The sequence below is a fragment of the Triticum dicoccoides genome, chromosome 7A (genome assembly GCF_002162155.2).
Source record: "Triticum dicoccoides isolate Atlit2015 ecotype Zavitan chromosome 7A, WEW_v2.0, whole genome shotgun sequence".
Taxonomy (NCBI): Eukaryota; Viridiplantae; Streptophyta; class Magnoliopsida; order Poales; family Poaceae; genus Triticum; species Triticum dicoccoides.
The window spans coordinates 356,759,318-356,826,293 of record NC_041392.1 but is presented as its reverse complement, the minus strand read 5'-3'; the positions used below and the strand labels follow the sequence as shown (position 1 = coordinate 356,826,293).

The 66,976-nt window shown below is 44.8% G+C and overlaps 2 protein-coding genes across 2 annotated transcripts; both read right to left on the bottom strand.

Annotated features, from left to right (window-relative positions):
* Nucleotides 1-38,992: 38,992 nt before the first annotated feature.
* LOC119334368 (alpha-soluble NSF attachment protein-like) lies at nt 38,993-46,089 on the bottom strand. Its single transcript, XM_037606948.1, has 9 exons — nt 45,810-46,089; nt 42,824-42,873; nt 42,657-42,729; nt 41,664-41,743; nt 41,427-41,578; nt 39,854-40,013; nt 39,727-39,774; nt 39,500-39,580; nt 38,993-39,316 (listed from the first exon to the last, which is right to left on the bottom strand). The coding sequence occupies exons 1-9, from the start codon at nt 45,952-45,954 to the stop codon at nt 39,236-39,238; spliced, it is 870 nt and encodes a 289-aa protein (XP_037462845.1). The 5' UTR covers nt 45,955-46,089; the 3' UTR covers nt 38,993-39,235.
* Nucleotides 46,090-47,733: 1,644 nt separating this feature from the next.
* On the bottom strand, nt 47,734-49,871 carry LOC119331049. The gene is made up of 3 exons (XM_037604218.1): nt 49,722-49,871; nt 48,256-49,043; nt 47,734-48,164 (listed from the first exon to the last, which is right to left on the bottom strand). Exons 1-2 carry the CDS (start codon nt 49,768-49,770, stop codon nt 48,403-48,405), a joined length of 690 nt encoding a protein of 229 aa, XP_037460115.1. The 5' UTR covers nt 49,771-49,871; the 3' UTR covers nt 47,734-48,164; nt 48,256-48,402.
* Nucleotides 49,872-66,976: the final 17,105 nt, after the last annotated feature.

Genomic DNA, 66,976 nt, shown 5'->3' with positions numbered 1-66,976 from the left:
AGGCATTAAGTCTCCATCTCTCTCACACCACCTGTCAGAACCCCCCCCTCCCTGTCGCTCTCTTTCTCTTTCCCCTCTCCGTCGCTCCGCTGCCTTCGTCCCCTGCAACTCCCCTTGATTTCTCCGCCGATGTCCCCTGCCCTCATGAGTGGAATAACCGGCGCATGCCCCCACTCCTATTTCTGGCCCATGCCCCGCTCTCCCTCCCTTGGCCCTCTCAGTTCTGCTCTGAAGCGAGTGTGGCAACTGCCTACGCGGTTCCAAGGTGCGTGTGGCATCGTGGGGAGTGGAGGAACCGCCGCAGATTCGTGCGTCTGGGTCATTTGGAGAGGTACAAATGCTGCCTCCCCTCAATCCTTGCTCTTAATGTTTGCCAGATCTGACGAGGCCTCTCTATTTCTTCTGTGTGCTCTCGCATCCGCCTCCTACCCTTTCTTCTGATGGTTGGGTGGGAGATTAGGTAGGGTTCTTGTGAGTGTGGTGGGTGGATTGCATTCCTCGTGGTCAGATTTATCTATGAGATGCTTGTGTGTTATTTCTCCCTTCAGACTTGTGTGTATTTTATTTTCCCCTTCGGTGATTTCACCAGTTAGATGCATGTAAGAAGGGTGTGGTGCTACGGTTGATTCTAGATCTGATGCATCTAAATGCATTAGTGCTATTGATTTCATAGTCTAGATTGTGTCTGTCACATGCTTTCATTAGTTTATGAGCACTTTTTTGTTGTGCTTGCCTAGATGTGCTTCTGTTCTTCTATCATAATTGTTGATGTGTTTTAGTTGTTTCAACCTAGTGTTTGATTTAGTTGCTTTTTTGTATTGTTGTGTGGTTCTGTACTTGCTAACTGTATGCAATCTATCCTCTGTTTTTTGTAGGTTGATCTAGGGTTTGGAGTACCATTCATCAAGGGGGTTGTGTTGTCATGGCTTCAAAACCTTCTCTAGGTATTTTAATGTAGTTGGATCTTGTATTTTAAGTAGAACTTTTGTTATATATGTCTGCCCATATCTTCACTTGGTTGTCTTGTTGGACTGCCCATTCTTAAAAGTGTGAACTTCTAGCAAAGATGATGTGTATGCATTTTACCATTAGTTTAAGTTAGTAGAGTGTTACTTGGTTTTTATTTGATGAATTGCTGGTGAACTATGTCACCAAGTGTTGTTGAACTTCCCAGATGTTTCATATTTATAGTGTATATCTTTGTTTTTTGTGATCATTTTCATGGTATTGGTATTTAGTTTGCCTGTGAAATAGTATTTCTGCTCATGCTACATCTTTTTTATGTGCTACTTGCTTGGGTCACATAGTTGAACTTCTGGTTTTAATTATTGCTTGTTTGTTATGAAATTTGGTTGAACTTCTGTTCTGCGTATTTGTTTTACTGCTTTGTTATATGTTGTTGAACTTCTAGACATTCATCTTATATCTAGTAACCCCTCTGGTGTAGATTGATCTATATTTAGTATGTAAATTGTATACTGTTCATTGTGTTTACTGATTGATGTAAAAGTAGAATTCCCTTTGGTGTAGGATTGCGGATTAGAACTCAACTGCCTTTTTACTTGCATTTTTTGTAGTGTGTGATGAATTGAATAGTTCTAAAAAAATGCCTGCGATCAAGATGGAGCTTCAGAAGTTAATACTGATGCTCCAATATCTGATGCGGCTAAACCACCCATTATTCCTTTGACTGTGATTGCTGAGGTTGCTTCGAGCCTTGAGAATAATTCAAGCCTCGAGGATCTTGCTTCTGCAGCTCTTGATTCACCCAGTATGTGAAACTCCTTTGCTTTTTATTTTAAATTCTTAAACCATGTTTTTTAACTTGTTCCTGTCGTGTGTTTTTGTTTTTGTTCCTGATTTTTTTTCTTTTTTTTCTATGCTTTTTGTGTTCTTGCAGATGTGTCCACACAGGAGGAAGCTGTGAACACCATCAACGATGTTCTATCTGATTTGGGTTTATCGAAAAACACTGCTGCTGTCGAGCAGGGGGCTCCGTCAGTCAAAGGTTGTGATTCCGTTCCGGATCCTTTGTGCTCTCTTCAGATGTCAGAGATGCAGTCGCAGTCTATTGATGGCACTGAACCTGTCACGCAACCTAAGGATGTGCCTCTTCAGCTACTTCTGGAGGACCAACACAAGAGGAAGAAGCAAGAAGATTTTGACAAGAAGATGGAGGCCCGCCTTCAGAAAGGTTCTGATGTTCCTGAATCTGTTGATGTTGCTGAGCTCACGGTTGGGCATTGCTCTGTTGCTGAGGAAGACATGTCGTGTGGCACTAATGGCATGGTTGTCTCTGTTAAGAAGAAAATCAAGAAGACCGCTGCGAGGAAGCATTTAGTTGGTGAAGTTACTCCTCGGAGGAGCCCACATGTTTCAAGGGCTGCCGAACTTGCTGAAGAGGAAGGGCTAGCCCTTGGTGGTACGCCACGCCGTAGTCCTCGTGTGCTTGCCACTGCGGCGCCTACACCTTCTCTGCTTGGTGCTGGTGCATCTGGTAAGGGGAAGAAATGCGGCGTTAAGCGCAAGGTTGCACCTGCAAAGGTCAACAAGGGTGTCAAGAAGCGTTCTCGTGTTAATCCAGAGGATAAGGATGATGCTGATTTCAACGCTGATGACGAGGATGACGATGACAATGATGCCGCCGTTAATCAGGTATGAATCTCTCATGTTTACTGCTTTTGAGAGCATTTGTAGATTTGTTGTAGTTTTTGTGTTTGTAGCACTGCCTTGGTGTACATAGCTGACCTTCTGCTTCATATAGACAAATAAATTAGCTGAACTGCTTGGATTATATGGTATTACTGCCTATGTAGACATAGTTGGACTTCTGGATATATACATGAAGAAATTAGCTTAACTTGTTGGTACACATGTTTTATTACTGCCTTGGTGTACATGGTTAAACTGCTGCTATGTATAGTTTTAACATTTTGAAAGCATGTTAACTTCCGGTCATACATGGTTGTACTGCCTATGTAGACATAGTTGGACTTCTGAAATACATGTTTTTATTACTGCCTTGGTGTACATGGTTGAACTTCTGCTATGTAAATTTCCAACATTTTGAAAGCGTCTTTACTTCTGGTCATACATGGTTGTACTGCCTATGTAGACATAGTTGGACTTCTGAATTGTACTGCGTATGTAGGCATTAGTGGAATTTTAGTGTAGTTTGTGTATCGCATTGTTCTGCCTTTTTTCCTTGTCATTGTTTTTTTAGTATCAGCTTGTGGAGCGGCCTGAGAGGAGGAAGAGAGGAGGCAAAGCGCCCGAACAAGGTGACGAAGGAGGAGATGAGGCGAAATGTTTTAACAAGACGGTTCGCTGCTCACTGAAAGAGGTCAAGACGTGTGCGAAAATGCTACAGCTTAGGCACAAGACGAGGGTTATCAAGGATTGTTTTGGTTGTGTGTTTGACTTGAAGGTTGATTCCAGCATTTCTTGTCCTTTGATGGCCAACATCTACACGAGGATTGACCCTACAACCATGATTCTAGACATGGGTGAGGTGAACAAGGTTTTGCGTATTATAAGTGATGCTATTCACTATCTGTTTGGATTCCCTCAAGGTAGTCGTACGCCTCCTAGGCCCTCAAATGATGGGTTTGATGATGCTGTTATGAGGCTGAAGGGCAAGCTTGGTTGCGCTAGGAGTAACGACATCAAGACAAAGGATCTGCGAAATATCCTTGGGGAACTTGTGAAGGATGAGACGAAAGATGATCTAGCTTTGTAGGTGTTTTACCTGATTCTTTTCATGAAGGTGGTTATTCCTGGTACGTCTACACGAGTGTCCAGGGAGGCAACAATGGCTGAGAATCTTGTCTTTGAAGATATGGAAGATATGGACTACTGCCAGTTGGTTGTTGATGAAATTCGAAGGGCTGTTGTTAGGTATCAGCAAGGGACTAGCAGAGGAAAAACTGTCACAGGTTGTGCCATCGCGCCGCTTCTTATGTATCTGGACTGCCTTATCATTGGCAAGACACCTAATCCTGACTTGAGGACCCCTCGCATCAATTTCATGGATCAGGCCAAGCTTCTTGAGCTAGCTGCGGCTGACTTGGTCAAGAAGGGTGATGATGACCCAGCCAACTGGGTGTTTGGGAAACTACCTATGAGTATTTCTATGCATCATTCTTTCCTGTGTAGTTTAACTTGATCTTCTGGTACTGTCTTCTATATTTTTTGTTTCCATGTTCCTTCATTTTTTTCTCATGCGTTGACTTTTTTTCTTGTATGCAGTGGAAGACACAGGCTAAGGTTGTGTTCTTTAGGCATATCGAACGTCCTTTTCTTACTATGCCTCGTGCCACCGACCTAGGGAGTGGAACTTCCCCAAGATTTGAATTCTCCCAGGATGTCAATACTGGTGCCCCTGTAGATCCAGGAGGTTCTTGTGCTTGTGTGGGTGTTGCAGGTGGCGAGTCTTCCGAGGGTTTGTTTGATGCTGACAATCTTTCCCTGGTTAGGATTGACTGTCTTCTTGAAACTGTTTGTGGGGAGATTACCCGTGTTCCGACAACTGCTGAGCGTCTTAGTCGCGTGGATGGGATTCTTCCTCCCAGCCACGGTTTTGATGCTGAGTCTTCGAAGTAGGTTTTGTCAATTGAAGCTAGATTTCTTGGTGAGCTTCGTCAGAGCACTTCCCACCTCCGAACTAGCTCGGGCTATTCAAGGAAATGTAGGATGCTCATTGCAAGCCTTTTGAAGATGAGGCAAGTGTTGTTGTGAGACAGATTCAGATGCAAGATTCTGTTTTTTTGGGTCGTGAAGGAGGCCATGTGGAGCATACCAAAGAGGTTTCTTTATGTTGGCTTTTGATATTTCTTTGCATTAATGTTCATTGTTAGCTTTCAGTTATTACTGTGTTTTAGTCACAGGTGACCCTTATTGATTTCATGTGTCCTATACTTTTTCTTTTTAGTACTAGTGTTTCCTAGGTCACCTTCTCTGTTTACAGTACCTGAACTTCAAGGGATACAACAACTGAACTTCTGTGATTTCCATGACTGGCCCTTTTTGTTCCCTTTTGTATTAGAGTAGTTTGATATCTGACCTTCTATGTTTACTGTATTTGGACTTCCATTATGTGTTATTGGTCATAGCTGACCTTCTTTTGATTATGTAATGTGAACTTCTGCTGATTAGGCATTTGTGTTCTACATGATTTTTTGTAGGCTATTGATGATGGTGCTAGGGTTGAGGAGGATGTTTTACCTGTGCATGAACCTGCCCCTGTGCATGAACCTGCCCCTGTGCATGAACCTGCTCCCGCGAGTGATGTATTAGTTGATGAGGTTCATGGCAGTGAAAATAAGGTACCATTTTTCTTGTCCATTTGTCTCATTTTTATTTTACTTGTTTGTGCATTTTATCACTATGTGCCCATTTGTAATGACTTTCTGTTCTTGCTGCAGAATGATGATGCTAGTGTTCCTCCAGAGAAGGCTGCAGACAGGCCCGTGTCAGGCACCGGCTGCTCTGACGAGGTGGACCCAACTGAACCTCAGTCGTCCATTGGTGTTGTCGTTTTTGATGCTGAGCAGGGCAAGACAGCTAGAGATATCATTTTGGAGAAAGATCCCATCGAGGCTGCTGTTGAGACTGGTGGTAGTGCTGCTGCAGGCTCGGAGAAGTCTCCTGCAGCAGAGCCATCAGTTGTTGTTGATGATGGTTCTCTAGCTCTTCCTAGTGGAGCACAACCAACAGTTTTTGTTGTTTCAGATTCTCTAGCTGCTCCAGTTGCTGCTGGTGTCCTTTCTGACGACGCTGTAATGTCTACTGGAGATGACGATGAAGAGATTGAAAGCGATAGCATTGGAGAGGAGGTTGATCATTCCAGTGTTGCGACTGGTATAGGCAAGAATCCATAAAGAGAGGAGCATGCTTGTCTCTTCTTGCCCCATCCCCATCCCTTTTGTTGTTGGTTATGGTCCATGATATCCCTATGAACTGCCTATGTTGTGCAAGTGGAACTTCTGGTTTGTGCTTTGTTGTGTGGTTTGTAAATAAAGTTCAGTGGACCTGTTTCTATGTGGGGGGAGATTTGTAATGTATGGGTTGTGATATTTATAATCATGTGGTTGTATCTTTTCTGGTGTAGCCGGTGAGATGTGCTTGTGTTTGAATGTTGTGCTTGAATGTTGCTCTTAATTAAACTGTCGTGATCTATGTGCTTGAATGTTGCTCTTAATTAAACTGTCGTGATCTATGTGCTTGAATGTTGCTCTTAATTTCTATTTCTTTTGCTGAGCAGATAGTGACCTTGTTGTTGTCCGAAAGAAGGTTGATGACTTTTATTTTAGTGTGACTAGCCTTAGGAATGATCGCTCTAAGAGGTGAGTGCAGCTGGTCAGAATTTACATCCATCTACCCCTATGAACTGCCTATGGTTTCATATCTGAACTTCTTTACTCTATGTTGCTGAACTTCTATTTACTCTTCTAGTGTAGAACATCTAGCCTTTTTGTACTGCCTGTTGTGATGTAGCTGACTTCTGTGCTTATATGTGTGATGAATTCCTTGAGTTCCTGATTTTGAACTTCTTTTACTTTCTATTGCTTGTCTTAGATCAAAGATTATGTTCCAAAACAATGAGTGTGAAGCTTCTGTTGAAAATGTCGCAATATCTTTTGCTCCTCGCAGAATGCTTCGATCTAATGTAGTTGAGGTTGCACTCTATTGTCTACGTGCGAAATACCATGGATCAGACAAACTCATCCTGCTGTATTGGGTTTGTGTAAGTCAACCCTATAGTAATTTCTTTTTTGTTTTGTTCCATACCATTTTAGTTAAAACTTGTTTGTCTCATTTTGTATTTTCATATGTTGGTGCTGTCTGCATTATTTTAGGACAAGATTTTCAGAGGTCAATTTGATTCCCGTGTGAGGAAGTACTTCTTGGCGACTGGTCCAGATAGCATGGATGCACATGGATGCACATGATTCTGTAAGCAATATCTTGTTCTTCGTCTCTATATTAGTTTGCTCTACGATCCACTCTGTTTTTATATTGTTTTATTTTTCATTGCACCGTTTGATTTAATTTTCAGTTTCTAATGATTCGTGTGTTTATGTTGCTTCGGGTTGTTTTCCCCACTTTTGACCAGCCTGAAATCCCTGCTCACTTGGGTGGTGTTGGTCATTGGGTTTCGATATTTCTTGACCTGAAGAATTCCAGGTTCCAGCTTCTCGACTCACACTATGGACCAGACGATGACTGTGCGGTATGCCTATTTCAGCAGGCGACTGATAACATCAAGAAGCTTTGGAACGATGCCAGCAACTACAGGAGACACCCTTCAGTCCTCTTACTATTGACCATTTCCCTTTGGATTGGATTGATGTCCCCCAGCAGAATAACAAATATGAGTTGCACTTTCCCTCTATCATTTCTGTTTAATTGTAGTTGTACGTAAGCTGTGACATCTTTTATTCGTTGGCTATCTTTTTTGTTCTAACATTGTTCTTTTTCGTGTTTGATGGCAGTATCGACAGCGGATTCTTCATGCTTATGAATGTTAATTCATTTCATGATGGGGTTCTTGCAAATTATTCCCATGAAAATATCGCGGATATCAGGAAGACGTGGTTGTACTCAATTGCTTCTTCTAACCTATTTGAACCAGACTTCCAAGGTCTATTTGGCTACTATACATGTAAGTCTTGAAACTTGGACTGCTTACCTGTACTGCATCTTTTCTTCTACATGAACTTATTTTTTACTTGAACTTGAACTTCTGCTTGAGATTTGGCTTGGCTGCTGCTTTTAGATGGAGAGGAGCATTTCTTCTACATGAACTTCATTTTTATCTTTTTTATTTTGCTTGTGTATTTTGTTTCGGTATTTTTTTCCTTTCATTGCTTACTTGGACAGGAGCATTTCTTCTACTTGAACTTCAGAGATGATACCTTTCTATGCTTTTTGTTAGCTGTAGTTGAATGTTTTCCAATTCATCAGTTTATCCTTGGGTTGTGCCTGAACTTCATTTAGTTTTTAAATGCAACACATTTTTAGGTCAGCTTGAGCAGTAACCATGTCATCTATATTAGTTGGATTGTACATTATGCTATACCTGAACTTCAGTTATATCTAATGGTCTTTTTTCTCTTCCTTTTGTTTGATAGTGGAGCTGTTGGACTTGACGGATTACCACTACTCATTCCTCAGGTCACAGAAATACCATCCTAGGGAGGAATCAATGAGTGCAACTCCGGGAGAAGATGATAGCTCTCGAACCCTTATTCCTTCTAGGTTGGGGAAGCAGACTGTTGGTATTTATGGTGCTCCAAACACCCCTTGCTCCAGGAAGGTTGGTGTAGTCGAAGTAGTCGAAGCAGAGGTGATTTCGTCGAATGAAGATTTTGAGAAGATTGCTTACCCGAAGAATGGTAAATTTGTTGCTGGTACTGTTGCTGGGAGAGGTGGGAAGAAGATGTCATCACCAGGAGGAAACCGACAGTTGAGTCTGGCAACATAACTTCCTCCAAGAGAGCATCAAGATTGCCTTTGTAGTGGCGTTCTGCTATCGCTCCCCTAAATAAATACAGTTACCCTCATCTATCTGAGGCCCGGAGGTTGAGATGGTATGTGCTTAGTGAAGATGGTCTGAATAAGTATTCTGAGTGAGTTTTCTTCTTCTTATTTTTGTTGCTGCCAGAGATGCTACTTTGTTCTGAACTTCTGTTGTTATAGTATCTGAACTTCTGTTCATTTCTCCTTGCCTTGGAGTTATAGTATGTGAACTTCTGTTTGTTATAGTATCTGAACTTCTGTTCATTTCTCCTTGTTCTAAACTTCTGTTATTATAGTATCTGAACTTCTAATATTTTTTCCCATCCTTTTAAATCTGCAGCACAAGCTACTACATGTTTACCATCCCTGGGAATGTGATTGACCTCACAGGACGTGTCATTTATACTCTTTTCGATGAAAGGCAGTAGATGGAAGGAGATGTAATGGATTATCTCATAAACTTGTGGAAAGATAAGCCAGAGACCTCTGAGATCTTCTCTTCTGCTGATAGGGTTGTACTTAGTCCCTACTTCATACAGGTTTTAGTTCTTTTCACCCCTATCTTCCTTTTTTGCTCTGATTTTGGTGTAGTGGCATTTGGGAGGTGTTTTAATTGTGTTGTTGTGAATGCAGTACTTCCTGGAGTATGATTTTTTCGGTGCAACGGTTCCAAAATTCGATGCAAAAAAATCTGTTAAACTCCTCCCAATGTTTGTTCGCGAGGAAGAAGACATTCTTAATGCAAAGCTGGTTAGGTTTTCATAACTCTTGCTTTTTTAATTTTATGTACATCCTTTTTGTTGAGTTTGTCAAGAAGTTTTTGTTCATCCCGGTTGTTCAATACCTACGCTTTATAGTTTATGTTCACCATTTCTTTCATTATTGGCAGGTTTTTTTGATACTATTCAAGCCAATTGACACAATAGCGCACTACAGTGCATATATGCTGAACAGATATCATCGGAGCATTGGCATACTTGATTCACTTCCTTACACTAATAAGGGAATGTCACGAACAAGTTTCCACGGAGACTGCCAAAATATGGTGAGTGTTTCTTAGCCTGAACCTCCTTTTCATATTCTCTTGTTTGACATGAAGTTTATTATGCCTTCTGTTGACAAAATATCTTTTTGTCTCTGTTTTAGTAATACTGCTTGAACTGACTATCATTTGATAGTTGAACTTCTGGTATTTGTTTAGCTGGATCTTACGCAAGTGTCGCTTATGTACCTGAACTTAACTATTTTGGTTAACATGTTTTCGATTTCATCTTATTTGTCATTTCTGGCAGATCAAGAGATTTTTTGGGTTGCTCGAGGAGGTGTACGGCAAGGTTGCGTACAAAGCGAGCAAGCAGCCTAACTGGGTGAATATTGCAAAGAGGCCGACTTTTATCGATGTTCCAAAGCAAGTGAACAATGATTGTGGTTTCTTTGCCATGAAGTTCTGCTCTACATATGATGGCGATGAGCTTGTTGATGATTTTGGTGATGTGAAGGTATGCTTTGTCCTTGATCTTGTCTCATCATCCTTTCATTTTTCTTGTGTGTTTTTGCTGAGACGCTCCTACTGTAGTTTTAGTTATCCTTTACTAAACCATCATTTCATTTCTTGTTTGCAGGCTGTTGTAGATGATTGGAAGGCCGAGTTCATGCACACTCTAATCTTTAGCGAGAAGAATGAAATCGTGCATACAGAGCTTCCTGCCGAGATCCGATCCTTGGGCCCGTGAATTTGAAGCATTAGTTTCAGTGTAGATTTGATTTCGTAAAAATTTAGGTTTGATAATGATTGTAACGATTCCGTAAAGATTTGGTTGTAAGAATGGTTTAGTAATTTGTGTATCTATAGCTGCAGCAATATTATTTATGATATTGAGGATAAATGTATTCGCTGTGAAGTATGATTTGGCTTTGTGAACTTCAATGTACTCCATCGTTTTCAGTATCCATGTGTTGTATGTTTTTCCCCAACATATGCACTTGAACTCTCTCTGGGCTATGGTTGAACTGCTGGGTCTTTTTGTTTAATTTTGGGCCCCAACATATGATCTTTGACTTGAACTTCTGCTTGAGACAAGGCTGGGCTGCTGGTTTCAGATGGAGAGGGTTTTCTGTGTTGTGTAATGTATTGGTATTTTTCAACTCAACTAATATGTAGCTTTTTGCATATAATCTATGTGTTTTTTGTGATTTTTTAACTGTGAATGGATTTCAACTATGACTTCATGCAAAAATATTCTCATACACTCCTTTATGTTACTTTATCTTTTGTCGGCATTGTACATGAACTTTTGCACGTATCCAAACAGAACTTCATATCTGAACACGTTGTCTTAATCTTGCTAACCTTAGTTCATACGGCAATACTTATTTTCATTAAGCATATTTTTTCCTACATCGATTTATATACCAGAACTTCTTCTATCAGCTAACCTGAACTTCAGATTGTATAATCATTCATGTTTGCTATTTTATGGAATACATCACCAGCACATCCCGTCAGAATATACCAGAACTTCCAATGTAAGCTTACTTGAACTTCATAGTGTATATTTTTCATTTTTATTCCTGCTTGCTATTTTATGGAATACATCACCAGCACAACACTTCCTCTCATAATATACCAGGACTTCTGTAGAAATATTACTTGAACTTCACAGTGTATATTTTCATTTTTATTACTTGAACTTCCTTTTCATGCAATAGTTGAACTTCTACTGTATAATTTCTCATACTATACCAAGACTTTTGCAATAAGCTTACCTGAACTTGTACTGTATAATTTCTTTGAAACTTCAACAATAGAAGTTCAAGTAAGCTTCTCCTAAAATACTGTTTCAAAAGTGGAATAACATTTCTGCACATTGACATGGCATAAGTTTGCTTTGTTTAATTGACCTAGTCTAACTGTTCATCAGCCTTGTGCTCATCCTAGGCTTTGGTTGTAGTGGTTTTTGCTTGACATGTACCTCTTCATCTTCCTCTTCATCGCCCTCTTCGTGTTCATCCTCCTCATCCTCTTCCTCTTCCTCCTCATATTCCACTTCCTCCTCTCGTCTTCCTCTTCTTCGATGATGTCTTCATCTTCGTCTTCCTCTTCATCTTCCACCACTTTCTTGTTGCTGGCTCTAGGTTTTGCTTTTTGTTTCTTCTCTGGCTTTTTGCTTGTCTTTTGAGCATCTGCGCGCTTCGGGCATGTTCTTGCATTATGAGGTTCATACTCCTTGCATATGCTACAAAGCATGCTGCTTGCTTTCTATGGGTGTGGTCCCTTGTTTTGTTCTATAACTTTGGGCTGCTGTTTTTCAACTTTGGGTTGCTTGACCTCCTCGACATTGTTTCCTTCTAAGAGTGTTGGATAGATGAGTTTGTTGTGTCCTGCAACCTTTTTGCACACACTACATTGTCTGTGTCCAAGTGGCACTCTGTTCTCATCGAGCACGACGACTCTATTTGCAGATGGTGCCTTTATTTGAGCTCTCTTGTCACTTTTCTTTGCTGCAAAAAGTTTCTTCCTACTCTTTGTTTCAGAGTATAGTAGCAGTTTCATTGTCTCTTGCTGCTGCTGCATTAATTGGTCAACACCCTGCTTGTATTGGTTGGCTTGAGTAGCGGTCTGGAGCTTCTCAGCTTCATAATATTGAAGGTCATCTTCAATTTCAGCATCCTCTTCAGCCATCCTTTCGTCAGCATCCGCTCGATTTGATGAATGTATTGCATCAAGTTCTTCCATGAGCCTCTTGAGAACATAGAAGGCTCTGTCATATTGCTGATCACATCTCATCGCTTTCTTGTTAACCATCAAATTAAGTTGCAGCAAGATGTCTTGCTTCGATAGTCTTGAGCTGCCATCCGATTCAGTTGTGTTGTAGTCCCTTGTATCAAATTTTGCTTGTGATTTTGTAGTCTTTGTGTACCTTTTGACGATATACTTGTCTGGAAATTTGTCAGGTTTCAGGTAGTCCAGTATGTTCATGATGTGAAGGCAGAACAGGCCTGCATTTTTGTGATGACTGCAGAATACATAGTTTGTGAGCCAGCAATGAGTTTCATATATTTGATATGATACTACTAGTTTAGCTATTTAATGAGTTTGTTTTTCCACTCACCTGTGTGTGTCCAAAGCTTGCATTCACACTCGTATATTTCATTATCTAGGTCAGCTACAACCTGGAATTCATGCTTTGACCATGCAAATCTTTCTTCATTATCATGGCCAGCCTTATTGAGGTAGTACACAAGGTACTTAGTGGGCTCTGTTGTAGTCTTTGCGCGAAATAGCGTGGCTTTTCTCATCCTAGTTCTCATCTCGCTGTACACGGCTCTCGTGTACTTGATAGCCATGTCTTCCTCGTATCCGTAAGTTGTTTTTGTCACAGGAATACAGGATTGGTCTCCACATGTCAAAAAATAAGATATTAGTCAAAGTAGAGTCATGGGTTTCATTTTTTAAAATACAAAGTGCACATATTGAAGGAAGACACAATATGATGGGGTTGTTTTTTGTCTTCAAACCATGCTGGTCATTGTTTGCACGTTCTCCTTCTGCATTCGAGTTTGTATGCAAGCATTTACCCGCGTAGCAAACTTGTGTAGGTTCCGGGTCCCCCTGACAAACCCTCTCTTGAGCATGTGATTCATGCTCTCGCTTCGTTGTGTAGAAGTCATTCTAGCACAGAAAATGTTCTTGTAATATGTTGATATCCACATTTTCCTATCATTCCATAGCTGCATCATCATTGTTCGTTCTGCAGGTTGTACTTTTGCATGAGTTGAGCCCAGGCAGCTTCAAACTCCGTTGGCATTAACGGCCAGTTTAAGATTGTTGTGAACTCCTCTTTGAATTTTGTATACTTTTTGTACAGCAACGTGAGGTATTCCTTGAACTTCTTCAGGATGTGCCAACGGCATAGCTTGTGGGCGGTGTTTGGCAATGATTGTGGTATAGCTTTCGCCATCGACGGGCACTCGTCTGCATGAATTAAAAAAATGAAACTTGCTTCTTTTCATTGATGGTGAACTTATGTTGCACAAGTACTTGAACTTCACAGGTTGAGCTTATGTTGTTCAAGTACTTGAACTTCACAGGTAGCAGTAGGACTAACTAATAATGTCACATATATTTTTCCTTATAGAAGTGTTGTTGAACTTATGTTGTTCAAGTACTTGAACTTCATAGGTAGTAGTAGGACTAAGTAATAATGTAAGCCAATTTTTTCTTACAACAGTGTTGTTGAACTGTCGTGGTACCAGTGCTTGAACTTCACATACATAACTATATTTTTCCTAACCATGTTTCATATGTTTTTTCTTACAGCAGTGTCGTTGAACTTCTATGATTCCTCTATTTGAACTTCACATAAGAACTATATTTTTCTTACATGTGACATATAATTTTGCTTCTTATATTGTTTTTTGTTGGACTTTTGTGCTAACAATGGTTGAACTACTTGCTTTACATTTTTTCCAGATAAAACCAGTGTACCTGATACAAACCATAGACTGAAAAGATGATGAAACTTGTAGAGTTTTTTTTGAACTTACCTGTTAGAATGCAAGTTGGGTGTTTGTTGTTCATGCACCGTACAAATGTATCGAACAGCCACTTGAATGACTTTGCATCTTCGTCTTTGATCAGGGCAACAACAAATATCGTTGACTGCAAATGATGGTTTGTTCCAACAAACACTCCCAGAGGCATATGAAATGGTCTTGTAAGTTGTGTCGAAATTTACACAATCGCCAAAGTCTTGATACGCTCCTCGACAGCTTGCATTGGACCAGAAAATGTTTTTGATTGACTTGTCGCTATCATAGAAAAACTCATCATTGATTGCCTTCATGTCTTTGAAGAAAGATACAAGTTTCAATACATCGTCCAAATCATCTTTCTTTGCATTCATGGCTTTCCTACAAATTATATGCAAACATGCATTTGTTATTTTTGCTAGCAAAGGGTGGTGACTTAGGATGCTATGTACATTTGCAGTTGCATTTTTGAATACTTACTGGTTTAGTAGGTCTCGTCCGGTCATGCTTAGGAAGTAGCTTCCATCTTCATTTTCGGATAGCATGGACATGATTGTTGTATGCTTAACATCATGGTATTGCAGGAGCTTTACGTACTCCAGAATAGTGGGGTCATAATTCTTGTGTGAGTGCAAGAATACGAGCATGCCATCAGTTTGCATGAGGTGGTGATTATGATTGTACTCAATGCCCACTACCACACATGTGTTATCCTCCTACATCTTCACCCTCATTCTTGCATTGCAGCCTTTCCTCTGCGATGTTTTGTTTCGCTTCCTGTCAGCTTCTAAAACAGAAGTTGTGTGTTTCCCTTGGAACGTGCAAACAAAATACTTGTGATTGTCATTCCCTCCCGTCTTCCTGATTCCAAAACTAGCGTGTCTGGCGTATCTGTTATATAATTCCATTGCTTTCTCTACATTCTGGAATCGCATCTTTAGTCTTGGTATCAGATAATCAGGTGGATCTGGCATCTGTAGAAAATGGAAAAATAATCCAAATGGCACATTAAAATGCAGTTTATGAACTTGTTATCCTGGAGAGAGCACAAAATTTGCAGATCATACAAGATGCATATATGAATACCTAATTTTTATTTCACTTACGTGCGTGTATGATCGCAACTCCATCGGAGTCTGCTGCTGGCCCTCTTGGATGGGGCACGGCGGAGTTATCATAGCAAGATGCAAGAGTGGATCACGAGGAGGAAGGAGGGATGAAGATGACCTCTCTCTTGTTTGCATCCTTTTTGCCTGAGGTGGTTGTGGAGGTATTGCAATCTTGGTTTTGGTTTGCTCTCTTGTTTTGTGAAGCAATCCATCTACCTTATCTCCCGTACAATTCTAAGTTGTTGCAGCAACAGCAGCATCCAACGGTGGTAGTGTGCAGAGCACTCTCCTCCATGTGTGTGTTCCTGTTGGATTTGTCCTGGGATCTGGTTTAGTTGCTTCCCTTTGGCATTGACGAGGCACACCAGGATAACCTCCAGAGTTACATGCAAGACTTGAGCTAACCCCCTCCTCCATCGGCATGCTTGGGAGTCTGCTGCTGGATACAAAGAATCCGCGTGGGATTTCTGGCGTCACCCAATTAGGTGGAGGCGCAAAGTTGTGCGGATAGGGCTGTGACCCAGTGTCTTTGTAGTCTCCATGTGTTTCGGGTGTCATCCATTTTTGGTGTGCAGCAGGTTGGTAATGTTGTTGCATTTGAGGTGTGACCCATTGAGGGGGTGGTGCAACGCGTACAGGCTTAGGATTGTGTACTTGCTGCTGGGAACTTCTAAGCTTCTTCATGCGTCTCTCGTCTTGCTGTCATAAAAGAAAAATGTTTATTAGCACACAAATTACATCTGCCTATACCTTTGTAACTGAACTGAGCATTATTCACAACATGAACTTCTCATATAAAAGTGGTGTTCATGTACAGCCTGAACTAAGGTGAGAATCTTCCCATACTTGTGTACTTGAACTGAGCACTATTCATAGAATGAACCTCACAAATATTTATTCTACACTATTTTGATTTCTTATGTACATGAACTGAGCACTCTCCACATACTAAACATCTTGTTTGCAAAGGGGAAATACTGTCTATTGTTAAAAAACCTGACCTTCAGAGTTCGTGATGCGGAGCATCCTATGGTCATCCCCAAGGACCTACCATCATCTCATGAAGTGCCAAGAGGACCTTTGACACGAGCTATAGCTAGAGCTCTCGAGACCGAGGTGACTTCCTTCCTTAGTGATATCACATATGATCCTCTCGAGACATGGCTACTACCTAAGTCCGGAATGTTGTGCATGATCAGGTACCACGAAGACCCTCCCGAAGATGCACGTGAAGACGGACAAGTCCCCAAGTTCACGGATGAAAAGAACCAACGGAAGGAGTCAAGAACAGCTTCCAGGCCCCGGACATCTGGCCATGACCCCGGACATCTGACCCCTGGAGCAGCAGCCGCCCAGCCGCCAGGCATCTACAGGCCCCGGACATCCGGCCCCAGCCCGGACATCTGGCCCGAAGCCCAGAAATCCGGCACCCTCCATCTAGAGAGCGTCAAGGCCATACCCAATAGCCCCGACATCCGGCCACCCCAGCCCGGACATCTGGCCCCTCGCGAAAGCGCGGACATCCAGCCTCCCCTGTCTGCGCACAGTGTAAGGGCCCGAGGCCCGTGTACCCCTTCGCCCACCTAGACTATACTCCTCCTCCTCCCTCTTTCTAGGGTTAGCGTTGTGATAGCTCATTTATGAGATAGAGCCTCGCTCATCCATACGGATCTAGTCCTTGAGAGAGACCGCGGCCCCTCTTCAGAGAAGATCCACGTTGGATTCAAGAGCCCTCTAGGGTGCCCCCCATCAAGACCTCCTTTCGCAGAAGAACCAGTTACCCTTTGTATCATCCCTTGTTGACTCTGGATCGTGTGATCTCTATGTGTACTTCAATCTAGCATATGTGTGATCGTTCTTGTTGGTTTGAGTGTTTCTATTGTGTTCCCGTTGTGTTTTCCCCTCGTGTTCCTCGTGATTCTTCACGGGATCCGCTCCTTTCATCAAAGATCGGCCATCTACGGTTACACCCTACATCATCTTGGTATCTAGAGCCACGTTGATCACGATTTTGGAGCCTCCCCATTGTGTTTTCTAGCCTTATTTTGTTGATTTTGTCCCTAATTCGAAAATTCCCCACAAAAATATCCCCCCAATTTTTTTTGTGATTTGTTGGTGTGATGAAGTTTTGTTGGATTTGATCTGCGGATTTCATGTGTTGCAGGTACATCTAGCTTTCCCCCATCTTTTCCCCAATTTCCATCCACAAAATCTCTAGAATTTTGGCCCGGTTTTGCCTCTTCCACGCGGAGTTCCTCGAGTTCGTCCACGGATCCAGAGCCCGGACATCCGGCCCGAACCCCCGGACATCCGGCCACCCTGGACATCCGGCCCCTGACAGCATCACTTCCATCCACCGCCCCGCTTTCCGTCCAAATCTCGCCAAATTTTGTTCCGGTGCCCACATCCACTTCCGCATACCACCACCACTTCCGCATAGCACCACCATTTCCCACATACACCACCATCGCTTACCCATTACCAATTCCGACAATTTTGACATGTTTTGTCTTGAGAATTTGAGTTGTGGTTCCGTGTCCTATTGTGTTTCAGCTATTTAGGTACGGTTCGACATTAGCATCACCGCTGCTCATTTCGCCACGGATTCGTCATCAACAACAACCACTTCACCATTTTGCCACCATACCGTAAGCAAGAAACGGTAAACTCATCTTGGTATCGTGATAAATCATTCTTACCATTACATTGATAGCCATCATAGCCCAATTTTGCGTATCTTACCTATCGAGACTAGCCTTTGAGTATTGTCAGCAACGTCACTTGTGCACATTAGTATTCATACTTCCCATAGCATACATACCATCTCATTGGTGCATATCTTGGTATCATCTCTTGTGTCACAAAGTTGTCATCGCACCATAATTGCTATCTTGGTTCGTGAAGCATTGCATGAGAAAAGAGCTCAAAAGAGAAAGAGCCAAACAAGCTTTTAAGCAAAAGGGGAAGATAAGCAAATAGTTTTTAAGCAAGAACCATAGCATCATACTAAATTAAGATTGTCATACTAGATCATCTTGGATCATATCATCGGAATACCATACATAGAGCATACTTGGGATAGAAGTCGTTGCATTTTTGCTTAGTAGGTCATGCACATTTTGGCTATTATGCAATCGTGCTAGTGTCTCTCTAGTGTTGTGCAATAAGAGCATTTTCGTGGATTCCACATTTTGGCTCATTCCTTGGTTGCACGACCACATTTATCTCTATGTGTGTGTGTTTCCGTGTACAATATTTTGCTATTGGTCTACTTGTTGCATTTGCAAATTTGCGAATCTTTTCCAACATTATTGAAGCTCACTAACAATTGCATCAAATTTTGTGCCACCATCCTAACCGAGCTCCACCATAAGCTTTTACTTGTGTACGTGTGCGAAACCGACAAGAATTGGTACCAATTGTGCTATTTCCTTGTTCCACATTGAGTGATCATTGATCCCTTTTCAACATCGGTCAAGGTACATTTGGTATAAGTTCTTCTCTTTCTCCCACTCATATATTTGCCTGGAATGATGGATAGGCCAAGTACTTCTACCAACCCACTATTCATCGAGCAAGATGACGACATGTCTTCCTACGTCACAAAGAGCCATCTCTTTGGTGCAAAACGTGCTTTGCATCAAGAGCAACAAGTAATGAGCGAATGCATCGACAACCTTGCTACCGACTTTCGACTCTCTGAGCAACGTACAAGAGACTATTTCGACAACAAGCTCGACGACCACAAGCAAGAGAATGACGCAAGAATGGACGAGATTCATGCTTTGTTGCTCAACCGCTCTTCTTCGACTTCGTCCTCATCAAGACGGAGCCGCTCAAGTCGACACTCCGACTACACCATCTCTGGCTCAAGTACACCGACATCGAATACTCTTCGACGTGCTGCGCGCCAAGATCGTCAAGCAAACCGCAACCCTCTACACGACAACAACTCTCAAGAACAACGACATCATCAAAACCAAGCTACTTTTGCACAAGCACGAGAACGGCAATGCTCCAACACGAAGAGGAAGAGTGAGCGTGACTACACCAAGATGCACAAGACGCTGAGGCACAACATCAAGAACAACAATTGCGAGAAGCTCAAGCACTTGAGGCACGACAAGCCCTTCGAGATTCAAGTCGAGCCGTAGCCACGCGCAACCGACAAGCTCATGAATAACAAGAAGCGCTTCACGAAGAAGTTCAAGAGAGGAACTATCAAGCTCGAGTGCATCGTCAAGTTCCACGACCTCCTCGTCAAGAACCCCAAGTTCACCAAGAACAAGGAGACAATGGAAGTCATCCAAGACAAGAACAAGTTGAGAGAGACGATCCTCCTCGTCAAGGACGTCATCATCCCCGACCCCAACACAATGAAGAGCAATGATACGGCAAGCTTAAGTTCACCATGCCCAAGTTCAATGGAAGCAATGATCCTGAAGAGTACCTATCATGGGCATTGAAGGTTGACAAAATCTTCCGCTTGCACAACTATGAGGAAGAGAAGAAGATCGTGATGGCATCCCTTGAGTTCCAAGACTACGTCCTCATTTGGTGGGAACAAGTCATTGAGCGCCGAGCGGTAAGAGGTGAACCACCCATCACTACTTGGGCACAAATGAAGGATGTCATGAGAGCATGCTTCCTGCCAACCTACTACAACCGCGACCTCTTCAAGAAACTCCAACTCATCAAGCAAGGAACCAAGAGCGTTGAAGAATACTAAAAGGAAATGGAGATTGCCATGATATGAGCTAATGTCACGGAAGATGATGAGAAAACTATGGCACGTTTCTTGAATGGACTCAATCATCCTATCAAGAAGATCGCCGACTTCCAACCATACTCGAACCTCATCGAGCTCGTGCATCAAGCTACCAAAGCGGAACGGCAAGTGCAAGATGACTTCAAATATGCCAAGTTCTCATCCAAGTCCTATGGTTTCTCCAACAACCAAGCTTCGACAACTCCAACACCTTCTACCTCAACCAAGCCATCTACAAGCAACGCCGACAAGTCGAGTTACAAGAAAACTTCGACAACCTCAAGTCATCCTCCTACTACAAGCAACTTTAAGCCGAGAGCTTCATCATCCTCTACCCCAACCGATGAGACCGTCAAGACAAGTTCCTTCAAATGCTTCACATGCGGAGGCCGAGGCCACAAATCCTTTGAGTGTACCAACAAGCGAACCATGATCCTCAACGACGATGGTACTTATGACTCCATGAGTGAAGGAGAAATGGAAGCTCTTGAGCAAGTGGCCATGCACCGACAAGTGAACGAAGATGAAGAGGAACAAGTCTTTTGTGATGAAGATTCAAGCCCCACTCTCATTGTCTCCAAGGTCTTGACTCTTCAACATCAACAATAAGAAGACCAAAGATGCCATATCTTTCGTACCAAGGCCGGCATCAATGGAAGGTCCGTCAAGGTCATCATCGATGGAGGGAGTTGCCATAACTTAGCAAGTGAAGAACTATGCTCCAAGCTCCAATTGGTCAAGATGAAGCACCCACATCTCTACAAAGTTCAATGGCTTAGCGACTCCAGCATTATCCAAGTCGAGCATAGAGTGCAAGTCTCCTTCAAAATTGGAGCATACAAAGACACTTTGGAGTGTGATGTCGTTCCAATGACCGCTTGTCACCTTCTTCTTGGGAGACCATGGCAATTTGATCGAGGTGTCATCCACAACGGCTGTACGAATCACTATATCTTCAAGATGTAAGGAAATGAGTACGTACTTCGCCCTATGTCTCTAAGCCAAGTGATCGCCGAAAAGTAAGCCATCCATCATGGAGAGAATAGTGAGAGAGCGAACCACCCAAAAGAGAGTGAGCGCCACAAGCCCAAATCGAGTGACTCCGGGATGAACAACAAGAAGAACTTAGTTCTATTTGCCACCAAAAGTGAGATAAGAGAAGTGTGTGAGAACACATCTAGTGTCATGCACTATGTCCTTTTGTGCAAGGACGAGGCACCAAAAGCTAACACCTCTCACAATCTACCTTCAGTGCTATCTTCTCTATTGCGGGAATTCCAAGATGTTTTCCCCGATGAGCTACCTCCGGGTCTACCTCCTCTACGAGGCATCAAGCACCGAATCGACCTCATCCCCGGAGCTCCACTTCCTAACAAGGCTCCCTACCGCGTCAACCCCAAGGAAACTAAGGAGATCCAATGGCAAGTACGACAACTCATAGACAACGGCCATGTACGAGAAAGTTTGAGCCCTTGTGTCATCCCAGTAATCCTTGTTCCCAAGAAAGATGGTACATATCGCATGTGTTCCGATTGTCGTCCTATCAATGCTATTACCATGCGTTATCGTTACCCTATTCCACGCCTAGATGATATGCTTGATGAGCATAGCGGAGCTACCATTTTCTCTAAGATTGATCTTAAGAGTGGCTACTATCAAATACGCATCCAAGAAGGTGATGAATGGAAATCGCATTTAAGACCAAATTTGGCTTATATGAATGGATTGTTATGCCAATGGGTTTATCCGAAGCACCCGGTACTTTCATGTGACTCATGCATTTTGTTTTTCGACCTTATATTGGTGTATTTGTTGTGGTCTATTTTGACGATATTCTTGTCTTTAGCAAATCTCTAAAAGACCATGTCACCCACATTTGAACCGTGCTACAAACTCTTAGAAAAGAGCATCTTTACACTAATATGGACAAATGCCTTTTCGGTGTTGACAAGCTTGTTTTCTTGGGTTTCGTTGTGTCTTCTAAGGGTGTTCATGTTGATGAATCTAAGATCAATGCTATTAAAACTTGGCCCCAACCAAGCAACTTGCAACAAGTGCATAGTTTTCTTGGTCTCGCCGGTTTCTATCGTAGATTCGTTAAGGATTTTAGCACCATTGCTTCACCTTTGCATGCTTTGAGTAAGAAGAATGCATCCTTTGTTTGGGGACCATCCCAAGATACCGCATTCAATGAGCTTAAGAATTTGCTTACTCATGCTCCCGTTCTTGCATTACCAAACTTTGACAAACCTTTTGAGATTCATTGCGATGCTAGTGGTAATGGCATAGGAGGTGTGTTAACACAAGAGAAGTGCCCCGTAGCTTACTTTAGTGAGATACTTTCCCGAGCACAACTCAATTACCCCATCTATGACAAAGAGCTATATGCTTTAGTGCGAGTTTTGCATGAATGGGAACATTATCTTTGCCCTCATGAATTTATCATCCATACCGACCATGAAACACTTAAATAGCTTAAGGGTCAAACTAAGTTGAACAAGTGTCATGCTAAATGGAGTGAGTTCATTGAGTCTTTTCCTTATGTCATCAAGTATATTAAAGGTAAGGAAAATGTTGTGGCAGATGCACTTTCCCGCATATGCATGCTTGTTACTAAACTTGAATTGGATGTCATTGGCTTTGAGCACATAAAAGACTTGTATGTGCATGATCCTACTTTTGCTATTACTTATGCCAAATGTTTGACGCATACATCTTGGGAACGCTATTACATCAAAGATGGTTATCTTATGAGAGCTAACAAACTTTGCATCCCCGAGTCTTCTCTTTGTTTGTTACTATTGCAAGAATCTCATGGAGGACTAATGGGACACTTTGGACGCGACAAGACATTTGTTATGCTCTCCAAGAACTATTTTCGGTCCAAGATGTTCCGCGACGTCAACCGCTTCACCAACCGATGCTCTACATGTCGCAAAGCTAAGTCTAAAGCTCAATCCCATGGTCTCTATATGCCTCTTCCAATTCCGTATCAACCATGGGAAGATATTAGCATGGATTTTGTGCTTGGTTTGCCTAGAACTAGAAATGGAAAGGATTTCATATTTGTTGTTGTGGACCAATTCTCTAAGATGGCTCATTTCATTCCTTGCAACAAGATAGATGATGCTTCACATATTGCCAATCTCTTTTGTAGGGAAATATTGAGCCTTCGTGGATTACCAAAGACGATAGTCTCGGACCGCGACGTCAAGTTCCTAAGCTACTTTTGGAAAACCTTATGCGCCAAGCTCAGAATCAAGCTACTCTTCTCCAAGGCATACCATACACAAACCGACGGCCAAACGGAGGTCACCAATCGCACACTCTCTGCTATACTTCGCGTGCTAATCAAGAAGAACATCAAGGAGTGGGAGGAGTGTCTACCTGTTGCCGAGTACGCCTACAACCGAGCAAGACATTCGACTACCGGCAAGTCCTCCTTCGAGGTCGTCTACGGTTTCAACCCGTTGTCCCCATTAGACATTCTTCCTCTACCACTACAAGAGTGCACAAACATGGATGCAAGTGCCTGAGTCAACTATCTCAAGAAGATGCATGAAGATACAAGGCACACCATTGAACGCCAAGTACAACGACTCGCGACCAAGATCAACCTCAACAAGCACCCCATGGTGTTCAACACTGGACATCTTGTGTGCCTACACCTTCGCAAGGACCGCTTCCCCCACGAATGCAAGTCCAAACTTCTACCACGAGCGGATGGACCCTTCAAGGTGCTTGAACGCTACAACAACAACGCCTACAAGATCGACATTCCATGAGACAAGTACTCCGTGAGCGACATCTTTAACGTCAAAGATCTCTCGCCCTACAATGGTGATGAAGATTTCGATCTGAGGTCGGATCTTTCCCAAGGGAGGGGAGATGATGTGGAGCATCCTATAGTCATCCCCATGGACCTACCATTGTCTCATGAAGTGCCAAGAGGACCTATGACATGAGCTAGAGCTAGAGCTCTTGAGACCGAGGTGACTTCCTTCCTTAGTGATATCACATATGATCCTCTCGAGACATGGCTACAACCTAAGTCCATAATGTTGTGCATGATCAGGTACCAAGAAGACCCTCCCGAAGATGCACGTGAAGACGGACAAGTCCCCAAGTTCACGAATGAAAAGAACCAATGGAAGGAGTCAAGAACAGCTTCCAGTCCCCGGACATCCGGCCATGACCCTGCACATCTAACCCCTGGAGCAGCAGCCGCCCAGCCGCCAGGCATCTACATGCCCCGGACATCCAGCCCCAGCCCGGGCATCCGGCTCGAAGCCCGGAAATCCGGCACCCTCCATCTAGAGAGCGTCAAGTCCATCCCCGACAGCCCAGACACTCGGCCACCCCAGCCCGGACATCCGGCTTTCCCTGTCTGCGCACAGTGTAAGGGCCCAAGGCCCGTGTACCCCTTCGCCCACCTAGACTATGTATACTCCTCCGCCTCCCTCTTTCTAGGGTTAGCATTGTGATAGCTCATTTGTGAGATAGAGCCTCGCTCATCCATACGGATCTACTCCTTGAGAGAGACCGCGGCCCCTCTTCGGAGAAGATCCACGTTGGATTCAATACCCCCTCTAGGGTGGCCCCCATCAAGACCTCCTTTCGAAGAAGAACCGGTTACCCTTTGTATCATCCCTTGTTGACTTTGGATCGTGTGATCTCTGTGTGTACTTGGATCTAGCATATGTGTGATCGTTCTAGTTGGTTTGAGTGTTTCTCTTGTGTTCCCCTTTGTGTTTTCCCCTCGTGTTCCTCGTGATTCTTCGCGGGATCCACTCCTTCCATGAAAGATCGGCCATCTAGGGTTCCACCCTACATCAGTTTGAATGGTTGAACCACTAGTGCATACCAACCTGACCTTCATGTGATCACATGTATGTTTTATTTTCCTTTTATTTTTTGCACACAACCAGATACATACCAACCTGAACTCTAGCACACTTAATAGTTGAACTTCACATGGCTTTTCATATATGAATGCAGGCGAATTTTCTATTGTTTGCAGCCTAGACTGAGGCTCAAACACTACCTGAACTTCTCATATGAATGCAGAAAGATTTCCAAATGTTTGCAGCCTGGACTGAGGCTCACACACTATCAGAACTTCATGTAGTTGTAAGAAAAATAACAGACAGATGTAAGTTCAACCATACCCTAGCTAGAAGTTCGACCAACCTTTTTCCAGTAGTAGATAGGCCACCTTAAGAGCAATTCGTCGGGGAGCTAGGAGAGGAATTCCATGGCAATCCATGTCTTGCAAAGGGCACGGAGTTCATCTGAACGAAGCAAGAAGGTCAGGCAAGGCAAGATTGAAGGAGAAGACAAGAAGAGTGAGGAAGTTCATCTACTGTTGGTAGATTTGGAGGCGCCGCCGAGATGCTTCCTTGGCCGCGCCGTTCGCCGTAGGTTGTGCCTTGGTCGTCATGAGCTCTGCTAAGCCGTTGGGCGGTGAAGATGGGCCGGGGAGGAGGCTTCCGGAAGTCCATGGTGGTCGTTCGTCGTAGAAATCTGGCGGCTTTGCCGGCTCCAGGTGACGCGGGCTCCCTCGCGCCGGCGTTCGCCGTCGCTCACTCACCCGCGCCGTCGGTCGGCCAGGATCTAGAGAAGGAGGGTAGGCGCTGGATCCGGCGAAGTTCGACGGTGAACCACGGGGGCAGGTCGGGTATCGAGGGGAGGAGCAGCGAGGAGGGGGGTTGGGGAGGGGCGGCTTGATCGGGATCGGGGTCCTGGTGGGATGCTGTCGGGCTGGGCCGGCAGTTCAAAGAAGTTTGGGAACATTATGTCTTTGCCACCCGTGGGCATTGCCACCCCTCTGGCTTCCGTTTGATTTGGCTTTGGGATCTGTGTAGCATCTTTTAGGTATGCCATTGATTAGTCTTTCATTTGTCTAATTGCACTTAGACGAGTTCATAGCACTAAGTATTAACAAGGTTAAATGTTGATACATGTGTATACGCACGAATCTTTTTTGAGGTATCTTTTTTTAGTTCATGGGGAACTTCTTTTAGTAACCAATTTTTTTGTACTATTATAAAAAGTTATTAAGTTATACTAATTTTTATACTATTAGGGAATCTTTTTGGTTAAGTATTCATGACTTAATATTTTGATACCCCTAGTCTAAGACATACTCTACTGGAACCGTAATAGTGTGATCATTAGCATGCTTCATTAACTGAATTTGGATAAAGTAATGACGATATCATAGTGTTTGCATGAATCATGAAGCATGCATCGAACGTGGATAACATGGGGTGGCACTGCCACCCAATGAGGTGGCATAGTTACCGGGTGTTAAAAAATCCACACTAATATCTTAGGACAAATGTTTACTACCACCCGCAGTATGGGCATAAAACCCCATTGTACTACAACCAATCACTTTATCTTGAGGATTACATATATTCACCATATTTTAACGACCCTGATAAGTGTCACACATGTGGCACAAAGCAATTCCACCCTGATGTTTTTATGGCAACTTTAGTTACCTGAGGATGGCACATTTAGTTGTGAAGAATGGTAACTTTCTGTTTGATGGCAAGTTCGTTTTTTTTTGTTTTTTATGGCAATTTTTTAGTTGTAAAGACGTCAGGGCGGTGTTACCTCGTGCCACACGTGTGGCACTTATCATTTGGGTATTTTAATGCTTTGATCCGGTTCTCTATTAAAAGTAGCACCTTAATTACCCTTAATTTGCATTAGGATCGCGCCGCCATGGGAGGGTAGGACAAAAGACGTTATGCAAGTTATTACTGCAGGCACATGCAACTATTTATGGGATGCATGCCTACATATGATTAATGAATTGGAGCTAGTTTGCTATCGCTCTATGTTATGACTTTTGCATAATGAATCTCATCTGAGCAAACCCACTATCTACTTCCATGCCTACGCTTTTCATTATTGTTTCTCTCTTTAAACTTTAAAGTTACTACTACTACACTCTGCTACTATTTTGCAATATTGTTCTTACTACTGCTACCTTACTACGTCACTACTGCTATCATATTATTGTGCTACTAATAAACTATTGCAAGCAAGTTATCTATCCAGGTGTGGTTAAATTGACAACTCAACTTCTAAGACCTATTAATATTCTTTGGCTCCCCTTGTATCGAATCAAAAAAAATGGTTGAAGTACTTCCCTCGAAAACTGTTGCAACCCCTACACTTATGGGTCATCAGCCACCCCCCATTCGGAGTACTGGTATCCCAACGAGGTGTGTGCTCCCAAGGTATGCAGGTCAAGGGATAATGGTAGCGGGTGGTGGACACTCGCAACATCGCCCGCAACCTCGCCAGTATAGCTCTATTGTATCGTGCTTCGTGGTATTGCACTGGCTGCTTGGAGCGCGGATAGGAGATCATGCTTCGCGGAGGCTGGCTTGCTGGCATGCAACCAGGGGGAGGGGTGTGATTACATGGCGGCGACTAGCTCGCCGACGTGGAGTCAGGGGAGGGTGGGAGTGGGTTGCGCTGCATTTGGTTTGATGGGTTAATGATTTGGAGGACCGCAAGATGTGTGGTCGCAGGTGGAGGGATGTGACATGTGAGACACACGCTTAGATTGGATCGCACAATGTGCATGTGTCAAGTGGAGACTTAGGACGATCAGCCTAATGATATCGTTTATTTTTTGTTGATATTAAGGGCATCTCCAACATTGTCCCTCAAATCGCCCGCAAACATCCATACTGAGGGAGTGTTTTTTGCCATCCAAAGCGGTGTTGCAAACATCCACGGACATGTCCATGCGTCTGAATTCCTTCAAACAGGCCACAGACTGGGGCGAGGTTTGCAGGACACCGGACCTCTTCCATGTAGGAGTCCGACACCATCGGCACACTCAAATTTGCTATCCCGGATCACTTTTTCCCATTCTATCCCTTTCCCCTTGCTCTGTATCTACATCCTCCTAGCCCGATCTCGTCACTCTAACACTACGACCGCCGTCCAAGCCTTCTCGGACGCCCCCTCGCCCCCACATGCTTGCCCGCCTTCAACTACGACGTTGTCCAACCAGGATCCGCTCACAACCAGGTATCCTCTGCCCCCTGCCGACACCGTCCAAGCCGGACACCACGTCTGGCAAGTGTTCACACAAATGCCATTGAGCTTGTTTTTTTTTCGTTGTTTGTTCTGAGCAAGAACGATGGTGGGGTACTCCGTGAGGGGGCATTAGATGTTGTGTGATGTGAGGTTGGCGAGAAGTATGCACTTTGTAAGCATGAAGCAAGGGGTGTTGTAACACCCCAAAATTTTAACCATGATTTATTAATTAAAATTTTGCCATGGTAAATTAAATTTTTTATTTTCTGGATTTATCTTTTGATTTTAGAACTACTCTTTTCTTTGATATTGTGGAGTTTTCACCCCAAGTGAAAACCTTTCAGAATATTGTTGGACTTGTATATCTTTCCAAGACCATTTCTTTTATCAGTGGAATTATTTCTATAATTATTTTTCCTGAGCTTTATTTCTTTAAAAATGGGTTTTCATAAGTTTTAGGGTTCCATTTGCACTACAACCCTTTCAAATACTCCTTTAAAATCCCCACCAAAAATTGGGGATGTCATGTGATGTTCCCACATCACTTTTATGCAAAACCTCTTTTAGTCATTTGGAAATTTTGAGCCCTACCTCAAGTTTTCAAATCTGGATCAGTTTGTGGTTTGCACTGCAACCTATTTAAATATTCCTTTAAAAATTCCACCAACGTTGGGAGATATTAGTAGGAGTGTATAATTCAACTTTATGCAAAAACCCTTTGGTGTTCTTTGAAAAATTTGAGCAAAACATCCTCATCTTCATTCTGGTCCAGTTTAGTGTTTTGCACTACATTCACATTTTATCTTGCCCTATTGCCCTTGATCTTTCTCCTGCTTGTAAACCACCCTACCAAACCCCTAAGTCCAGGAGATTGGACCCATTGGAGTATTTTTGGTCCATGCAATAATGCCTTTCATTTTCTGTCCAGATTTGGTTTTCTCAAAAACTTGCACTAACAATTTTCTGGTCTTGCCAAACTAACCTTGCCACCATCACCTACATCTAAAGAGACTATGATCTGGAGTTTTTGGCCACTAGTAGAGATGCCTAGATGCCCACGGCATTCTGTCGAGCAGGTTAGGAGCATGGCCAGTTTTGGCATGCTTTTAGACTTGCATTAGGAAGTTGCTCTAATGGCCTTACCAGCATGTCTATTAGCTCTCATATAGTCATTAGCCTAGTTCTGTTTAGTTGCAGAGGCATCGGAGAGGCCTAGAACGCATTGGCATTTTGTCAAACGCCTGGTGTGCGTGCTCTGGGCGCGCCCAGAGCGCACGTTTTGCACGCGCGCGCAACCGAGCCGCCGTGTCTTGCCCCTGGCCTCCGCTCGCCCGCAGGGCCGCGCCTCGTCCTCATCCACTCGCCAGAACCCTCCAAACCACCCCTGGCGCCCTATAGCGCCGCCGTCAGAGCCCCTTGGCGGCACGCGGGCATCCACAGCACGCCCCTGCCATGGACGGCGCCGCCTGAGCCATAGCCGCGCGCCAGCTCGCCCCTGAGCAGCACGAGCTTATCCACGCACACATCCGCTAGCACCCGTCGTCGCCACGCACCCCCTGGCTACAAAACGGCGGTTCGTCGTTCCTATCCACGGCCGTCGTTGGAACCGACCTCAACCGCTATAAATAGGGACCCCCAAGCTCGTCCAGACCCTCAGGCGACCTTAGGTCGTCCCTCTAGAGCCCCCACGTCAAGCAATCGACGAAGGGAGGCTTTCTTCCTCGTCTCCGATCAGTTCGGCCGCCGCCACGCTCCGGTGCCGAACGTCGTGAGCAGGGCCTCCCCTGTCCTTCCAGCACCACCATCCTCTCCCCCTCGACCTTGCGGAGCCACCCCACCTCTCAAACACGATCGGGAGCCACCGTAGCTCGAGACCCCAATCCTCCCGAAGCTACCGTCCATCGCGGAGCTCACCGCCGGCGACTCCCTTCGTCCCTGCCAACCCTTCGACCACTGGGAGGACCGCCCTGGACTGGCGGATCCATCCCTGCCCTCGGGACCCCGTGGGGAGCCGTCGTTCATCGACGGCGATCGTCGGAGCCCCGTCTCTGCTCGGCCAGAGGAGGAAGGAGGCACGGGCGACTGGTCAAACCTGACCAGTGGGCCCAAGGGACCCACTGTCAGCGACACAGCGACGGCCTGCACTGGCTTAAGTGGAAGCGTACTCCACCGATTACGTCTTCTCTAAAAGAAAAGCGTAAGCTCCCCGAAACGTTTTCTTTTTCTGATTTTTATTAAAAACATATTTTTGACTAAAATTTGATTGGCTATAACTTTTTAAATATAAGTCCAATTGACTTGATTCTTTTTCTGTTGTTTCTCAAATTTTGTCTAGTTTATTTTCATATTTATTTGAAAATTTGCCAAGCAACTTTTTTGTACTGTTTTGAAACTATGTGTTAATTTAGATTTTCTTAAAATAGGATTTTTGAAGAAGGAAGCAACTTTCAAAAGTGCACTCCCACTTGCATACTCTTGAAGGCAAGCATTCTAAACCATGGCATGATATTTGTTGTGTGTCATTTGATGCAAATATGACACCACCTTGACGCGAAGTATTCGGTATTTTATGTGGTGTCATGATCATACTCATGAGTGCATATCGATGATTCCGTGTTGTTGGAATTTGATATGTTTGTGATAGTAATCACCCTCGTATGCCTTTTATGCCTACCGGAGGGAATCCGGGAAAGCCTCTGTCTTGGGTAGACATGAGCTTGTCTCTAGTTCTTCGTCGAGACGGTTGTGTCCGGTAAGGCATGCCGAGGTATGATGAGTGGTGATTCTGTCTGATTGGTGTGAAATATATTTCTTATGCCTATCATGCAGGAAATGCTTTAACCTCCTGAGTCGACCATAGATCGAGTCTTGTTCCAGTAACCCCCATACTTGTTTCGTACTACCACTCATCCCTACCATAGGTAGGGTATGGTTCAGTAAGTTGTCAACCCCTTCCTAGCACACACCGTACAGAGAGGCCATGGTGGAAGATACCGGCTGCATCCGGTAGGCATGCCACCTGGTCCGGGGGCATGGGTGTTTTCGGTTGGAGCCGAAGGGGGTAGCTCCCCTAGTTTGCGCGCGTTATAAATTTTGTGATCCCATGCTATTCGAGGTTGTAGCCTCCCCACTTAGAGTTTCGCTTAACGGATGTCGTGGGTGATTCCAGACACCGATAAGTTAGGCTGGTGTGTGCGGTCAGGTGTGTTTTCAATTAAAAGACCGTTGACGGAATTAGTCCCGATGGACTAAAGGAATCCGTTACTCGTGGGTAAAGAGTACACCCTCTGCAAAGATTATATCTATTCGAATAGTCGTGTCCATGGTTAAGGACTATAGTCTGGGATGGGTCAAGTGTCGGTCTTAGTGTCGGTCTTGGAGGAAAGATTGCTAAACCATAACATGGATCATGACTTGTGACTCATGATGATTATGATTACTGTTATTATGGACTAACCATCTACATTATTTGAATATCCCTGGGACGGTTCTACCTCCTGGATATTCACTGTGATTGTTCTCATATAAGCCCTTTATGTGGTGTCGCGAAGACGCCCGACTGTGGCATGCTTGTTATTCATTTACTTATAAGCCCTTTATGTGGTATCGCGGAGACGCCCGACTATGGCATGCTTGTTATTCATTTACTTATAAGCCCTTTGTGTGCTGTCGCTCAGATGCCCGACTGAGGCATGCTTTATATTATTATCCTTTCGAGGCGTCGCTTCAGACACCCGATCGGTGCATTCTAATTCTACTCTGACTACATATTCATATTTGACATGAATAACCTGCTTGCGTGCATCATGGATTTTTATTTCGTGACTAACGCTATGATCATGGAATATCTCAGAGCACGATTACCATTTGTTATATTATACCTGTGTTCATAATGTTTGCGAGTACATTCAAAGTACTCACTGGCTTGTCCCTAGCTATTGTCTTGGCCAGATTTCTTGCGTGGAGAGGAGCGTTGCGATGATAGCCCGGAACCTACGCAATGGTGATAGCAGCCTCGCGAAGATAGGAGTTATCCAGGTCAGCTGTTCCTGTGGGAAATGGAGTCCCATAGACGCTGATGAACCACAAACCGCTTCCGCCATCAACCACTAGAAACCATTTGTTGTACTCATAGGCCAGGATGGTCTTGTACTACACATTTTGTATTTTGCTTGGAGTTTCTGTATCAAGTTGGTGTCTCATCAGCTAACAGTAATCCTGGGGCTGGTGAGCACAAGGGCCATTTTCTGGGAAATTAATATCCCGAAAACCCGGTCCTGACAGGTGTTTTGGCTAAATGTGCATTCTTGGTTTCCTAAGCAAAAGCACTTCGCGCTTTACAACTGGCAAGTGATCCATGATTGCAATGTTAATTCGCTAACCCATCGTTGGTACATCATCTCAAACTCTGTTGTGAAGTATTGTAGCGCAATTGCACAAGTGGAGAGGTTTCCAATGAGCGTGTCAATAAAGATCCTAAGTTTTGCTTCTTGCTCTACAAGTTGGTCAATTTATTCATTCACTCACTAGTGTAACTTGATAATCATCATGTTGTATAGCTACCACACGCTGCCTTGTTGTTCCAAAGAACGAGAGCGGGCCATTCAAGTATATGCACTGTTGAGGCACATCTTGATTGCCAACATTTGCACATACTGATGCATTGTTGGACTCTAGTAACATTGAACTTGTTACTTCATGTTATTGATGGACAGATTGTTGGACTAGTAACGTTGAACTTGTTACTTGCATGTTATTTATGGACAAACTGTGCTACTGGACACAGGAAAAAAAACCGAAGAGGGCGTTTGATGGACAGGGTTCCATGTCCGCGGACGGATGGTGAATCTGTTTTGCGGGTTGGAGATGTCCTATGTTAGGAGCTAGGGCCGGTTCTAGGGCGGAGATTGTAGGAGGGATATGGAGGAAGACGAGGTCGAGGGCGCGGCGGCCGGCGGCTGGGCGCCGTCCTTGCATGGTGGAGAAGAGGTGGTGGCGACGCAAGAGGCGGCTAGGGTTAGGTCTCCCGGCTCCCTAAGGGAAGCCGAGCAAATACTGATTGCTTCTTGCTTGATTAGATTGATACATCTCCTCTCCTTATATAGAGAGGTTTACTTGACTCCTAAGAAAACGATCCTAATAAGGATAAGATAATTGGGCTAAGCCCCTAATAATGATAAGATAACTTGGGCCACAACTCACTGGGCTAAGCCCCTAATATGCCAGTCATAACACTTCTCCCCGACCGCACAAACAGCTCGTCCTCGAGCTGTAAGGTGGGGAAGCGCTTGTTGAACTCCTCGAGGTGATCAACCAGCATCAAACACCTTCGCGACAACTGGGGCGGCCAGGTCGGCGGAGACGTCCTACGGAATGTAGTCTGAAGCCTCCAGGTAGAAGAGTCGTGGGCCGACGTGGTCGGGCGTGTAGGGCTCGTCGCAGTTGAAGCACAACCCCTGGCGGCGCCGCTCGAGTAGCTCGGCCGAGGTGAGCCGGTGGAACGGGCGCGCCGCGGTCACGGCAAGGGGTGTCGCGGAAGTCTGAGCAGGCCGAGCCTGCGTGGGAACATCTGGCCAGGGTAGCGACCCAGCGGCCCGGGACGGTGATTCCTGCTGGATGGCCACCGCGCGGCGCTCGAACGCGCGGGCGTAGTACATGGCCGTCTAGAGGTCCTGGGGTCCATGAAGCTCCACGTCCACGCAGATGTGATCCGGATGTCCACCGACAAAGAGGTCGGCCCGCTGCTGACCCGTCACGCCCGATGCGTGGCATGCCAGGGCCTGGAAATGGTCGGCAAAGTCCTGAACCATGGAGGTGAAGGGAAGGCAGCCTAGCTCTGCCAGGCGGCTCCCGCGGATCGGTGACCCAAAACGAAGGATGCAGAGCTCATGGAGGCGCTCCCAAGGGGGCATGCTGCCCTCGTCCTGCTCGAGGGCGTAGTACCAGGTATGTGCCGCGCCGTGGAGGTGGTAAGAGGCGAGCCAGGTACGCTCCGAGGCGAGGGTTCGCTGCACGCGAAAGAACTGCTCGCACTGGTTCAGCTAGTTGAGGGGATCCTCCGTGCCGTCATAAGTGGCGAAGTCTAGTTTGGCAAAGCGCGGCGGTGTCTGAGTCGGAGCGTCGTGGCCGACTGGCTCGGAGGTGCAAAGCAGCGAGGATTGGGCCGTCCGGTCAGCATGGTCGTGGTCCGTGGAGTGCCGCCGAGCCGGAAGGATCGCCAAACTGCAGAGTGGGTGCCAGCGGGTCTCCAGCCGACGTGTAGACGGGTGGCGGCGATGATCCGGTTAGCTAGGCCAGTATGGGGGACGGTGACGGTGAGAAGCGTACTTGTTGGATCAGTACGCCTCCCTGCGTGGGTGACCCGGGCCCTGTGCTGGGCGGGGGCGGGGCCGGCAGCTGCGGCGGTACGGACCCGGGTGGCGTGGGGGGCGCAGCGAGGGCCGAGGCTGGCCACTGTGACCAATGGGGCGCGGCAGCGGGCGGCGGTGGGGCCGGCAGCTGGAGCTGCGGCTGCCCGGACCTGGGAGGCATCAGGGGCGCGGCGATCGCCAAAGCCGGCCACTGCGGCCAGTGGGGGGCAACGGCGGGCGGCGGCTGACCGGGCCAATGGTGGTGTAGAGGCCCGATCGGCGTCATGGTGGTCGTGTACCAGGGGAGGGCGGCCGGCTGCAAGGGTGGCGGCTGCCCGTAGGGCCCGGCCAGGTAGAGGCGTATGCCCTGGACGGCAGTGACAAGGTCGTTGAGGATCCCGGTCATCTCCGCCAGCGAGTAGATGGCGACGGGCGGCGCGGTGGAGGGCGGCGGCGTCTGGCCGATGGAGTCCAACGGCGCGGTGGGGAGAGCTAGCGGCGCGGTGGTGACGGGCAATGGGGCGGTGGTGACGAGCAGCAGCGAGTTGGGTGGTGGTGCAGACATGATCGGAACCGAGCTACCTGATACCAAGGTGTTAGGAGCTAGGGTTCTGCTGGTTTTAGGGCGGAGATTGTAGGTGGGAGATGGAGGAAGACGAGGTCAAGGGTGCGGCGGCCGGCGGCTGGGCGCCGTCCTTGCGTGATGGAGAAGAGGCGGCGGCGGCGCAAGAGGCGGCTAGAGTTAGGTCTCCCGACTCCCTAAGGGAAGCCGAGCAAATACTGATTGCTTCTTACTTGATTAGATTGATACATCTCCTCTCCTTATATAGAGAGGTTTACTTGACTCCTAAACAAATGATCCTAATAACGATAAAATAATTGGGCTAAGCCTCTAATAATGATAAGATAACTTGGGCCACAACTCACTGGGCTAAGCCATAATGATAAAATAATTAGGCTAAGCCTCTTTTTTTTTCTTGAATATGCACGAGTGTGCATATCATATATTAAAGAAGAAGGGCAAAGATGCCTCCACAGTTACATTACAAGCATGTATGGCCTTACAGCCCGTACATGCTCCACTTACACGATCCCATATCCTACTCCTCCCTACTCATCCACCTATGTAGTCCCCCAGAAACCCCTCCAGGTTCCCTTTGAACAGGCCCGCATCTGCCCATAACGCGCACTCAGATTTTACCTTGTGTATGAGTCTCTCCACCGACGGTGACGCGCCGTCGAACATGATTACATTACGATGCTTCCATAGCTCCCACAGGACTAGTAGCAAGATAGTATGAATGTCCTTGGTGCCGAGGTAGTTGTCTCCTCTCTTGGCACACAACCACTCCCCAAGCTCATCCTCATGACTTGGCTCCCAAGCAAGCTTACCCAAAGCTTCTCCAACCACCGCCCACACTGTTCTGACGAAGACACATGTGAGCAACACATGGTTTAACGTCTCCGGCTCCTGATCACACAACGAGCAAGCAGATTGGTGCGGTAGCCCTCTCCTTGCTAGTCTATCTGAAGTCCAACACCTGTTTTTCAGGACCAGCCATGCAAAGAAACGACATTGCAAAGGTGCCCGGCACTTCCAAGCCAGCTTCGCCGTGGGAACCACCTCCCGACCCCAAAACCTGGCTGCATACGTCGAGCGCACCGAGAACTGCCCACTCGCATCCCAAGTCCAAGTGAACTCATCCTACTCGCCTGGCAAAGGCTCCCATGCCGCGACCCTCGGCCAAATCTGGAGGAACTGCTGCAGCGATGCTGCATCTAAATCCGGGTCGATGTCCATCGCCCACCGCCCATTGGCTGCCACTTGCCCAACCATCCTAGCCCGACGAACTCTCTTCGGAATCCTCCTGTACAAGTCTGGAGCCATTTCCTGCATCTTCAATCCATCTAGCCACCTATCTTCCCAGAACAGGGTGGATTCTCCATTCCTGATGTTGACCCTCAAAGCAGCTTGGCAAACTTGCATGGACTCGGCCAGCACTTGTATTTTGAACTCACTCCAAGGTCTGCTCCCATCTGCACGTGATAGCCATGGCCACCGCGCCTGCATCGCCGGATTCATCCAGCGCAAATTGGGGATACCAAGGCCACCCGCCCACTTGGGCGCACACACAGTCTCCCATGCAACGACACAATTGCCCCCGTTGGCCTTTTCCTTGTTACACCATAAGAACCCTCTGCACACTTTGTTCATCGCCATAATCGTTTTCATTGGCAGCTCCAGAGCCATCATCGCATGTATCGGCATGGCACACAACACTGACAAGACAAGCGTCAGCCTTCCACACTTTGCGGCATTAGCGCGGCCTTCCACTTAAGCAAGCGGCTCGCCATGTTGTCCACCAGGTACTGTAGCTGTGCAGCGGATTGTTTCCTTAGAGCAAGAGGCAATCCCAGATACTTGATTGGGAAGGCCCCAACCGGGCATTCCAGCTCATTCGCAGCCAAAGCAATCTCCTCCTCCGTACACCTAATCGGCAGGGCTGCAGATTTTGTCATGTTAATTCGCAGACCAGAGGCTTCCCCAAACAAGGCCAAGATTGCCCTACAAGCTTCCAAATCCACCAGCCGTGGCTTTACGAACAAGACCACATCGTCCGCATATATCGACAGCCTTTGCTTCATGCCCCTCGCAGCCAATGGTTCCAACACCCTTCGGTGCATAGCTACCTCGAACAACCTCTGAAGTGGCTCCATAGTGAGGATGAACAGCATAGGAGAGAGGGAATCGCCTTGCCTCATCCCCTTACAGTTGTAGGTAGTTTCCCCTGGTTCACCATTCACCATTACTTTGGTAGTTGATGTGGCTAAGATTCCACATATCCACGCTCTCCACATGGGGCCGAAACCAAGTTGCTGCATTACTTCCAATAGAAAAGGCCATTGCACCGAATCAAAAGCCTTAGATATGTCCAACTTGAGCAGCACCGCAGGACTCCTCAACGCATGCAGCCATCATGCCATACACTAAACGAGCATGAAATTATCATGCAGCGACCTTCCCTTCACGAACGCGCTTTGATGGTTTCCCACCAGGTTCGGAAGATCCACCGCAAGCCTAGTCGAGAGAACCTTTTCAAAGATTTTGATAGCACCATGCACAAGATTTATCGGCCTGAAATCTCCCACCTCCAACGCACCTTCCTTCTTCGGCAGGAGAGGCACAAGGGATTTAGTGATTGCAGCCATTCCCCTCATATCCTCACGGTACACGCAGTCCATGGCTTTCATGAAATCCACTTTGATAATGTGCCAGCACACGGCGTAAAACCTCCCCGTAAAGCCATCCGGCCCTGGTGCCTTGTCCAAGGGCATGGCCTTTACCACGTTCTCCACCTCTTCTAACGTGAATGGCTCCTCCAAGTGCGACAAGTCCCGACGTGGAAGATCCAGCTGATCCAGATTTAGGGTGTGCTCCCGCTGTTCCCAATAGCCGAAAGCCTGTCCATAATACGCATCCACCGCAGAGGCAACCTCCTCATGTCCCGTATACAGCCTCCCATTGTATCTAACCGATCGTATCACATTTTTCCTCTGCCTATGGCTCGCCTGTTATCAAAAAGTCTTGTGTTTCCATCCCCCTCCTTTAGGTGTAACAATCTCGACCTTTGTCTTGCAATTGATCGTTCCAAAGAACATAGCCCCAGAAGTTTTTGTTTCAACGTCTTCCTCATCTCCCTTTCCATGTCCGAAAGAGCCCTAGAGTCCATTGCCACATCCAGCCTCAAAATCACTTCCATGGCAATGGCAATCTGCAACTTGACATTGCCAATCCAACGATCACTCCAACTTTGTAAGGCTTTTGCCGTGGCCCTCAATTTATTGTGCAGCGTAACATAGTCATTGGACGCTGCTGGCGTTGAGTCCCAAGATCTCTGCACTGTCTCCATAAAACCTGGCGCCTTGACCCAGAATGCCTCAAACTTGAAGCGTTTATGCATCCCAATCTCCACATTCATGTCTAGCATTAAAGGGCAATGATCCGAGATCGCCGTCCCAAGGGCAGATAAGAAATAAGCCGGGAACGCAGCATCCCAATCATTAGAGACAAAAACATGGTCAATTTTCTCAAGGGTTGCATCCTGCCTTTCATTCAACCATGTGTACCGGCGCCCATTGAGGTACAACTCCTTCATTTTAAGTCTATTCAGCCTCGCCCGAAACCTTGCTAACATTCTTCTCTTAATTAAGTCATTGCTCTTGTCCTCCTGCTTCGCAATTAAGTTGAAGTCTCCTGCTATCAGCCACGGCCCTGCGTGCAACTCCATGATGTCTGCAAGCTCTTGCAAGAACTTCACTTTGGCCACATCCTCATGCGGACCATACACACGTCATCCACCACTCCACGGCCCCCGACGACTTTACAAGCGCCGTGAGCGAGTTGTTTTGATAGTGTGGATTGGATAGCCTTTTTACTGCCTCGTCCCAGGCCAGAAGAATTCCACAAGATAACTTGGCCACAACTCACTGGGCTAAACCCCTAATATGCCAGTCATAACAGTAACATTACACTCGACTAACCAAACAGTTTACGTTTTTGGTAGATGCCGTTTACATTCCTAGTGTCAGAGATGCATGTGCGTTCCACAGACAGCAATCATTGGAAAATAGCAAAGTCATTAATGAGGGCGAAATAGAACATGTTACAGAAGGATAGCAGCAACAGCGTGCTATGGTATTTTCATTCGGACGGAAAACCAAGTCATGACAAGAACAAATGACACACGACACCTGATATGGTACTTCAAAATGAAGTTCTATACAACCAAAAGGTGGATCTTCATTATGCCCATTATATGTACCTCCAAGACGAAATAGAGGCATAAATCACACCATGTTGAAGCATGAAAGAATTTTTACAATAAGGCTTAGGTTAGATCATCCTCATCGTCCTCTTGCTTCTTCAGCTCATTCTTTGCCCTCAGCAGCAGTGTCGTTTTCCAAGGATCCTGAACAACAAATGCAGTCACTCCAAATATACACAACCACACACCTTACCAAGATATAAGTTGTAGTTTCAGTCGAATGAATGGCATATGAGTTGTTTATTTTTATCAACTTGCAGCATGCCTTTGCCATATAAATGACACACCAATGGGTAAGACTAAAAACCAGAGTACACTACAACATACCAGGCGTGTCATGCCGTCAAATTCCTTGATGGCATCAGTAAATTTGGCAACATCTCCGTCATCCATTGATGCAGCAAGATCCTACAATAAAAACCCAAAATCCTAGATAACTATCACTATACTTCATGATAACCAATGGATACAATTTTTACTATTAAAGCCAGGAAATGCAATGATCAAAAGGGGCAAGTGTTGCAACGGAAAGGCAAATAAATGTTGTATCATACAGCTAAAAGTTTGTATTCACGAGTTCCTGAGAAAGTCGGGTCGATTTCCTGCAAATGGTAAGACAACTTTAGAAATAAAGCAATGGCAGAAAATAACTGGTTGAGATTTCAACAGAGCAATATACACCTGGTATCTCTCCAATGAATTTTGTATAGCAACAGCATCAGCTCTACATAGTTGGCAGATCCCTGCATTAAGGAGGATGCCTCTGACACTATACTTCAGCAGATTGTTGTTAATTGATTGACGAGCAATTTCTTCAAAAATCTCAGTTGCCTTTGGGTACCTAAAACATAGAAATTGGCATGAAAGATAGCATTGAATGTTGTAGTGACACAGTGCGAGTTAAATACATACTCCCTCTGTCCGGTGAAGAGTGTACATCTAGAGATTTTAGGACAAATTATGGAGTGAAGCAAAAAATGCATTGGAAAGGTGCAAGCCACCATCTCTCTCCTCTTTAATTACTCAACCCCCAATGAGCTAAGTGCATGTAGAAATTAAGAAGACCATGCGTAGATTGTTGTTGGTCTTGATTACCGTGTGATGAGAGAGGTATTTTTTCTACTTTAAAGTGCATTGGGAAAATAGAAGTACACTCTTTTGTGGACAAATATTGAAGCCAAACGTACATTTTTTACCGGACGGAGGGAGTACTCACTCGGGTCTCTATTGAAGCTGTCGTTTGAAAAAAAAAACACTAGTAATATATTTACATCTACAAATATTTGTTGGATACTTTAGTCCCAAACAAGCTGGGTTAGGCTAGAGCTGAAACCCATAAGATCTCAAAACCAACTCATGGTTCTGGCACGTGGATAGCTAACTTCCACACGCATATATATATCAACGTGCCACCCCATTTTATCTCCGTTAAATGCATGCCTCGTGATCTGTGCGACCACTATGCTATCGTCTTTTCTCTATCGGGATTCAATTAATGAAGCATGCTAATGATCACACTAATATATTCAAGCAGAGCATGTGTCAGACTATTGGTATCAAAATCTCAAAATCATTAATACTTAAACCATCTAATTAAACTCAACACAGATGTACAAAAATGATATAACTTCATAAGTTTCTATAATAATACAAAAAAGTTGGTTCATGAGTAAGACTTAGATTCCCTAAAAAAAATCCCCATGAACTCAAATAAGATCCCCCCAAAATGGATCGATGCGTATACACATAATCAACATTGCATTTTGTTACTACTCAGTGAATGAACTCATCTTGGTGCAATTAGAAAAACGAAAAATTAATCAATGGCAAACCTAAAAGATGCTACACGGATCTCAAAACATGATCAAACGGAAGCTGGAGGGGTGGTATAGGCCCCAGGTGGCAAAGACATATAGTAATGCTATTCATCAAGATATACATTTTCTTACATTCTCCTTTGACTTCCAGTGTAAGAACAAATTTGCGGGACGTAAAATATATATATAGGCACCCCAGAGTATCATAACAGAAGTGAACAAATGAGGATACCAGATAGATTAATACCCACAACCTAGAAGGCTAGAACAAAAAAGACATGCTCATGAAGCATAAATTTGAGAAGTATGCTAATTCAAGAAGCATAAATTTCTGGGCAAATCTGCAAGACTATCGCAGAAGCTGACCTTGAACTCTGAAACCAATTGTTCCAGGTTCTGACTTGTATCAAGCTAACAGCACATGAAAGTAGTCTTACTGTTCCAACTGCGCAGCAATTTCTGCAACTTTCTGCTTAATGGTGTTTGATTGAGATGTCTGTCCTTCACTGTCGAAAAGATCAGCGGCCCTTTCTAGGTAATCTGAAGCCTTCTCCAAATCTTGCTCTTGCTGATAAATCTCACCAATGTCCTGAAAATGCACAAAAATGAGATCTCTCTCCTGCTGAAATAAGTCTTCATGCAATGATAAAGATTGATTGAAAGGAAGGATTTACCTTGCAGTATCTTGCAGCCATGCTCAATCTACCAATTTCCAGAAAAAGATTAACAGCCTGGTCTAGCGCTTGCGCAGCTTCTGCATAAAATGGAAACATTTGTAGAAGCTAAATGAGAAAGATGGAATAAGAATAAAAGAAGTTACAGGGAACATTAAACAGCACACATAATGAATGATATATGCAACAAAAATGAAATTTATATTTCCCTAGTTTCAAATGTTTTCAAGATTCCAATCTTAGAGATGCAATACTTTGGCTCGGTTTGGCATACCAGTGGCTTGGTTAGTTGGAAGCTCCTTAGGATGGTCGTACCTTTTCATGAGGTGTAAAACTTTTTTCTACTAAAACTAGTAAGATTTCCCTAACTCCAAATTACACAGTTCAGCACACCGATGATAAGTTATGTTCAATACTACAAAGCTCTCAAAGACTGTACTCCTTCTAACAAACATTTGCTTTGATGAATTACAAATTCATTGGGAGAAGTTCAAAATATCATATATCAGACGCATATCAGTCAGGCCACCCAAAAAAGGATGTGACTGGGATATCGGTCGATACTACTGGTATATCGGTCTATACACAGTATCAGCAGCCAGCTGATACCACGATATCGTCAAATACAATTAGGACAATGACTGGGACTGGATAAACAGCTAAGTTTGCATAAAATCACTAAGTACTTTATGTCCTTAGCAGTTGGCACGATTCATTCCCTTGTTTATTTTTGTAGTTAATCAAGTTGACTGAGGTTAGATAGAACTTCCTTTCAATGGCTTTGAGAATGGTGGTAACTGGTAGAAGTATAAATAACTGGTCCAAAGCTGATCCAGTTTAATGGAAGAGAGTTGTTATTAAATCAGAAGAAGTGCAGCAAAATTGGATCACGCTGGTTCTGATGACATGAGGTAAGGAAAAAAAGTACAGAATCGAAGAATGTTTAAAGGCGAAGGATATGTATCATGTGCGGTAAATTGTAGAAAGAAATACCCTGAGGTGAGAATTTTTTGTAGCAGTTTGCGGCTTCCACATAAGCTGAGGCAGCTTCATGCTTACTATCACCCTGTCAAGCATGGCAATAAGCAACATAAACATCTCACTGAAATTGCACCATTGATCAAGATGACAAAACTGATAACTCAGATAACCAAACCAACCTTCAGATGGCAATTAGCAATCTTGATATACACAGATGCAGCTCTGTTCCCTGCAAACCAAGTTGGTAGCAACATCGATAGAATAAAGGGATGAGTGCTTAGACACTAAGCCATTAAACAAACTCGGAAATGCAGAACAAGGGCAGTAGTCATACTCCAATGTATAGGATAGTTACTCAATTAGTGATTCGCTGGGTTCATGGTTTGCAAGTTACTACCTCATACAAATCTGGTTCGCTAGGTATACATCTCTGTTTCGCGAATCAGAGCTAAGGTTCGCAAACCCACTATATTCGATTCGATATTCGCCACCAGTATGCATATCGATACATAAATACTCTTTTCAGTGGAGTATAATACTCAGGAAATAGCAGAGAATATTCTAGCCCACCAACAACCTTAGGGCCTAATCGTGACTCTCATCCAGCTGCCTCACATCCTGCTTACTCCAGCCGCTGCTACTCAACATATGTAGAGTTGCAACTTACCACATGCTTGACTGCAACCTACCACCGCATCCATGCTTGACTGCAACCTACCACCGCATCCATGCTTTACTGCAACTACCCGTTACCTGTGTCCCCTCGGGTAATTACTCTGGGGCTGTTTGGATATCGCCCACGCTGACCCCGCCAATGCATAGGCGAGCCAAAATATTGGCGCTGCTTTTTGCCGCCCATGCCCTGACCGATAGTTGGCAAAAAAATGAACTAGAAAGCTGAAGGTAGTCAGGGCACGCCAAAGAATTGGTTTCGATCCAAACGACACCCATGTGCCCGGTCAACGCCGATATTTTGGCTTGCCAGCCTCGGGCGTCAATCCAAACAGCCTCTCTATTACGAGACAGGGATGGGCCAAATGTATTACCCAGCAGATGGGACATGGACGGGGATGGGACAGTGTTACCCGCCTTACCCGTCTAAATCTGACTACTGGGCACCTTAAACCCTAGCTCCTGCCCATCTAACTGGAAATTTCCAGCTGCCCGAGCAGGCATGCCCAATAAACACCTGAACCCCTAGCAACCGAGCCCAAAGGCCCCCAAAAAACCTAACCTAGCCTAGTCCAAAGTCTAAATTGATATTGTGTAGTGTGCTGCTAGTGCTGGTGCAGGTTTACCCGCGGGGACGGGCTTGGGTTGCCCCTCAGCTCCTCCCAGCAAATCGCCTATTCTTTTCTCCCTGAAGGCGCCTGCAGCTGGGTGACCACAGCGAAGCACGGCAGTACATTGGGCCAAGCAAAGGGCTGAGCTTCAGAGATACACTTGGAAACTGTTTAGTTGGCGTCTGGGATTCAACTTTTCTGATTGACAAATCATGGTATGAATCGACACTTCAAGGGCAAATCGGATGCAAACCGGAGGGGTCTCAAACCCCGATCTGGATTCAAAACCCATTCCCCGGAATCCGGTAACTAAGCCCCAATGCTTTCCAATGACACAACTTAAAGTTGAAGCCAACCAGACCTATATAGACACAAGACAACAGAACTTGCAACCCTAGTCGGAAGCTCTACTATTTAAGGGGAGTTTGTACGTCGTTTATTTCGTCCCCTGCAGTCATTAATGCGAAAACAATCTGGAAACTGAACGCCGAATCAATTTTGAAAACAAGCCATTAATGCAATTTATCAGCTAGACAGTTAATTAGATGTACAGTTAATTAGGTCCGTTTAAGATGTTTTGCGACGAATCTATTTGGAAACCGAGCCATTAATTAATAGGTCTGCTTAAATAGGGGTTTTTTCCAGCAGTCTAACTCCCTCTGATCCATAATAAATGTCGCAGTTTTAAACTAAGGTCCCTTCGACCCATAATAAGTGTCGCAGTTTTAAACTAAGGTTGCGACACTTATTATGGATCGGAGGGAGTAATAAAAAGGGGAGCTGCTTCATGGCTCGCCGACCCTATAATCCCGAAAGGAGGGAATAACTTCACCCATTGTTGTTTTTCTCACGCACCAAAGTATGCCAACCGATTTGTCTACGTATAACAGAATTAGGCTTTCCATCTAAATAATCAATAGATCAGGCAGCAGCAAGTGTTTCTACGCTAGGGCTTCTACGCCACCACCACATCTCCCTCTACTACTTTATGGTCGGCTCCGACGGCTATGCACTAATTGCTCATCAACCACAGACACAGGTGCCTCATCGACCACGGAAACAAAGGTGGCTCCCCCACGATGACACTGTCTGGCGCCCCGGCTGCCTGCACAGGCGGCCGTGCTAGGTCGCGCAACAACGCTTATTACCCATCAATCAGCAGGCGGCATGACACACTAGCGTCCCCTTCCGCTGTTGGCGTGTGACAGAGCACAAGGAGACCTGGGTGGTTGGTTCGAGCGACAACCCCAGGATCGGATCTAAAACCCAACCTCACCTCTCATCTCGCCACCCTTCTCCGGGCAGGAGCTGGCAGTCACCAACATCGTCACAGCCACCATGGCCAAGGACAATCTTTCACACGCCACCACTCTTCGATATTGTTTCATCCCGCAGCAACGCACGGTATTTAGCTAGTAAAAGTAGACAACTAAGAACCTGACCTGAACTAGAAAGAGAGCGCCAACATATGTATATACATGTGGGATAAGTCCACCAGATCCCGCTCATGGAACCTTATAAAAAGAGTTGGAAATCAAACCAAACCGCACCGCACAATCAATTCCGTAGCCTCCTCAAGCGAAACTATCAAACAGCTCCCTCCCCTCAAACTCGAGATCGGCACAAGAGAATTGGGCGTCAATAATCTAAACACGGTTCACTGACTAACAATAACACCAGATTACGCGGCACAATAATAGATCCACAGCCCAAAAAACTCATTTTAACCCCAGCGGGTCGCCGGCCAGGATCCTGCCCAGATCGACCGGCAGATCTTGCCCGTGTAGAGGGAAGAGAGCGTAGTGAAATTGGGGGCAAAAGAATCCGCCGATCGGGGACGGCGCGGTAGGAATGGGAAAGAACGGAGGCGTCGTGAACTCACAGTTCTTCGAAAGCTTGAAGAAGTTGGCGGCCTTATCGTATAGGTCGGCGGCGTCCTCGTACTTGGAGCCGAAGAGCCCCCAGCCGGAGAGCTTCTTATCCGCCTTCCTCTCCGTGTCGTCACCGCGCGCCTCGTGGTCCCCCATCGCTGCCGACGGGCCGCTGCTCCGATCGCTTGTGCCGGCGGCGAAGCGACAAGATTTGTTGCGGGGGAGGAGCAGAAAACGAAGGGAGAGGAGGAAGGGGATCGGAAACGCAGCACGCGACCCCGCAAACAAAAAAAAGGAAACGCAGCACGCGACCCCGCAAACAAAAAAAGGAAACGCGGCACGCGGGCCTGTAGTGGGCTGGCCTAGGAGCCGCGAGGGGGCGGTTTACTTCGGGTTTTTTTTTCATTGTCTCAAAAAAACTTCGGTTTTTTCAAGCGGGTTTTCTAGCTCGGCCATTGAACCTAGTGTGCCCGACGTGTGGCCACAGACGGGGAAGATGCATATGTTGAACTCGGGCAAACTTGGATGAAGAACAATCAATTCTTTCTTGTGCTTGGAGAGTGTTTCAGGCAAAAGAAATTATGTTTTGTAAGAATTGATGATTTCATAAGCCTTTGCCTGCATAGATACGGCCAACAAACTATGATCTAATTTTATTCCTCTTTAACTTTGTTTAGGTCATCCCTTGTTTTGCAAGTCGTGAAATTCTGAATGTCGCAGGTTCTAATTCGTCAATATATGATGGTTGAGGGTCATCTTGGAATGAAAAATGGATTGAACTTACGGGTTATGATCAAGAATGAAGATCAAACCTTATTTTCTATTGCCCCGGTTTGGGAGGATTTGCCACACATAGATGCTTGATGCGGGGACGAGCATCGAGATACACATTCTCCACCACCCCGAACTTGACATCATGGTACGCTTGCCCAACGATCCAGTGATACCCCGTGTAAGTTTTCATGACCATAAATAGATTGAATGAGCAACCTTTGTATTATATTACCTATTGTAACAAGACCCTTGATTACATGTAATTTGGACAACTTACTTCATGGGGTCCTTCGAAACTCATAGAATTGTGGACACGAGGCATGTCACTGCACGCATGACGCTTTCTTGGCAAGAGTTGGATGTGGTTGAGACACTTGTTCAGGAGTACAATGTTGGCATGTACGATGTCTCATTTGTGCAATTCGTGCATACCTTGAACAAGAGCAATGTCGAGAAGCCACTCCTAATATGAACTGTATTATCTATGAGGTAATATCACTGGTGGCGCCTAAACTTGCCCTGGATGTTCAGTTTGGTGCCTCAACTTGTAAAATACACGTAATGAGTGCTAAAACTTGGCAATTTGGTTCAAATACGGTGCCAAGGACGTTTGTCTACGGATTCGCTGCTGACTGGGCTTGACAGCGTGGCGTGGGGCCCCTTGTTAGCCACTGAAGAGGCGTGCCCGTTGTCTTTTTTCCAGAAAACACCCTCTCTTTAACATTTCTCACGGAAAAGCCCCTGGCTCGGCGGGACAGGGTCGACCGCACTGGATACTGAATATAGTGTTAAGTACATAGTAGAAGGCTAAATCATCAGTTGTCTCTGACTGTCCCACTAGCTACTAGCACAAGACTTGCACACCCAGGTCCTGGGTTCGAATCCTATGACACCCTTTTTTGGAATTTTTTGTAACATGTTCAGTTTGTGAACAATATAATCACTGGAATTTGACAGCATCGGAAGAACTGGATATTTTTTGCAACATGTTCAATGTGAACAATATAATCACTGGAATTTAACAGCATCATAAACTGTTCTCCAATAACACATAACCTTATAAATTCTGACAGCATGAGAAACTAATCATCAGTAACACAGTTACACTGAATTTTAACGGCAAGAAAGAATTTTAACAGCAAGAATGACAGCAGATTCAGATAACACTTCAAGACTAGAATTTGACAGTACATGAACATAACACTGGAGCTATAAAACATACTGAAAGTGCCGCATGCCAACATACTTAAGTGCAGTACGTGTAAACTGACATGTTCATTACATCAAAATAGGCCTCTAAACAAATAGACCAAGTTCATTGGTGAACTTAGTTGCATTCCATAAAGTTCAGTCATGAACTTCTGCATCCATGATGGGCATCTACATGTGCATGAAGTCATCATCCCACTCATCCCCTCTTGGTGCATTTTGTGTGATTGGCTCTTCCTCTGCTGCCACATGTGACCTATCTGAATCAGGTCCAAACATCAAGTTCCAGAATCCAGCCCCTGGTCCAGTCCTTCCTCCATTGTCATATAGAGTTCCTCTTCCACCATTTCCTCTTGCACCTCCTCCTCTTGTCCTTCCATTTCCTGCAAGCATGACAATTGAGAAAATTAGAACTGATAACAAATGACAACAATTTCATTCTTGCTGACTTGTAGATTTCAACAAAAATTACACCTCTTGTAGCATTTCCCCTCCCACCTCCTGTAGCATTTCCTCTACCACCTCCTCTAGCTTGCCTCTTCCTGCCTCTTTGTATTATCACTTGTTTGGTGGCTGGATAGAGGCACATCCTCTAGAATATCTTCAGTAACACCCCTCCTCCTACCTCTTCCACTTGACATAGCAGTTGTCATGATCGTCATCCCCATCTTCTATGTCATAGTCACTATCATAGAAATCCTCATCTGTCTCTAATTCAGCTGCATTTACTCCATCTTCTTCCTCCAATTCTTCATCAGCACAACCTGAGGATGAACCTTCCCCAAAAAACCTCCTAGACCTCCTCTTATTTGGCACACTTCTCTCCTCGGGACAGCTATATTGCTCTTTTCCCTTGCTTTCTTTTCCTGGAGTAATGACCTTTGAAAGTACAGGAACTCCATCAAGTAAAATATCATCTCTGAGAGCACTGTCAAATCTCTCTCCATGGTCTACAATCAGTAACAAGTTCTTGTGCTCTGTAGTTGTTGTTATCATTGCAAGGATATTTGCATCACATGTCAAATTTCTTAGCCCATCAACCAATGTCTTTCCAGGCTGACACCAGTACACATCAAGCTTCAAACAATCTCTGTCATAACCTAGCTGCTGCAAAAAGTCATCAATCCATAACAAGGACCATGTATCACTATCACAGTTGTCAAACCATGCAACTTCATAATCCATGTAGGTGTTGTTGTTGTCAGTTCCACAAAAGAAACCTTTGTGATGTATCTCAACCGAGAAAAGACCATCAAAAGCATCTGAAATTAAAATTCAGTTGAGGAGCTGTAAGATAATTTTAGTTAACAACAATACATTTTCAACAGTATGCAGCACTTCATAATACAGTACAAATAGTTCACTCAAACTAAATTCAGTTTGAGTGGAGTTCAAAAAATGCATCAATGTTGTTTGGGTACTTGCCAGCAATGTTGTTCTCCTACTACATTAATTCTATAGTTTTATTTCCAACAGTATGTAGCATTGCTGACCTGCATTTGTTCAAAAATTCAGTTCAACTACTATCCACATGTTCAGTTAAGGTACTATAGAAAGATTCAGATAAAGCTACTGTCGAAATATTCAGAGAACCCACTGTCCAAAATTTCAGCAAACGTACTTTCTTTTTCAGATAACCTAATCGTTCTAACACAAGCAAATCTTAAGTAATGTTTGTATGCCCTCACTTCAGATTCTTCTTCGTCACCAAAATTAGCCAAATAAAGACCCTTCTAACCCGACCAAACCCTCTCATATAAACCCTAGTTTGAAAAGCCTGTGAGTCATTGCGCATAGGGGTTTTAACTCATAATCATCTACCAAACATCAGCGCACACCAAAAACTTAGAAATTGCAGGCTTTTAACAGAAGGCGAAAGCAATCTTAACCCTACCGTGAACACGGGAAAGCTGGGTCGAGAAAGGCGAGGTGGTTCTCACCGTAAGGAGGGGCTGCATCTCCAGGAGCACGCCGACGGGGCTCCGACATCCTCGCTGGCGGCGATCAATGCGATCGCCACGATCCACGGGGGCGGCGCCTTCGCACGATCAGAAGGGAGAGACAGAGGAGGAGGAGCGCTCGAGGCAGACAAACAGGCATGTACCGATTTGCCAGATGCAACGAAACATGAGGTGATATGGAAAAAGTTGTGCGGGCTGCCCTATCCCGCCGAGCCAGGAGCTTTTCTAAGCGAGAAACATTAGTCCAAGGGTTATTTTGGAAAAAGGCCAGCGGCGGCATGGGCACACGCCTCTCCAGCGGCACACGCCCCACGCCACGTTGTCAAGCCCAGTCAGCAGCAAATCCGTAGACAAACGTGTTTGGCACCGTATTTAAACTAAATTGCCAAGTTTTAGCACTCATTACGTGTATTTTACAAGTTGAGGCACCAAACTGAACATCCAGGGCAAGTTTAGGCACCACCAGTGATATTACCTCATTATCTATCAACTTATTCATGTATTATTTTTAAATTTAATATATACATATATATAGTGCTTACCAATTGTGTTCTTGCAATAGGAACTCACAAGACGTGTGGTGCCTTGGCAATGCAGGCCTAGCATAGTGGTGATATGGGAGTTATTGTCTATGACGAGACAGATATAATGATGAGGACGTCCCCAGTTCACCTTGTTTGTCATCTTCGCATGATAAATCTCGGTTACAATGCGCTCCTAGCTGATCATAATTCAAATATTCATGAGAACTGTATACTACCTAAATCTTGTGTGCTGGCTTTGCTCAGGTACAATGTTGAGGATAAGCATCAACTTTCAGCTCATGACAAAACAAGTTCTGCAACCCTTGCAATAATTCTGAAGAAAGCAAGTTTCACCTTTGATGTAAGCATGTTTTGGTGACACTTCAGGTATGAATAGCAAGACATCTCAACCATCTACTATTGCACACACAGTTCCATAATTCTTTCCATAACTTGTTGCGCCATGTCGCATGAATATATGAGTATCTAGCATGTGTGGAAGGCCAAAATGGACAACATATGAACTCTACTTTCAGAAAAAAAAGCAAATTGTGCGTCATTTGGGGTCCTGGATCAAAGGATATGAGAGTTCCAGTGCAAGTTGTCCACAACACTAAATGTTGTGTGAGGCTCCATGGTTTGCTCCCTTTTCCAGCTGGTTAGTATGAATTTGAGCCCCTCTTTTGGACTAGTTTCACACCTAAGCTAGGGGGATTGTTCCTAGTATAAATACCCCATCCTCCACTTCTACTTTAGCTCTTGGACATTAATGCTCAATTTGATTTCAACATAGGTTAGCTAAGTGCTACCAGAATCTTGTTTGAAAGTTCACTTCCTGCTTAGCTCTTGTAGTCTTGGGTAAACTCACTTTGTGATTTTACAATAGTAGTCGTTGAGTCAGTGACCAGTTCGTGCTTCCAACTTCTTGTGTGGTTGAGTGGATTGGAAACTAAGAGTGTGGTTGGATGAATACTTGTTGGTTGTTGCATATGCAATAGTTGGCTTCGGTCTTGTTAGGTTGCACTACTTCTCTCTACCCAACAGCATTGTTGGCTGGGATTGAGGGTTTCCTTCTTACCCTTCATGTGACGTTGATTCGTTTCATCAAGCAGATCCTCCATGAAGATCGGCAACCCCGTATCGCATAACATGCACCCACTCGACATCGCTAGAAGATGGACGCCTTGTCGTCAATGGCTGGAAGATTTGCGACCTCTACGACTTAATGGAGCTTGGAGACAAGATAATTGGTGTGCTCCACCAGGACATGCATGTCGTGCCCTTTTTCTACATACCATCGCTAATGGGTGGGTGACGAGTAAGTGTCTTTAGAGAGTCGAACATGCATGTCTCTTTTGATTATGGTTGTATTTGTTAAGTACTCCCTTCGTTCCATAATGTAAGATGTTTTTAACACTAGTGTAGTGTTAAAAAACGTCTTACATTATGGGATGGAGGAAGTACTATATATGGTTGTATTATTAAGTACCTTGTGTTTCAGAATTGCTATGGTGTATGTACTGTGTGGTAGTTAATTATGTTGAACATGTGGTCTGTTTAGATTATGATCCTATGCTAGTAATGCCAGATTTGATTTTTGTAGCCCAAAATAGAATCATGGCACCATCTTAGGCTACAAAATGTTGCATTGATCCTATTTTGCTACCATGGCATCATAAGGAGGTCTTTGCCTCATAGATGATTCCATGGTAGCAAAATTGGATACAAAATCTTGCCTAAAATAATAAATGTTTTCTATGTTTTTATTCGGGCAATTGTTCACTAGTGTAGAAAATGATAGTGTCGGTGTGCCAAAAACCACATTGCTGGCATAGGAGGTCCACGTCACTAATATGACGCCATTGTTAAAAAAATACTGATGGCGTCGGGCCCCACGCCATTGGTATTTTACATACTGATGGTGTGGCATTGTTCGTCACACCATCACTATGTCAAATAGCAATGGCGTGCACATGCATAGCATGCCATCACTATGTCAAATAGCAATGGTGTGCACATGCATAGCTCGCCCACCACTATGTCAAATAGCAATGGCGTGCACATGCATAGCACGTCACCATTATACACAAGTAATAACAACATTTACATAGCCTCCCACGCCACCACTATGTATTTACTGATTTTTTAAAATTGTGTACAATACATGCCCGCAGTCAAATATTTATGTATTCATCTGTATATTCTAATACGTACATTTAGAATGTATACATTGCCAGAGATCCACGAGTCTAACACACGTTGCGTCGCATTGTCGTCGTGTGTACATGTTGTCGTTATCGTAGCCTCTTGTGGATGTCGTCGTCGTCGCTGATACGTCTTCACCATATCTACTTTTCCGAACGCTTTTGCCCTTGTTTTGGACTCTAATTTGCATGATTTAAATGAAACTAACCCAGACTGACGTTGTTTTTGGCAGAACTATCATGGTGTTGTTTTTGTGCAGAAATAAAAGTTCTCGGAATGGACCCAAATTTTTTGGAGAATTATTCCAGAGTATATAAAGAATACTGGAGCCAAGAACCACCGGAGGGGGGGCCCTGGGTGAGCACAACCCACCAGGACGCCCCCCTCCAGGCGCGACCAGGTGGATTGTGCCCACTTGGTGGCCCCGCAAACCCTATCTCCAACTCCTTAAATACCCATACTAGGAGAGAAAAATAAGAGAGGAAGAATTACCGTGTTTCATGATACGGAGCCGCCGCCACCTCCTGTTCTTCATCGGGAGGCTAGATCTGGAGTCCGTTCAGGGCTCCGGAGAGGGGGATCTTCGATCTTTGTCATTACCAACCCTCCTTCACCGCCAATTCCATGATGCTCCTCACCGGGAGTGAGTAATACCTTTGTAGGCTCGCTGGTCGATGAGGAGTTGGATGAGATTCATCATGTAATCGAGTTAGTTTTGTTAGGGCTTGATCCCTAGTATCCATTATGTTCTGAGATTGATGTTGTTATGATTTTGCCATGCTTAATGCTTGTCACCTTGGGCCCGGGTGCCATGATTTCAGATCTGAACCGTTTTTGTTTTCACCATTATATCTATGTTCTAGATCTGATCTTGCAAGTCATATTCACCTATTACATGTTATGATCCGTAAACCCCAGAGTGAAAATAGTTGGGATACTTTCCGGTGATGACCGTAGTTTGAGGAGTTCGTGTATTCATCATGTGTTAATGCTTTGTTCCGGTTCTCTATTAAAAGGAGGCATTAATATCCCTTAGTTTCCTTATGGACCCCGCTGCCACAGGTGGGTAGGAGAAAAGATCTCATGCAAGTTCTTTCCATAAGCACGTATGACTATTTACGGAATACATGCCTACATTATATTTATGAACTGAAGCTAGTTTTGTATCGCTTTAGGTTATAACTGTTATATGTATCATCCAACAAATTCACTGATCTAATGCCTACGAATTTTCTACATATTGCTCTTGCTAAGTTACTACTACTGCTGTTACTGTTACACTTGCTACAAAATCATTGCTATCACTTTTACCGTTACTATTGTTATTACCACTACTATCAAAATTATCACACTACTTTGGTACGACCACCTTGCTGCAGATATTTAATTTTCAGGTGTGGTTCAGTTGACATCTCAGCTGCTGATACTTTCAAATATTCTTTGGCTCCCCTTGTGTCGAATCTATAAATTTAGGTTGAATACTCTACCCTAAAAAATTGTTGTGTGACGCCCCGAGACTGATGCGCCAGGTGTCTTCCAGTTATTCTCCGTCATTGCCATGTCATTCGATTGCGTGTTGCACCTTGCCATGTCGTCATGTGCATTTCATCTGCAGGTTTTTCAAAACCTGCATTCGTTCGGGTCTCCTAATTCTCTCTGTTGTCTGTTCTGAATCCGGCACTCTCACATGCACCCGCCGCACCTTCCAGATCTCGTTTGGTGAGCGGGAGAAAAACGTTCTCGGAATGGGCCGAGATTTGTCGAGTGGCCTTGGTATATCACCGGTAGGCCGCCTGTCAAATTTCGTTCCATTTGGAGGTCGTTTGATGCCCCAACGGTTAACCGTGTTAACCGTCGGACCCCTTTCTCCTTGCAGCCTAGCACCCCTCCACAACAGCCCACTAGCCCATCTAAACCCCATCCATGCTCTTCGCCGTTGGATCACGATCGTGTGGGCGAAAACCGCACCTCATAAGCCCTCTCCCAGCTCCCTCTATTTATAAATAAGTCTCTCCCTTAACAAATTTCAGGCAAAACCCTAGCCTTCTCATCATCGCGTCGCCGGACATGTCCACCACCGCCCTCCAGCCAATTTGCGGCCGCCACATCGCCCACCAGCTCCCCACCACCCCGTCGGCTGTTGTGGGCCTGCGAGCCCAGATCGGGCCCGCCCCGAGCCGCGTCGGGCCCAAGGGAGCCCACACCTCACCACCTCGTCGGTGTTTTGCCGGAATCCCGCCACCGCCGCCTTGACGCCCGCGCCACTCGGAGCCGCCTCCTTTGCGCGCGCGCCGTGCACCGATGCCTCCCGCTCGCTGCCTTTGATGAGGACATCAATACCATTGTTACACCCACAGCCCCTGTTGCTATACATACTAGACCAATTACTAGAGCTCGCGCACGCCAATTGAATTATCATGTACTTTCGTTTCTTGGTAACGATTCTAATGCTCATGATGCTGCCTAAATTGGATACATTTGTTTTGCTTACAAATGAAGGGCCTAGCTTGGACAAGAAAGATGAACCTTGGAGCAAGTTCAAGCATGGAGATGATGGCATGCGCAAGGGGATCAAGAACGGAGTTACAAGTGTTGATTTCAGTACTTTGAAGCCACCATAAGGAGTGCATGAAGCCTTGGACGAAATATACAAGATGCCACTTCATAAATTTCGTCCAGAGGCTATTCTAGGTGCTGCATCACCTTATTATTGGGCCAGGCCCATGTATTTTCGAAATACTTAAGTATATGTTGTTTTTAGAGTCCGTATGTGTGGGGAAACAAGAGTTAGGGTTGGTTTCGGACCCCTCCTCCAAGGGCCACGAAATTCCCCCCTCTCTCCTCCATATATACAACCCTTAGGGCATCGTCTAGACTTTGAGTTTTGTTTAGATTAAAAGTTCACCATATCTGCAACTTCGCGTATTTCGTTTGTGTCCAACGACCAGACTAAGACGTCACAGAACCCCACCTTCATTAATAAAGCTTTCCTCTTTAATTCGCAATATCCAGATTGCAATCTCAATTTCTTGCTTGTTCTTTGTTTGCTCACAGGAAATAGACCCCCATGGTCAGGTTGATCGTGCTTCGGCGTGGTCAATAACCCTCGGAAGTTGGTTTAGCGATTGCTAAGGTGCGACGTCCTCGCACGTTCGTAGTCGGATTGTCAAAGTCGACTCCCACAGAAAACGATATCTATCTCATTGAAACATCGGGACACCTTCGCCTCTATCAGCCTTGCTCCACCGCCGCAGCACCTCCCACGCTGCCGCCTCACCGCCGCTACTCGTCGTCGCCCCGCCGCCTGTAGCTCGTCGCCGCCCGCGCCAGGCGCCACCCCACGCCCCACCGTTGTCCCGCTTGTCGTCGGCCGGATCCAGGTCTGGCCAGATCCAGCCTGGGGCCACCTCGCCGTCGTCCTCCCTGCAACTTCGACGACCTCCTCGCCCCCGTCTCCAGCGAGGCGCCGCCGCCTCGGTCCAGGTTGACCTCGGAACCCTAGATCCGAGAGGTAGAAATTCTGCTAAGTCCCAACGTTTTCCATATCTTGTGCACTTGTTTGACCTAGCGTAACTTCGTGCTCTTGGCTCCGATTTGTGCATATGGTATGTCGAAATGTTCATCTCTGGATGCTCTACACGATGGTGTGCTTTGCATGTATGTTGTTGTTCATCTTCATGCCCTAATCATCGTTGCAAAAGTGCTAAATGTTATAACCTGCTGAAAACTGTTGCAACTTGCTGATTTGTCTTTTTCATAGCATTTTGTGTGTTTATCTCTTGTGCATAATGTCATGTTTTAGGAGCACATTCATGCCATTTTTACAGTGGTGTAATCCATGCATTTTTATGTGCCCTGTGGTGACTAGCACAAGCATGCAAAGTAGGGTACTTGTTGTTGCTGATTTCAGTGACCGTGTTTTCTGCTAAGTCTGAACCTGCTATATTATTTTGCCATGTTAACTTGATGCTACAAGTGAATCCATACATAATCTAGAGATGCTCAGTAAGGATGTTTTGTAGATCTTGTTATGCTCTATCCATCCATGCTCCTGTTTGCAATTATGGCCTACTGTAGCTTATCATTACCATGCTCTCAAATTGCTAAATAATGTTTCTGTCAGCCTGTTATCAGTAAGTTCAGTTTTGCCATGTGAATAGCTAGTGTTCTATGCATCCTATGACCATGTTCTTGGCATGAGTAGCTGCACAAATATGACTTCTTATTGTTGGTTGTATTCACATGCCATTATATGCCTTGATATGAGTTGCACAGGCTTGCAAACATGCCTACTTGTCGCTGTTCCTGCCATGTTTAGTTTATTTCACTAAGTCTGTGAATCTATTATCATTTGCATTCTTGCCATGATGTTTTGAGAATGTTCGGGTGGTTTCTATCAGTAGTTCAGTGTTCATGTTTTGTAGTACTCTACATGTGCATGCTTACCATGCCCTTTGATGCCATGAAATGTTCCTGTAGCATATACTTTTGTTGTCTCAAAGTATGCATCATGAATCTGTTTTCTGCCATACTCTCTTTTTCACTATGTCTGAGAATCTATTATAAATTGCAATCTTGTCTTGATGAATGTCATTGATCTAGAGGTTATATGGAGATGATTAGTAATCATGTTTTGTCAAGTCTAATATGTACTTTAATTCCATGATTTTGCTTGTTATGTTCTTGCAATGTAGCATGTTTGTTTCATGCCACCAACATGTCAACATGTTATTTCTTCTCACATGTATGCCATGTTTTTCACTAAGTCTCAATCCGTGTTATAAAGTTGTTTTTTGCACTGATCTCATTGGATTAATCCTGATGCCTATGAACCTGAACCTTGGTGTTATTTGAAGCATGTAATCTGTACTTTGAGCGCATGTCAAGTTTGTGTCCATATGTTTCCTGTAGCATGTTGTTTTCTTGATTGCAAAGTGCTTAGTTGTTGTTTTGGGCATATTGTGTTTGAAACTTGTATTGAGTGTATGTGTTGAACCGTGGCTCTGTTTGGAGCATGCTCTACATGAAACTTGCTTGGTTTTGCATGTAGTGTTGGGGATATAACTATTAGGTATGACCCGCCTAGGAGGGGCCGGGTCATCCCTACGACGATTCAACATAATGAAGCCCAAGATTGTGTGGCGGTTCATAGATAGGCTTAGTATAAGGCCCAGGCCCGAAGGCGGCTCAAGGCCCGTAGAGATAAACCGCCGTATGTACATGACTTGTATTGTAAGGTAGGAATAGTTAGATACCGAGCCGGACAATTTTTATGAGCCTGCCGGGACTCTATGAGCCGCCGAGCATCAGCCTCTGTATATAAAGGGACGACCCGGGCGGCGGTTCAGGACAAGAAAACATAGATCGAAAGCTAGGTCAAGCGGATTCGCTCCCTAGCAATCGAAACATAAGCAATACCACCTCAAACTGGATTAGGCTTTTACCTTCATCGCAAGGGGATGAACCAGTATAAACTCTCGTGTCCTTTGTCCCGTTTTTACCCCTTTAAGCTTCCTAGTTGCGATGGCTCCACGCTTAAGTCCTTTCACTAGGACATCTGCCGTGACAATTCCATGACAGTTGGCGCCCACCGTGGGGCCAGTGCATGGTGGATTTGAGTTCTTGAAGGGCAGCTTCGAATGGCTCAAGGGATACGCTGTGGGCCGGATGACCAAGAGTCGTTGCGGCAAGCTCTACATCGACGACGCAGGCTGGGGCCCTGACGCTGACTCAAGTGAGTACGGATACCGGGTCCCCTTCGGTGGGATCCACATCTTCATCAGCCGGATTGGCGAGTCGGGCCCTGAGCCGGACATCTGCACCGACATCGTCGGTATGGCTCAGCGTGCGAGACCCGCCCGGGCTCAGCCGCCGTGAAGCGTGCCTTCGTGGGATGCATCCATGAAGGGGAATTTTCTGAAAGATCTGTGTCTGGTGGTGAGACGGCCGTCCAATCTGATGGCGAGTCATCCACGGGTGAGATAGATTCATTGTATCAACTGCAAGATGGTGGGCTTGGGGGCTGTTCCGATGGCAGCAGTATTTCGAACCCCTTTGAGCCGCCGAGCAGAGCGGGGATCTTCATGGCTGGCATGCAACTCGTTCAAAACTCTACGGCTGCGGCAGCGATAACCTCTGGATCAGCGGCAGCCGGGGCAGGAGGCCCTGTGCGCCCGCCGGCTCAGGTGTTGATGGAACTCATGGATAGGATGACAGCCCTATTAACCGCCATGGTTACTCCGGTGGATCAGGATCAACATGATGCATAAGTGGCACGGTTACGTGAGGAGGTAGCACAAGCCAAGGAAAACCTAGCAGCAGAGGATGTCAGGATGGCCGCAGAGCAGGCGGCTTTGGATGCTCGAGCCCAGCAGATTCAATCCGAGGCTTTTCAGCTTATGATGAATATGAACGCATCAAATGAGGTCATGAGAAGAAGGAACCAGAAGGCTCAATCCCGTCTGCCTCTGACATATGATCCTAGAAATCTCTTCCGCACACGCGGTGCAGACCCCAGTAACCCGCCGAAGATAAACCACGTTGCAAAACCTGGGACGGGGGCGTCGGGTCAGCCACGGGCGATGGAACCTCCTCGGATGAATACTGCTCCACCTCATTATGTACCGACACCACCAGGTCATTATTCTAACCCTTTGGAGAACATGATCACCGCGGTGGTATGATTGGCGGCTCTCCCGATGGAGGGCGACTCTATGACGGCGGTTGAAACACGAAGGGTCACAGAACTTCTTCAGACGGCTTTAGCACAGCAGGAGGCATATTCTTATAGTCGAGACACGGTTCATTCGACCCCTCGCCCAAGCCGGAGTCCGAGTTATAGCCGACACATGGATTCAGCAGCTGTTTCAAGCAACGCTCGGCGCCATGACTAGCCGGGCGGGCATGACCCGGCACGTGATGGAGCTCTCAATTTGGTTAACCAGGACAGGATACGCCAAGAAGCTGAGCGGGCGGTTCAGCAGGCGGCTCAGCGGGCGGCTTACCAGTCTTTTCCGGTTTATCCGACGACTTCTGTTGAGGCAGGCGTAACCGCGAGGACTGGAGGTGTCCCTTGTTTGGTGCCGGCTCTGTGTAATGAGTGTTTGCCCAAGGATTTCAAGGGGCCTCGAAAGGTACCTAATTATACGGCCGATTTACAGCCCGGGGCATGGATTGAAAGTTATGAGATGGCCATGGAATTATTGGAAGTCAGTGATGCAGCAATGGCCAAGTACTTCACCATGATGTTGGATGGGACGACCCACACTTGGTTAAAGGGGCTGCCACCCAACTCCATTAGTTCGTGGGCAGAGTTGAAGGCCCGGTTTATTCAGAACTTCAAAGACACATGCAAGCAGCCCGTGTCAATTATGGATTTGACTAATTGCAAGCAAGAGGAAGGTGAGTTCATGACCCATTGGGTGCGCCGGGTCAAGGCCATAATACATTCATCTGATAAGATGGATGCTTGCTCTGCAGTCTTAATGTTGGAGAAGAATTGCCACTTTACGCCTCTGAAACAGAAGCTGGGGCAGCTCAAGCGCGATTGTAATGACATGGGTCAGTTAATGGTGGCTCTAGTCAAGTACGCTGATTCTGATAGTACCAAGGATCCCGAGTCTGACGAGGAGAAGATAGGAAAGGGAAGAAAGAATGGCAATGGTAAGGGTCAGCAACATAACCCGACGAATCAAAGAGGCAATAATAAACGTAAGGCTGACAGTAGTTTGGAGTTTGTGGCTAACGCCAATGCATAGGGAAACAATCAGCGGCGTAAGGGGAGGCCATCTCCTCGGTCCGGTGGGTCAGGTCCCACTCTTGAGCTGTTATTAAATGAGCCCTATTCAAGGCACGGTACTCAGCAGAAACCAACCACTCACCTATGGAAGGACTATACGATCATAAAGGCTTTCAAAAACTCTAACATGTTCGACGACAATCATGGGCCGGGTAGTGGCTCATGTGGCGACTATTTTCACGGCCCGGGCGGCGGTTCAAATTCCGGCTTTCAAGGCTCTCAAGGAAATCAAGGTGGCTATAACCAGCAATCTAGTCAGGGAGGTCAGCAGCAGTAGCAGTCTGGATATCAGAGCAACCCAAATCAGTTGAACAGTGGACATTATCATGTGTTCACCACCAGTTTGTGCAAACGAGACCAGAAGCTTCATAAGAGGGATGTAAACGTTGTTGAGCCGACAATTCCTCGTTATTTAAGATGGTGTAAGCAGCTTATTATGTGGAGTAGGGCAGATCACCCTCCCTGGGTTGACAATCCAGGTCACTTGGCTTTAGTGGTGGCGCCTCAAGTTGGTGGATATAAATTCACTAAGGTGCTCATGGACGGAGGCAGTAGCATCAACATACTCTATTATGAGACTTTCCGATGTATGGGGTTGACTGATAAAAACCTTAAGACGTCTAACACTGTTTTCCATGGAGTAGTGCCTGGTAAGTCGCGTATCCAGTGGGTAAGATTGAGCTGGAGGTAGCCTTTGGAGATGAGCATGATTCGAGGGCTGAGAAATTAACTTTTGAAGTGGTCAAAATTAAGAGCCCGTATCACGCCCTGTTTGGACGACCGGCTTATGCTAAGTTCATGGCGCGACCTTGTTATGTTTATCTGCAGCTTAAGATGCCGGTTCATAAGGGTACTATGAAAGTGCGTTATATCGACTAGAGGGGGGTGAATAGGCGATTTTTATGAAATTCTTCACTGAGGAATTTCCGGTGAGGAAATTCCTTAGCGAAGAACTACTAGCAGCGGAATAAGTACTCAAAAGTAAGCATAACAGAATACAAGCATGGTCATCATGATGAAATGAAGACATGCACAGTGTACATGTAGCGTAAGCACAGGATGAAGATAAACAGACTAAAGAAATTGAACTGAGGAAATTGAGAAAGTCTTCAGTCAAAGTCTTCAAACATAGATATGAACAAGTACACAACACAGTTATGAGGAAATGAAAGAGTTGAGGAAATAGAACCAGTAAGCTTGGTGAAGACAATGATTTGGTAGACCAGTTCCAACTGCTGTCTTAGTTGTACGTCTGGTTGGAGCGGCTGAGTAGTTAAACTCGAGGACACACAGTCCCGGACACCCAGTCCTGAATACGCAGCTCAGGACACCCAGTCCTCACCGTATTCTCCTTGAACTAAGGTCACGCAGACCTCGTCCAATCACTCGTGGTAAGTCTTCAGGTGACTTCCGAACCTTCACAAACTTGGTCACTGCTATGTCTTGAGCTTGTGTTGGTTTTCCCCGAAGAGGAAGGGATGATGCAGCAGAGTAGCGTAAGTATTTCCCTCAGTTTTTGAGAATCAAGGTATCAATCCAGTAGGAGGCCATGCTCAAGTCCCTCGTACCTGCACAAAACGATAGCTACTCGCAACCAACGCGATTAGGGGTTGTCAATCCCTTCACGGTCACTTACGAGAGTGAGATCTGATAGATATTTTTGGTATTTTTGGTATAAAGATGCAAAGTAAAAAGTAAAAGCAAAGTAAAAAAGCAAAGCAAGATTAAAGTGATGGAGATTGATATGATGAGAATAGACCCAGGGGCCATAGGTTTCACTAGTGGCTTCTCTCAAGAGCATAAGTATTCTACGGTGGGTGAACAAATTACTGTTGAGCAATTGACAGAATTGAGCATAGTTATGAGAATATCTAGGCATGATCATGTATATAGGCATCACGTCCGTGACAAGTAGATCGAAACGATTCTGCATCTACTACTATTACTCCACTCATCGACCGCTATCCAGCATGCATCTAGAGTATTAAGTTAAAAACAGAGTAACACCTTAAGCAAGATGGCATGATGTAGAGAGATAAATTCATGCAATATGAAATAAACACCATCTTGTTATCCTCGATGGCAATGATACAATACGTGCCTTGCTACCCCTTCTGTCAATGGGTAAGGACACCGCAAGATCGAACCCAAAGCTAAGCACTTCTCCCATGGCAAGAACTACCAATCTAGTTGGCCAAACCAAACGGATAATTCGAAGAGACTTGCAAAGATAACCAATCATACATAAAAGAATTCAGAGAAGATTCAAATATTATTCATAGATAGACTTGATCATAAACCCACAATTCATCAGTCTCAACAAACACACTGCAAAAAGAAGATTACATCGAATAGATATCCACAAGAGAGGGGGAGAACTTTGTATTGAGATTCAAAGAGAGAGAAGAAGCCATCTAGCTACTAACTATGGACCCGAAGGTCTGAGGTAAACTACTCACACTTCATCGGAGAGGCTATGATGATGTAGAAGCCCTCCGTGATGACGGCCCTCTTCCGGCGGAGCTCCGGAACAAGCCCCAAGATGGGATCTCGTGGATACAGAAAGTTGCGGTGGTGGAATTAGGTTTTTGGCTTCTGTTCTGATCGTTTGGGGGTACGTAGGTATATATAGGAGGAAGGAGTACGCCGGAGGAGCACCGAGGGGCCCACGAGGCAGGGGGTGCGCCCTAGGGGGCGCCCCCACCCTCGTGACCGCCTCTTTTGTTCCTTGGAGCAGGGTCCAAGTCTCCTGGATCACGTTCGGTGAGAAAATCACGTTCCCGAAGGTTTTATTCCGTTTGGACTCTGTTTGATATTCTGTTTCTTTGAAACACTGAAATAGGCAAAAAACAACAATTCTGGGCTGGGCCTCCGGTTAATAGGTTAGTCCCAAAAATAATATAAAAGTGGAAAATAAAGCCCAATATAGTCCAAAACAGTAGATAATATAGCATGGAGCAATCAAAAATTATAGATACGTTGGAGACGTATCAGGCATCCCCAAGCTTAATTCCTGCTCGTCCTCAAGTAAGTAAATGATAAAAAGAGAATTTTTGATGCGGAGTGCTACTTGGCATAATTTCAATGCAAATCTTTTTAATTGTGGTATGAGTATTCAGATTAGAAAGATTCAAGACAAAAGTTTATATTGACATAAAAATAATAATACTTCAAGCATACTAACAAAGCAATTATGTCTTCTCAAAATAACATGGCCAAAGAAAGTTATCCCTACAAAATCATATAGTCTGGCTATGCTCCATCTTCACCACACAAAGTATTTAAATCATGCACAACCCCGATGACAAGCCAAGCAATTGTTTCATACTCTAACTTTTTCAATTTTCACGCAATACATGAGCGTGAGCCATGGATATAGCACTATAGGTGGAATAGAATGGTGGTTGTGGAGAAGACAAAAAGGAGAAGATAGTCTCACATCAACTAGGAGTATCAATGGGCTATGGAGATGCCCATCAATAGATATCAATGTGAGTGAGTAGGGATTGCCATGCAACAGATGCACTAGAGCTATAAGTATATGAAAGCTCAAAAAGAAACTAAGTGGGTGTGCATCCAACTTGCTTGCTCATGAAGACCTAGGGCAATTTGAGGAAGCCCATCATTGGAATATACAAGCCAAGTTCTATAATGAAAAATTCCCACTAGTATATAAAAGTGATAACATGAGAGACTCTCTACTATGAAGATCATGGTGCTACTTTGAAGCACAAGTGTGGTAAAAGGATAGTAACATTGTCCCTTCTCTCTTTTTCTCTCATCATTTTTTTATTTGGGCCTTTTCTCTTTTTTATGGCCTCTTTTTATTTGGGCTTATTTGGCCTCTTTTATTTATTTATTTATTTTATTTTTCATCCGGAGTCTCATCCCGACTTATGGGGGAATCATAGTCTCCATCATCTTTTCCTCACTGGGACAATGCTCTAATAATGATGATCATCACACTTTTATTTTTCTTACAACTCAATACTTAGAACAAAATATGACTATATATGAATGCATCTAGCGGTGTACCGGGATATGCAATATGACAATGATGAATGTGTCATGATGAACTAGATGGTGGAAAGTTGCATGGCAATATATCTCGGAATGGCTATGGAAATGCCATAATAGGTAGGTATGGTGGCTGTTTTGAGGAAGGTATATGGTAGGTGTATGATACCGGCGAAAAGTGCACGGTATTAGAGAGGCTAGCAAAGGTGGAAGGGTGAGAGTGCGTATAATCCATGGACTCAACATTAGTCATAAAGAACTCATATACTTATTGCAAAAATCTAGAAGTTATCAAAGCAAAGTATTACGCGCATGCTCCTAGGGGGATAGATTGGTAGGAAAAGACCATCGCTCGTCCCCGACCGCCACTCATAAGGAAGACAATCAATAAATAGATCATGCTCCGACTTCATCACATAACGGTTCACCATACGTGCATGCTACGGGAATCACAAACTTTAACACAAGTATCCTTTAAATTCACAACTACTCAACTAGCATGACTTTAATATTATCACCTCCATATCTCAAAACAATTATCATGCTTCAATGTTTTCTTAGTATTCAACACGCTCAAAAGAAAGTTTCACAAATCTTGAATACCAAGCGTATTATTATTAAGCAAATTACCATGCTATTAAGAGACTCTCAAAATAATTTAAGTGAAGCATGAGAGATCAATAGTTTCTTTAAAACAAATCCACCACCGTGCTCTAAAAGATCTAAGTGAAGCACATAGAGCAAAATTATAACGCTCAAAAGATATAAGTGAAGCACAAAGAGCAAAAATACTTAGCTCAAAAGATATAAGTGAAGCACATAGAGCAAAATTAACTAGCTCAAAAGATATAAGTGAAGCACATAGAGTATTCTATCAAATTTTAATTCATGTATGGCTCTCTCAAAATGTGTGTACAGCAAGGATGATTGTGGCATACTAAGACACAAAGACACAAATAATACAAGACGCTCCAAGCAAAACACATATCATGTTGGTGAATAAAAATATAGCTCCAAGTAAATTACCGATGAAAGTGGACGAAAGAGGGGATGCCTTCCGGGGCATCCCCAAGCTTTGAATTTTTGGTGTCCTTGGATTATATTGGGTGTGCCATGGGAATACCCAAGCTTAGGCTCTTGCCACTCCTTGTTCCATGATCCATCAAAAGAATTCACCCAAAACTTGAAAACTTCACAACACAAAACTCAAAATAGAAAACCCGTGAGCTCCGTCAGCGAAAGAAAACAAAAGACCACTTCAAGGTACTGTAATGAACTCATTATTTATTTATATTGGTGTTAAACCTACTGTATTCCAACTTCTCTATGGATTATAAACTATTTTACTAACCATAGATTCATCAAAATAAGCAAACAACACACGAAAAACAGAATCTGTCAAAAACAGAACAGTCTGTAGTAATCTGTAGCTAGCGCAAGATCTGGAACCCCAAAAATTCTAAAATAAATTTCTGGATGTGAGGAATTTATCTATTAAGCATCTGAAAAAATAATTAACTAAATATCACTCTTAAAATAAAAATGACAGCAGTTCTCGTGAGCGCTAAATTTTCTGTTTTTTACAGCAAGTTCAACAAGACTTTCCCCAAGTCTTCCCAACGGTTCTACTTGGCACAAACACTAATTAAACACAAAAACACAACCAAAACAGAGGCTAAATAATTTATTTATTACTAAGCAGGAGCAAAAATAAGGAATAAAAATAAAATTGGGTTGCCTCCCAACAAGCGCTATCGTTTAACGCCCCTAGCTAGGCATAAAAGCAAGGATAGATCTAGGTATTGCTATCTTTGGTAGGCAATCCATAAGTGGCTCTCATGATAGTTTCATATGGTAATTTTATTTTCTTTCTAGGAAAGTGTTCCATGCCCTTTTTTAATGGAAATTGAAATCTAATATTCTCTTCCTTCATATCAATAATCGCACCAACCGTTCTAAGGAAAGGTCTGCCAAGAATAATAGGGCAAGAAGGATTGCAATATATATCAAGAACAATGAAATCTACTGGCACATAATTCCTATTAGCAACAATAAGAACATCATTAATCTTTCCCATAGGTCGGTGCGAGGATAATTCCTAACTCGGCAGAGGAAGACGGCTACGGCGGTGGCGGAGTGAAGATTTCCGCGGTCGGCGCGAGTACGGCAGCGACGAGGTCGAGGCAGTGAAGTTCTTCCTCACCAGCGATGATGAAGTAGCGGCGGCGCTAGGGTTTCAGAAGCTCGAGCTGGAGAGAGGTCGAGCGGAGTAAAAGAAGTGAGGAAGGGAAGGAGGGGTATTTATAGCCACGGTGAAAAACTGTTCGCCCAAAGAAATTAGACGAACGTGCCCCTGACCCTTCTCATTCGCTTGACATGTGTCACCCACGTACTGAGAGGTGGAGATCGTGTGCGATCATGGGTGAATGGATAAGTGTATCATGGGATGCGGAGCGGTTTGAGCGGCAAAGCCGAAAATTTAGATAAGATAGGTTTTAAAGTTCCGTTCGCAATTTCTTCAGCTGACAAGGACACATTGAAGATTTTGAACGAGTTCCAAATAGAACGCACATGAAGAATTTGTGAATAGTTTGGGTTGAGTATAGCATAGAGGGAAAGGGTCCGATCACATTCACTTAGCAGAAAAACCAACTTGAAGAATTAGCAATAAGTGAATGCTGTAGAGAACA

Excerpts from the sequence above, each read along its gene's own strand:
- LOC119331049 (XM_037604218.1), bottom strand. The coding sequence starts at position 49,770 with ATGTCGGAGCCCCGTCGGCGTGCTCCTGGAGATGCAGCCCCTCCTTAC. Across the intron at positions 49,044-49,721 it reads AGATGCAGCCCCTCCTTACG|ATGCTTTTGATGGTCTTTTC; the intron begins GTGAGAACCACC and ends TTTTAATTTCAG.
- LOC119334368 (XM_037606948.1), bottom strand. The coding sequence starts at position 45,954 with ATGGGGGACCACGAGGCGCGCGGTGACGACACGGAGAGGAAGGCGGAT. Across the intron at positions 41,744-42,656 it reads CAAAAAATTCTCACCTCAGG|AAGCTGCGCAAGCGCTAGAC; the intron begins GTATTTCTTTCT and ends CATTTTATGCAG. Across the intron at positions 39,581-39,726 it reads GTGAATACAAACTTTTAGCT|GATCTTGCTGCATCAATGGA; the intron begins GTATGATACAAC and ends TTTTTATTGTAG.